Consider the following 55217-nt stretch of genomic DNA (forward strand, 5'->3'; position numbering starts at 1 on the left):
TTCTTTAAAATATCCCTGGAAGGATCAAAGGAGTAAAAATACTCAACTTTTTAAAAGCAAAGATAAGAAATTACATTATTCCCACATCCCACCTTATTGATAATATCAGGATTCCCACATGCTGTTTCCTATGCTACATTGAAGTGGGGACAACAGAAACAATATTTGAAAGCAGCTCCTCCTTGATTGGCTCCAGCAGAACGATGCAGTAAAAGATGTGAATGCTGCTTCCATCACTACACGCATGGCTGGGATGCTAAATTGAAGCTGACATTTGCATGATAGGTTCCTAAAGTGTGTTACCTTTGTCCTTCTGTCTCCTTCGTCTCCCACAGTTTCATCTTCATCTTCAGCCTCTCTCGCTTGTCACTCCATCACTCTCACTTTCTTGTTTCATCTTTTATGTCTGCTTCATGACTGTATCCGCCTACTGTTTACTGTGTTGTCATCACTTCCTTCCTCGCTGACTTTTTTTCTTAAGATGGTTTGATTTAGATACATGAAGACAGATTCAGAATAACATGTGGATTGACATATCGGGTGGATATTGGTGTTGACTTGTGGCCTAAAGTATTTTTTTCTTGCATGTTCAGCCCTGGACTGCATATTTATGAGTCTTGTTTTTAAGTTTTAAAATCTACAACAGAAATCTACAATCTAAATTACAGCAACTTTTGTGTTAAACAACTGTGAAATATAAGAAAAAAGTGGATCCCCTCCCCTCCTCCTCCTGTGCATTTCTTAACTTAATTGTTCCCCATAAGACAGAGTTTCTTGTGGAAGTATGAACACAGCAGCCACTTAAGGTGATTCGAGGATAAGAAGAGTTACCGCCTCTGTATTAAGACCCATAATTCCTTGCTGTTCTGCTGATTCACTCCAGTGTTTCTACTCCATGATCTCTAAGGTGGGACTGTGAGGTTTTTACAGAACAGAACTGTGTTTGTGAAATGGACTCAGCATGACTCAAGATCACTGTTACACTCTTGGTTTGACTTTGTAGGATGGAAAGAAAAAAAAAAAAAAAACATGTGACGAGCTTTGATATCTGAACTATCCGTTTCAGACTGTGACTTTCTTCTAAAGGAATTTGTTCCTAATCCAATTCCTCAGCAGTTCCTGCAGTGTAAAACGAGACTTGAAGCAGCATGAGACAGCAATTCAGGCGCGGTCCTGTGAGAGATGCTTAACACAGACGATGAATAGACACCGCGTTGTCAGAAATCATCAGGAGAGAAAGGGGAGACCTTTGAGTCTATGCAAATTACCAACCCATCTAAAGCCAATCGACCAGAACACGGGAAATAGGATGTTCGATATCAAAGTGTGGCACATAAAAAGTGGATGAAAGTAAGAAAGAAAAGGAAGGAAAGGAGCGGGGATGAGGAGAGGAGCCTTCTTAGCTTGCTGTCATGTGAAGTGTGACTGACTTTTTTTTTTTTTCCTTCTCATTTGTGTCTGGTTCTGGTGTGTTCAAATAAAAAGCCAGGCTCATAATCCTGAGTTTGTCACAGCTCACAGTCCAGTATACACAACTAAGACCCCTACTTGTAACCCAACACATGGGATGCATTCACAAAAAGATGCCTTTCACAGAGCTTTAATATAAAGGGAGCCGGGGGTCTGTGAAGCTTCAAAATGAGAATAAAGTCAGCTCAACTCAACTGGAGCTCATTTGCACTCAATAGCCATAAGTTAAACATGGTGCAGGCTGTTAGAAAGATGAGAGATGTTTGACTCTTTAAAGGCATGGCCAATGTCATCTGATCCTGTTTTCAAAGATAAGGACTGAATTTCAAGCAGTCATGCCTTCCAAGGCCAATTATAGGTATGAAGCAATGAAAAATATCCCAAATCAGGCATGCTTTACAAAAATATTTATGTTTACTGCTTCCATTTGACATCTCACTCATCTTATTATTTATAATGTAGTCCTTGCAGTGATCCCATGTGTGTCCTTGGATTTGAATTTTGTATAAAATGAGATATGAATGGTTCTAAATGAGAAAAGAGGCAATACCTCCCGACATGTGTTTTTACTTGAGCTCAATGCCGAAATATCTTCTCCATCTCCATCTTTATCACAGTTTTTGTGACACACTGATAGTGCCTGCTTTAATAGACAACAGAAATAAGACATATTATTACAAGCAGATGCACACTTTTTTTTTTTTTTAGAGGAAACTCTTTTGACCCCTGAAGCGGAAATAAAAGCAGTTTTTATTCATTACTCAGAAATTAAACTGCACATGACTCATCATCAAGGCTACAAAATGATTTCAATGATCCCCCTCAGAGGCTTTCACAGCCTAACACATCTCACACACAAGCATTAATCAGCACATGCAACCTGCTTTGGAGACCGCGTTGTTTTAATGCTTCTCGCAAGATACTTTATTGTAAATGATGCGCTAAATTACAACACACTGTATGAAAAACATCAAATAGCGTTTTTAAAGAGGCACAGATTGCTCCAAAGCTGAGGGTGTTGTGATGCTGTGGCTTCGGAAAGGAATGTCTAAATGCAAATGTGTTATTTCAGAGACTCATCCAGTAAGAACTACTTTCTAGTAAGGTGACATTTGGAATCTGCACTTCGATAGATAATTTAAAATGTGGTTGTTGTGTTATTTTCAAAGTGTTGACTCTTGTTTGTTTTGTTTTTTAACCGTCATAGGAACACATTTAAAATTACATTTTCTTGTCATGGTCTCCTAATAACTAAACATTTACCCGTACAGCTCCAGCTCTGTATGTCCTAAGTCACAAGAATGTGATTCTCTACAATCCAAGTCCAAAGTGTGGTTTAACTACTGATCAGCTGAGGGCCATTGGAAAACTCCTCACATGTGGAAAAGAAGTGAAGTGAAACGTCCCAGAATAAAGAAGGAGGATATATATATTTTTTTTGTTCTGAAGAATCTAAAGGCATTTTAGTATAGGGTCTGCTTGTTATAACACCCCTTCACAGATTTAGCATCTTAAGTCAGATTTCCACTCTCCACATGAGGGGTCAAACATTCAATCTGGGAAATACAGTGTATTCTGTATCGGATTATAAAGTGGTGAAAAAGGAGACGCAATATGTGCAAGAGATGGCAAGTGACAGTCTGCTGATTGGAAAGGACTTGAACAGGGTCCTTCATTTTGGAATTGCTAATGGCTTTTTTGCTGAACACACAGTTGAGACTTTGAAGAGTTACTTTATAAAAAATGTATTGTAGCAGAGGCATTCCATAAGTGCTGGTATAAAATATAACAGCACAGCTTGGACCTTTGCTTACATGTGTCACTCCTCTTCTGGTGTGATGATAATCTTAATAAACATTTCATGATGAACGTTAAAGTGAGTGTTCTTACTTTAGATTGCTTAGGTTTACCCATGGAATAACAAATGCAGACAAAAGAAACAGTCAATCGACACAACCTGTGGTTGGTTGATAAATGAAGACTTATACTAAACTAAATGTACACTAAACAAAGCAGCTCTTTGCACTAACATGTAGACACACAAAATGTAGTAAAATAACAGGAAAGGTTTGTGTTTCTACGGCAGCATTCCTGATCAGTCAAGTAATAATTAATTGTGTTAGTGGAGCCAAATAATAGATGTCTTTAACAACAAGTAATAATATGGTGTTGCCTATTACTGTGTTCTACTTTATGTTTCTGCTATAAGTGTTGTATAAAAGAAAAATCACACCTGGGGCGCCGTTGGCCTAGTGGTTAGTGCACGTGTCCCATGTGCAGAGGCTGAAGTCCTCAAAGGCGGGCAGCCCAGGTTCGAGTCTGACCTGTGGTTCCTTTTTCCACATGTCATTCCCCCTCTCTCTCTTTCTCTTCCTGATTTCTGACTCTAACCACTCTCCTGTCTCTAAATTAAGACATAAGAAGGCCAAAAATAAATCTTTAGTAGAAGTAGAAGTAGAAGCAATATCACACACACAGGTTGTGCTGTTGTACTGAATATCGCCACGCGCAATTATCTCTGACACTCAGCCTTTCTAATAATTAGTAAAACCACACTACCTGTCGTGTGATATGGCTTGAATGTAAATCCATAAATACTAATTATTATTATAAATACTTATTTCTGCTTAGACGTGTGGCAGCAGTAGCCCTCAACAGAAAACATGTTTCCCATTCAAAGAGTTTCTCCTTCTTCATCATGCTAAAATATTTCATGTAAATTGTCAAAAGCATTGCGGAGTCAGATCATTTAAACTGATTCTTTCCAATTACCTGATGAAAAATTGGACTCAGGCAGATGTGGCCGGAGTATTTCAGGCTCTGTGCTTTGATAGAACAGTTCAATCTCAGTCCTGGGCAAAACAGTGAAAATTTAGCAGCTAAAGCAACCACTAAATCATTCCTATAAAACGAAAGAAAGAATACTTAAAGCTTGTCTAGAATATTATGATGGAGTTAAAGTTTTACAGTCTGAAAACCGAATGCCCACAGAAAGTGGACTTGGCCTTTTAACACTTCACTGCCCACCGGACATGAAGTGCTTTTTTTCTTCTTCTTTTTTAACAGATGCAGAAAATGAATAAAATACAAAAAGCCAACTTCATTTATTTTTTTTAAATGTTTGAACACAATTTTCCTCAAGGACCTCTTCTTGTTCGTAAAGTTTTCAGAGGGACACTTCCTGCTGTTGTGTGTGAAGCCCTCTTACCTCACCTCAGTTCACCTTATATGAACCGACAGTGCTGTTGCTTCTGGTCAATGTATTGATTACAAACTGAGAAATTCTCAACACTGAAAAAGAAAAATCCTTCCAAAATTCAACAGCTTGTGTCTGAAGCATCTTGTTCCTATTGGACACTAAAATCATTTCACATAGGTTCACTTCTTCAACTCAGCTAGCATATATCTTTGTACTTATTTTAGCAGCTAAAATTACTCAGTATATTTTACAAGTTATGGCAATAAAACATTATTAAGCAACATTTGCTTCTTTTAATAGCTTGAGTTTTGTATTTCCGAGGATGTAATCAACACCGGCAATCTAAGCCTTAGCCGAGGTTCAATTAGATAGAGGCCAACTTGTGGCAACGAGATTGGCTGTGTTGAAATATAATACAGTGTAATTACAGTGTCAGTGGTGCAATCTGGATGTGCAATAATGAGTATTTTATTGAAATTCTAAAACAGATAAAAACTAAATTTGTCTTTCCAGAAACTGTTTATGATCACAGTCCTCCCAGAAAGTCTCTGAGGGAGCTTTGACGTGGGATTTTTATGATCTTCCAAAATTTATATACCATGGCAACATCCGTCCATAATTATGAAGTTTATTTTGGAGGGAGAGTTCAGATCCAGTTTTTAGTACACCGTCGCACAGCAGACTTCTTCTTCAAAACATCAACAAATTACAAACAAACTCGGAAAAATATGAACGTTGTTTGATATGATTGTTCAAGCATGTCCTATGTTTAATATAAAAAAAATAAGTAGCTTGTTATCAGACGATGACATAAAAGCTTTGGTCTGTGCAGGCCGCAGTAAACAACATTGCAGAGGCTTTACTGCCTCTGCAATTTACAGCGGGCTAAAAGTGTCCCATCTCTCCGCTGATTCGAGTATGCTTACTTCATCACTCACAACAGCAACTGAATGAAAATACAGGCTAAGGGTATTTCTACATGAAGGTCAAAATCAAAGGCAGTTCATAACATGCCTCCACAGTGACAAACATGTCATCAGAAAGGATCATAAAGCATGAAATAGGAGCATTAGCCCCATTATCCAGGAAATTGCCTTCCTAGCATCACAAGAGGCTCTACACCACAGCCTACAGAGGTGGAAATGCATTTGCAGCTTATTTAGATGTATACTAGGCTGCTATATGTCAAATAAAAACCATGCCCCCTTGCTCTGCATTTACTGAAAATAAATACAGTCACTACTGCAGGGTCAATGTATTGGCAATAATGCTTCAGGGTCTATTTCTACTGCACAGGGAGTCTATTGGTTATCTGAGTGTTATCAGGACCAGAGATAAAAACTCAATATCCCAGCAGGTCACTCACATTACATTGGCTTCTTACACCGCAAGGTCACTTTAAGTCCCTCAAGTCTCCTTATCTTCATGCTCCTGTGTTTTTTAGTGCATGTGTGTGTTCTGCAAATATAGTCATGTGTGTGTGTGTGTGTGTGTGTGTGTCATCATTGAGGCATGCGGTTACTTTATTGATATTTTCTGGTAAAGAGTTTAATGAGGATCGACTCAACACATTTAAATGAAATCATATTTATTTTGTTGTCTCGCCGTGTAAAAAAGAAAAGGCTCAGATTGCAGTTGGCTCTTCACAGAAGAAGCGACATTCTTCACTAAAATGTGAAAGCAGAAAACACACACACACACACGTAAAGAAATCAAAAACAAAAAGCTAGATGCACTGGTCTGTAAAATTCTACAACACTAATATTCTTTCACAAATATTCAAACATTATTTTTCATACTGATTTACGAAAACAACAATGAAAAAAATGACAGCACGACTAGTGTGTGTGTTTTTATAGCACGACAAACACATTTCGTTCAGAAAAATATATATATTAAGTGCTCACAATGTAGTTTTTCATTAAGTTAATTTGTGCATTGGAGTTAAAGATTTTCACAAAAATAATTTGAGGAGATAATTATCTATTTTATTTTTAATATAATCTTGTTATAATTCTAATTTCAATGAAAGATAGACGCATTCTCTAATTTTATTTTGAAAATCTGGAATATAATCAATATATTTTTTTATTTAATTCAATTAATAATTAATTCATCTAGAGTAAATTCTGAGAAAATGAAATTAATTCTACCTTCAATGATTTCACACGTGTAACTACATTGCAGCAAAGCGTACTGTGAATAAAACAAAACACATGAATGTAGAATATAAACCAAAGTTTGTGCAGCAAAAAACGATTTTTGACTGACTGTTTTTCACTTTAATATCAGAGATCACCTCTCACTAAAACACTGAGTCATGTAATTAACTAATTTTGCACGATTTATTTACCAAGTTAAACCTCAAATTAATGATGCTGCGTAAAAAAAAAACTAAACAGAAGAAAGAAAGAAGAAAACATCACTAACAATAAAAAGTAAACTCAAAGCCTGTGTGCATTTTTACACATCTGTTGTTTTTCAACATGAGCATCCACCAGTCCAGCCTCCTCAGTGGTCCGCAATGTGTACAGTGGGGCGAGACGAGCTCATGCTCTCCGGTTACCCATAACCCCCCTCTGCTCTGTGCTTTAGTCTCAAGCAGAATGAGGAGAGGGAAGGCAGAACAACAGGGGGGTCCACACACACAGCCGAAGGTCCATACAGTTACCACACAGCACCAGAATCTAGTGTCCAGTTCACAACCCAGTCCAACTCCAGTTCAACCAGTTCAATCCCAGTAGGGGGCGCAGCATCCCTGCTGGACTTTTCCAGAATGTTCAAATATTTCCTCCCAAATGCCAAAATCTTAAATCTTACAAAAGGCTAAGATTAATAAATGTATCTTTAAGAGATATTTTTTTAAAAAGTCCTAAATGTAAGTCACAAATAATAGATTGACCGCCAACCTGAGCCAATCAGTACAGCAGCATGTGATATTTGGCCACTTGAAAAACAGGAGACTGGTGTTTAAAAGAAGAAAATACAAGAAAATTAAATGTAAAATGATGAAAAAAAGAGAGAGAGAAGTTTGTCCTGAAAGGCTCTTTGTTTTGTTCTTCTGGCATCAGACCCAGATATGAGTCTTATGACTAGCTCCACCTCATGTGTAATATTCTTCTCTACTACTTACACAACATTTGGGAGAGGAAAATAACAAGGAATGAATCACTGTGATTCGACATGTCAGTCCCTGAGTCACTATGGTCCAGTTCTGGTAAAAACAAAAACAAAAACCTGATTCTTGGTGGAATTTCACAGCCACACAGCCACAGGAAGCTGATGATGTCTGTCATTAGCTATAGCTTAGCATTGATCGCTTCATGCCAGTCACTGTCTGAGCGTAGATTGCATCAGGTACTCTGTAGTGTCTCCCAATCAGATGGAGGACAGGGGTGAGGTCAGCAGTGGTGAGGAAGGTCCAGATCATGAGGTGATCAGCAGGAGGAGGAGGAGGAGGAGGAGGAGGAGGAGTGGAGGTGAAGCGGTCTTCAGTGAGCAGGCGCTTCTTGGAGGTGCGGTCTCTGAACAAGAGAAAGAAAACTTTGTGAATGAAATATTATGTATCAGATACACTAAAGTACTGTATGTTCACAATCTTGTGACTTTTGATCCAGGCCACTTTTTTATATAGTTTTGGATCTGCACTTTCTATTTCAAATAAAAAATCCTGAATCCTCAAAGTCGCCATTTTCTAACCCTAACCCTACCCCTACCCCTACCGCTACCCTAACAGATAGCTGTCCAGTCTGGTTCTGTTCTTAGTTTCTGCCTCTCAAAAGTACATTTTTCTGGTCACTTTTGTCACCATGTTCACTCATGGTGCTTTAAGTTGAGTCCATCTCTGACCATGAGATATCAATCCTGTTGGGATTTTAGGCTATATAAATAAAAACTTAAGTCTGAGGAGGAGCATGTTGGCTCGAAACGTCACTTAAACTACTTAAAATAAACCCTTGGGAGCTCCTTGCTGTGTGGATCTTGATTGCTTCTTTTTACCTAATCGTGTTTTTGGATCCAGCACCCACTTAGGGATGCGCGTTTCTTTTTTGATTCTTCATTGAGGCTATATAAATGAAAAAAATGTATTTATTGAATTGAATCTTCAGAGTTTTTCGAGGTGTCAGAATTGTGGGTGTAGTTGTAGTAGAACTTTACATACCAGCTTCAATTCCTGCAGGGATTTAACATTTTACAAGTTCCAAATTCTTGCAGAAAAAGTTTCCAAGAAAGTAAGGGTATTTTCACATCACATCGATTACGATTTTTCGATGTATCACTCTGTCCACAAGCATTATTCATTCGACCACTTTCTCAAACTAATTAGTCGAATTACCTTCATGTGTTCTCTCATCTCTCATTTTTCATGTTTTTGGTCCACTAACTTTCTTTTTAAGCCACATTTGAACTTTTACTTTACATACACACAAACAGAATGTTGCATATACTTCTGTATTTATGTAAGCCAAAAATGTTTCCTTAGAAAAAAAATGGGTTTATAATGCTTCATCTCACCTTGTATTTGTTTTGAACCCTCCGATGCTGCAAAAAGAAAGAAAAGAAAGCATGACTTAGATAAAGTTGAGGCAAAGAAACAAGTTGCTGATTAGTCATTTCTGCATGCTTAACTTTCTCATAAAGCTGCTGCTCTGTGGAACAAAAGAAGCCAGAAACAGACAAATGACCACGGGGAGGTATTAACCATTACTCAAAGCCTAACGCCATGAAAAATGAGTACTGACTGGCTGTGCAACCCTAAATATGTCCCCTATGCAAATTCTCTTAAAGGTCGGTGAAAAAAAAAAAAAAAGAGCTTGAGAAGCACAGCAACAGGAAAAGATAGTGTTATGGAAATTAGGAGGGGTAAGAATGATCGAGATTATACAGAGGGGATACAGGAAATGAAAAAGAAGGGGGAAAACACGGGAGAAAATTCAAAACGACAGAGCGAAACCAAGAAGTGGACAGAAGATGAAAGGAAAGGCAGCGGAGACTCGAGTGAGAAAGTTTGGCGGAAAGAAAAAGAAGGTTGGAAAGATTGAAACAAGGTCAGACAGAGAGAAACAGGGAGGGAAAGAGAAAGAGACGGAATAGGGGGGTGTTTGTGTCTGGGCGTCACTTTCTCAGCAGGGGGCGGACTAAAAGGAAATAATGGAGGGAAGGATGGAGGGACTGCAGGATGGAGGGATAGGGGAGGGGGTGATGAGATGTGGAAAAAGGTAGCGAAGCTTTAAAGCGGAAACGGTTAAAACCCCTCAGAAAAAAAAAAGGTACGTTTGTACCGGTTATTAAATCAGTTTAGGGCCTTGAACCCACCCTGACACAACCCCAAAGACTCCCACACATACACAAGCTTGCACACACGCACACATTAAGACAAAGTGTGTGTTGATGTCTGCAGGAAAACTACCACCTATCCACATCCCGCAGCGATTGACTGAGATTACGGGAGAGGAAATGGGACACTCTGTGCTCATCTGTTGCAGGCTCACACAGCAGAGGGGGGAAAGGATTTATCAAATGAAGGCTTAGCGTGGAAACACAGTGTTTGCCTGTAAGATCCATCTTGTACCTACAGGTCCTGCGCTGCAACGTGTCGCCCTGACAGACAGACCAAATTACTCCCAGGATATGTACAACTAACGACCATCGAGAGGTTAACGAAGCATTAAATAGCATGCTGGGCCCAGGCCTCTCAATGAGCTGCTGTGCATGCCTGTGTGAGTCTGTGAGGATGTTACCCTCATTGTTTGGGGGCAAAAAAAAAAAATCAAAGCAAACAGAAAAATACTCGTACTTGTGTTCAAAATAGTTCCACATATGTGCACAAAAGAGCAGGAAACGTCATGCTGCGTTTATTTGAAAAAGAGTTTCTTAATTGAAGAATGTTGGATTTGTGTTTTTCAGCCCACGTTTAAGACAATTTCATGACCAAAGAATATTTTTTTAATAATCTGCCGTCCTTTCAAGCTAAAAAAAAAGCTAAAAAACGAAAAAAGGTATACAATGTTTTCAATTCAGCCGTTTAACTTAATTAAAATAACAACAAAATGATTTAATAAAGATTAAAAAAACATATGTTAAAGAAATCCAGATTATATCACTTTCAATTATTCCTTTATTTAGTTTTTCCTCATAAAAATACATGACATTTACAAATAAAAACCTGAATCAGACTTATTTATCACTTTGGTAGATGATAAACGTTTTAATTAACAGTATCAAGAAGTATTTCTGTAACACGACGCGGCCCCGGGAAACTTAAATGCGCCCTCGTTAAATGCCTCGTGTTTACCCGACTGAGTGATTTGTGTGTTTTGATCTCCTTTTAAAAAGCCATTCGTGCAAAAAAGAAAAAAAAAGAAAAAAAAACCTGAACATTGAGGTCACCAGATTGTGGCAGCATCATAATTTTTGGTCATGGTGAGCTCCGCCACAAAATGGCGTCCATGGTGGTGTGAATGTAAAAAAGAAAAAAAAAAAAAATACAGTTCTGTCTCTGCACTGCAGCCAGAGACATGCAGCATGTATGACTGTACATGCACAACTATGGCTAAATGTGTGAGAGTGTGTGTGAGTGTGAATGTGTGTGTGTGTGTGTGTGTGTGTGTGTGTGTGTGTGTGTGCCTTTCCAGTCAGAAGAACGCCCCACTGCAGAGGCTGACACTGTTCCACCATCCCACCTCTCCACTCATGCCGCCATTTTACACATTCAGGAGCTAACGCTAAACAAACCTGTGAGTTTTAGCATTCAAATAAAAAGTTCAACAGAATTTGCACTTAAAATCAAGCGAACAAATTATTTGCCGAAAGCGGTTAAAGTCAGATTTGTGGTGTTTAGTTCGGTATCGGATGGCGCTCGGTTTTTGGAAAGCGAAATGTGTGTGTGCCTGTTTTTGAGTTCTATCCTTGTGTGTCTCGAGTTCAGAGGGTACAAAGGTATTTGGGAGAGGGTGGTGTAGTGGTGGGGTGGGGTGGGGTGGGGTGGGGTAGAGAGCAGCGATGTAAGAAATTTCAACAAAAAAAAAAGGAAAGAAAAAGAAAGAAAATCGCAGGAAAAAAAAAAGAGAAACTGGGGAAATGGTGAAGCTCTGCAAACTGAAATGAATGCAATGGACTGCTCACAGCAGGAGAACGACAGAAAGGAGGGAAGGGGAGACGAAGAGAGGAGAAGAATCAATTAGAGAAAGAGAGAGAGAGAGAGAGGAGTCGGTCTGTAATGGTTTCTCACAGTGGGACGGCTGCAAAAGAGAAATGGCGGAGAGGCAGAGCAACAAGGAGAACAAGAGAGATAAACACAACAGGAGGAGTTTTTTTTTTTAGGGAGAAGTTGCAGCCACAAAACAAAACAAAAAAGAAAGGTAAGTATGGAGTGAGAGGCGAAGCGAGACGGTGAAAGATGCACCGAGGGCTGCAGGCAGGGCGTCGGAGATTTCATGTGTCATCCGTCTACTGATGCCAATTCAGAGCCTTGTTTTCTGATGCAACACCTTTCTGCTAAGCTCTGTCTCTGGCGTGGATCTTGACAGTGGTGCGTTCAAATACACATCAAATCATAAAAGAGAACCAGAACCTAGTAGAAACCAAAACAGCCTTTACCATGCTCTAAGTTACAACCAGGATGCAGAAACATGCAAAGTCGGAGCGAAAGATTCACAAACAAGATGTCATTTGGAGCTGCTGGTACAGATGAGTTTTATTGTGATCTTGTGTTAAATTAAGGTGATGAACACACACATTTTCACGCCCTGGAGAGGAGACCGAGGGACTGGCTAGTTGTGGCTGACCTTGGAGCAATGACAGCGTACCTGACGGACCCTCTCACTGTCACAGACCAGTGTGACAAAGGTGTGTGCGTGCTGGTAATTAATTTAAAAAGCTACAACAGGGGCATCCCCTCATGGAGCGACCTTTAATCACATGGGCTTCTTCTGTGGGGACAAAAAAAAAAAAAAGTTTGGGGCGGGAGGTACATGTTTCGAAGTGGAGACACGAGAGGAGATGCAGCTGAAGGACAAGAGAGGCTGCCATCACCTACGGCCACACACAACAAACTCATACACACAAACTCATACACACTGGCCCTGCTGCCATGCTACCTGTCAGATAAAAGGCAACCTGAGCAGGAAGGAACTAAAGAGTATGTGAGGTGTTACCACAGGGAACAACACAACAACAGCTGTGGTAAACCGCCACTAATGGACAGCCAAAGAGAGAGAGAGCGAGAGAGAGCGAGAGAGAGAGGAAGACCCTCCAACTCTCCTTCATCTCCTCCCTCACCTCATCCATCTCATTCCCTCTCTACGGCCTCATGTATCCTCATCGCAACGCACTCGCTGCACAGCATGCGCAAGACAGAGATGGAGCGGAAAAACACAGGAGAGAGGTGAATAAACGATATTGTAGATATGGAGATGCAACGAAAGGAGACAGAGAAGACACAGGGAAGGTGGAGGAGTCAGGGGGAGGAGGAGGAGGAGGAGGAGGAGGAGGAGGAGTGGGAGTAGTGCCGTGGATGGCACCTAGATTAGTTTTGCTCCAGTAGCGAAAGATCATAAAAAATGAGGAAGGGAGGAGAGAGCTGAGGAGACAGAGAGAAGGGGAGGATTAGTGCCACTTCAAGAATGACAGAAGACTAAAAAAGGAAGAGAGAAAAAACAGTAGTGGAGGTTGGGTGGGGTGGGGGGGGGAGACATGGACAGGGAGATCCTCAAATTTAGTCGGGATTAGTTTTGGTTAAAGAACAGGATGAGAGGGAGATTAAAAAAAAACACAAGAAAAGGTGCCAGTAGATCTAAAGATGTGTGCTTTGTAGGTAGAAGAGTTGCTTATGTGAGGTAATGGGCTTTAACAGTAAAGATAAGTGTGTGTGTGTGTGTGTGTGTGTGTGTGTGTGTGTGTGTGTGTGTGTGTGTGTGTGTGTGTGTGTGTGTGTGTCTACAGTCTAAGATGATCCAGGTGATTTCAGATATTCTGATCATTTCTGGCTTGGACGGGCTGATCGGGGAATTCTGTCGGAAGGTCAAGATGACATTTGCATTTCCTCACTGAGCAACTATCTGCGGTTTTTCTAATTAATGACAGCAGGATAATTAACATATAAAAAAAGTCATCAGCCTTCACTGTGGTAATAGTGCAGCAAATTAGTCTCCGTCTCGGGCCGGAACAGAGATGGCATTTAGGAATTCATTTGAGACGGATGGGGCACTTTTTTTTGGCTCCATTTAAAAAAATATATTTTCTCTCCACATAAATTGAATCAAGGAAGCTATGACGGACGGTGTTTGTTAGAAAACATGAAGGAATTTAATGAATGGGTCTCACACACACATCCTCACGACCAGTTTTTCTGTGTCTGTTCGTTCAGCCTGGGATGGCATGACAAGCCCCCCTGCAGATAGCACTGGGATGGGAACTGGGACAGACGTCTCAGACACGCACATGAGGTCACACGAACACACACGTATAAATGCAATCTCCAGAAAGGTCCATAGACTCATGCATAAACGCACAAAAACACACAGTGCAAAGACACGGACAAAAACGGTCAAAGATGTAGAATTGCACACACACACACACACACACACCAGACACACACACACACACTAACAACTGTACAGGGATTCCCACAGTGACTGGGCAACATTCCCAACCGGAATGGGCAGCTCACTGGACTGGAAGACTAACATTACTCCAGGCGCACTCTGGATTAGATCAACGCTGGGAATTTCACAGTGGGACAGGGAGATGGAGAGTGGGAGAATGAGGGAGACAAGGAGGCTACAAAATGAGAATAGAGAATTGAGGGAGGGATGATGGAGGGCAAGAGGTGTACTTTAGGGGGAACTTGTCCTTCAAATAACCTAAAACCATTTGACCCTATTCATACAGAGGCCTTTTCCTCGCTCAGGGTTGAAAGCTCAAATAACGTAATATTGTAGTACTGATGTGTTCAAGGTTGTTAGTGGAAAAGATTGAGAACATTGCTAACAGTACACCTATTAAAGATATGTAAAGAGAAGAGAGTCATATTACAAGATAATACAACGCAATAGATAACCCATTAGCTACGGTAAAAAAAAAAGAAGAAGCTAATGTACAACCACCATAGACAAGTGTTAGCGTTAGCTTGGAAGTGGAAAAAAGCGATTTTGGCAGTTTTACAGACTACACAAGGAAAGGGATAGATTCTGAGCTAACATTATTTTAGCTTAAAATGACAAGTAACAAATGACAAGTTAACATACTTAATTGCTAAGGTAATGTTAGCTAACACTGTGAATTCTGGGAAGTGATTGACTGCTAGCATTAGCTGTGGAACAAAGGTAGTGCTTAACAAATATGTTGTTTTTCCTTAAAATATGGACACAATTCCTCCCCAAGTGTCCAGTATCAGTGTCTTTTCTGATGCTTATTTAACTAGAAGTGGTGAAATGATATTCATTTTCAGGATCCCTTTATTACTTACAAACTGGAATATAGCAGCACAACTATGTTGCGGCTTTGGAGCGATACGCCCTGATTGTTATGTCAGAGGAAAATGGCTACTGTGCTACAGTAGGTAGTTAGATAGTAAATCTAATTTCACAAGGCTTTAGATAATGCAACCACAGAGAAGAGATAAAATTGATTTCATTGAGAAAAGTAGAAGGTTAATGCAGCGAGTAGTTCAAAAAGAAGAGACGAAAACAGAGGGAATAATAGTGAGGATGAAAGCAGCCTAAACATCATGCTACATGGCCTTGATAGTAGAGATGAGAGAGGCAGAGAGAGGAGTGTCTCAGTGTGAAAAAGAGGGGAAGCATGAAAGGAAGAACAGATGAAAAGATGAGTGTACTCACTAGGCTCGCAGCACACAGTGACACGTAACTTCATACATGGCAGAGGAGGGCCTTCATCTGTGGGCAGAGCTGGAAAGAACAAAAAGAGAAAGGTTTAAAAAGTCTGCAAAATGCCAACTTGTCAAATAAAAGAGACATTTGCATCAACTGAATGAAATCTTCCATCTAATCTACTTTTTGAGGACTCTCTCGTTACTTTTGAAGAACTTTTATGACGAGGACAGCGGCTGTTTTCTTGTTGTATCACCTCATTGCCTCATGCAATACATGGTATGAGTGTAAAGAATGACATCATATCCCTGTGTCACAGGTACTGACATATATCACACTTATCTGCACAACTAAATAAAAACAATAAAACACAAAATGGAGAGTGCAGCCATAAAAGTCTGCAGCTGCTCTGATATCAATACTGATCACGGCTCACATGGGAAAACAGGCAAACATCGGCTGTATTACCTGTCAGCGCAGTATTGCTTTAATAAAACAAATCTGCCCGGAAACTGCAGTTTAAAGGCTTTATATTAGAATTATTCACAAACAGCTGCTTACTCAACAGGGGCCCTCCACTCAAGCTGAGTGCATGATCGTAGCCGGTCTGTCTCACTTTGTATCTATGATTTCATCTGAATAGAAGAGAATAACAGTGCCAGGGTGTTGTGATAAGGTACAATCTACGGGTGCTGAGAGGGCTCATCGCAGAAGGACAAAACATAAAAAAATAAGGGAAATATCTTCAAAGTTTGGCAATACATGTCAGATTTGGAGATACATAAGAATAAATGAACACAAAATAACTTAGAGGTCATTTCACCTAAACATGAAACTCACTAGCAAATAAAGAAACTCCACAAATCAGACGCACAGAAACCAACATATCAAGTCTTACCCAAGGTCAACTCACTGGCTGTTTTGGATCTCGGATGACAGCAACTCAAACACAATTCTCACTTTATTTAATCGTTTTCTATTTTTTCATTAAAGCCTTTTTGGATGTTTGGCCTTCGCTGAGCAGAATAGGGATGTCTGTGTGGTCAAGGAGGTACTAGAAAGATGAAGTAACATCATACCTAATGGGAAGACAATCATGGCCCAATTTAATTTTAACACAACTATGATGCTTCAACTTGAAACCTCCATTGATCATACACAGACTTTTCAGTGATGTACCAGACTTATTTTGTACAGTAATTCTTTTTCAAATTTGCATATCCGACACGCTTTAAAAATGTAATGATTACATTTTAAAAAAAATTAAAAACCACACTACAATAACAAACATTTTTTTTTGGAGATGCATGCTGTGAATTAAGAACCCAAGCCAATTCCGAAAGGAGATACAACAATGGAAATATTTCTATATTTGCATAGAGAAAAGATGCACAGTTGAAGACCCATAAACATAGACCACAAAATCATCCAAGGAATTCAGGTTCATTTAAATGCCGATTGGCTTTTGAGATTGCGTCAGGTTTAAGTTTTTTAAACTAACAAATACCCAAAAGATGGAAATGTCACACTTTCACATCAGTGATGTCATTTGCGTTCCTCCTTGAGACTGTGTGATGCCGTTGACTTTCCCTAATTTCATCAAGTTAATTAAAAAATGACACCTGTTTGGTCTGAACACACATTCAAAATGCGACATGTTTCTGTTCAATTTATAATGGAGTTGCGTTTTTTTTAATATTCTGAATTTCAATCATTTTTATATTGCAAACTGCAAAATATGAAAACATGGAGTGAGATCGCAGGTTGAAAACTGTGAAAAATGTTTTTTCCCAGCTCAACAAGCTGCAACATTGTTATCCCATAATTCCTGTACAGTCCTAACATTGGCATAACATAGGATAGTGGTGTGACAGCTAACTTTTTTAGTGTCGCTTAGAGGCTTTTGTTTGGTTGTTTTCAACTTGTTTATTTTCAGGATTGCTTTTTGTTTTCTTTATTTCAGTTGGTCTCTGTATGAATGCCCGATATATGTTGTAAACTTGCTTTCTTGAGTTTCATTAACATGTACGATTTTTTTGTGTTGTCAAGCAATGAAGATTGCTTACGGATTTCCATGATTTTCGTGAAAGTTGAACTCTTTTGGTCATCATGGAAACCCCTCCATGTTTCCCTGTTAAGATCAGCTGACTCTCAGAGGAAGTGAAGGTGTTTCCTGTTTGTGAGGATCCACACATGGAGCAGCAGTGGGGCAGAGACCCAGTGACAGTGTGCTGTCAGTATCATAGTCTGTGGGAGCTGCAAAGAGGAGCTGAGCCAACTAATGCCATTAGTGTTCCTAATACTATTGTACTGTTCTAATGCCATTATTCTGTCTCCAGTGCTGCGGGCTCATTCACTACAGAGACCCCAGGGCCAGACATTTGGACCAACTTTATGCTTTATCTTTGATGTGGACAAAACACACACAATCGCTCTTGCTCCCGATGTGGCTCCACCAAGAGGGGGGAACCCATTGTTGCTTTTCTCTGAACGGGCCTGAGCAGCCACAATAGCCCAGTGTGTGTTTGTGTGTGTGTGTACATAAATACATGTGTGTTAGCGTGTGTGTAAAAACCACTCTCTCATGCCCTCACAATACTCCATTGTCCCTCGGACTGCAACAGTAATTTATGTAAAGATTCTTTCTTTCCCTTCGTCTCATCCATCCCTTTTGTTGCTCTCCCTTTTCTTTCACTAGATTCCTCTCATCAACCCCCCCCTCCCCTCTTCCTGTACTGTCAGACTGTGTCCATCTTTTGCTCTTTCTCTCTCTCTGTCACTCCTCCACGCTTCTCTACCTCCGTCTGCCCCTCCACTTGCCTTCTTTTCTTTCCCTCCTTGCTGTTGCGTATTGATCTTCATTTCTTCCTCCTACAATTTGTGGCTCCTTCTCTCTGTCTCTTTGTTGTAACCCCTTTCATACCGTGCTTTCCCTTGACTCTTTCATTCTCTGCCTTGTTTCAAGTCGCCCCCTCCATAGTGGTAAAAAAGTGAGAAAAATTAGGTTAACTGATTGAACAGCCACTAAGCTATCTTCTGTCTATGTCCCTCCATTTTCTTCTTCCACTAGATTGAAGTAAATGATAGATGGGAAAAGAGCACAGGAGAGCGGAATGATCAGTTTGCCAACACTCGACGATTCATAAAAATACAATGGCTGAAGCTGCTCTCAACTTTCCCTCCCTTAAAAATGTAGAGCACGCTGGGCACATCTTCCTCCAGCATAGGTGTCCATGCACATTCTGAGCTCCTGTGAGGAGTTTTGACCCAGTTACAAAAACACTGAAATTAATTTAGATGTTTCTTTATGAGCTTCAAAAGTAAGTGAGACCAATTGGGGTAAAGATTGATTATTTTTTAAAGTTTATTTTAATGCCTGAAACGGCTGCAGATAAACAGCATGTCGCAAAAAAAACCAGAATATTTTTCAACGGCACATATTCTTGATAAGGAATACATTTGCCGGTTTACATGAAACAGGACGAAAGCAAAAAAATAAGAGGTACCACTTTGTCTACAGTGGGAACTAAAATTGACACAAATTGAAAGTTATTCACAGGAGCTTTAAACATTTATATTTTCTCTTTTTTGGCACCTTTGACTTTATTCACTTAAAATAATAATTTTCTGCCAATTAAAATATTAACACATTATTTAAATTTATTTTAGTTCTACATTAGAAACGACACAAAATCAATCTGAGATTGACTTCATCAATAATAAATGCTTATGATTCCAATCATCTTGGTTGTTGATGTTTAACTCCATCGGTTAAGGTTACCGTAGGATTTTGCAGAATTTTAGCTCCTTTCAAAACTCAGACTTTGATTTACACTATCAGAGGCATTCATCTTTAACGGAAGTTCAGTTCCTCAAGGGCTTAAAGTCATTTGACAAGTAAAAATCCCAAACATCCTCAAGTTCAAGCTTTTTTTATTCTAAAGAAATGCTGGTTTACTCTTGTTCTTTTAGAGTCAACAGAACAGCTTCAGGAATTTGATCACTGGTTGGACAAAATTAACAGTTGGAACGTGTCATTTTCGGAACATCCATAGGAAAATGTAATGGACATTTTTGACTTTTCTTTATCTTTTTTCAGGGTATTTTTTTTTTTTTTTTTTTTTTTTACAAAGGTAGCCCCAGAAGAGCTACCTTGACAGGCTTTGTTGTTAGCTAATGCATGATACCTCAACAGCAATAGTAGCTGAACTTTTGGACTTGCTCATTTTGTTCCCAACTTTTTTTTTTAACCCCTAACTGTGGAGACAAACCAGATTGTCCCACATAGCAGAAGGTTATCTGTGTCAGGCACACTCTCACAACTCAGTGTTCTAATGTTTTGGTGAGGGAGGATAGGCAGCAAGCTGAAGGAGGAGGAGTCTATCATAATGATGACTGTTTCTGCTGGGTTTTTTTTTGTGCACCCTTTTTTCCTTTATTAGATAGAACATCTTAAGAGAGACAGGAAATGTTGGGAGGAGAGAGTGGAGGATAGCAAGCAGCAAAGGGTCCAGGTTGGATTCAAACCCACAGCCGCTGCTAGAACGAGTTTAGCCTCAATTCATGCACGCAACAGAACCACTAGACAAACGGTACCTCTGTTTTTATTATCACTTCATATTACTACTTAATAACTATGACTGCACACTCTGACATGCACACATCCTGTACTCACAGCTGTAGTAGTAGTGTTGCCCTGGTAGAAACTCAAACCCCAGCGAGAAGGGCGTGAACCTTTGTATCTTCTCAGAGAAGCGAACTGGTCCAAACGGAGCATATGGGGTGTTACACTCCCACCGCTTGATGGCCCGTCTGGTCTCCACACAGCCCTGAAAGGACGCCTCTCCAACCAGGTAGAGGGCCAACGTCTCTGGCTGCCCGTTGCCCACAGTCCCCTTGTTTGGGTAGTATGGACAGTAAATGTCCAGGTAGTCATTCAGATTCACCTGGACGGACAGATCTCCTGCCAGTAACCTGGAAGGAAAACAACAATCACATTAATATTTGATGTAACGATTACACAAAGTGATGCATGACTAAAGGGGATAGAGAGGTGGTGATTAATCCCAGACAGAGAGAGAAAGATGACAGATGACAGGTTTCCCATAATTCCTTTGTGCCTGGAGGAATGCGGATGGTTACAGCAGATGGATAGTTCATCAATATTATACAAAACAATTACACAGGGTTGTAAAGCAAAGATTTGCAGGGTTTAAAACATGTTTTTATAAAACACAAACCATAAAACAACCAATTTTTAAGACAGTATGACTATTCTTCATACGCTAATTAAGACCACCGAGGGGGGTTGAGTGTAAAATAAACTCGACTCCCTCTGCTTTTCACTCTCCCTCTACACACTACAGATACACTGGCATGAGCTGACTTGAGCAGACGTGCATGTGCATGCACAACCGCGTCTCCAGTCAAGGTTGACCGGCTTTAGGCATACCAACAACTCTGGACAAGACAGCATCATTAGAACCGAAGACTTGCATAATGCATGCTCCTTCAGACTGCGAATCCTGACTTCCTGTCAGCAGCTGTATAAAGAGTTAGCCATGAACAAGCCAATATGGAGGAAGAAAAGACAAGAGGAAGATGTAAGACAAAGCACGATCATCGGACTTCTGTTTGATTTATGACGGAATGATAGGACAAAGTAGAGGGAAATAAATGATGGGAGAAATGTGTGACAAATGGAGGGAAGGAGTGAGAGTGATGGAGTGACATTAGCGGGCAACGAAGTGGAAGACAGAAGAAGACTGATGAAAAGCGAGGTTATTGAGACAGGCTGGAGCAGACAGGTGGAACTAAAAAAAATTAATAAGAAAGCAGAGGGAAAAGTTGAGTGAACAGGTGAAAAAAGTGGAGTAAAGAGTGAAGAAAGTAAAGAGTTTTAATTAGTGACCCCAGAGAGTCTGAGTGCAGACACACTGAGAGGAGGAGAAGAACAACAGATTGGGAGAAAGAAAGGAGATGGACTCTAATTGGTCTCTTCTTCACGTGGAGCAAAGGAGGGGAAAAAAAACCCCAATGATGAGCAGAATGCGGCTGGGCAAGAAGGTTCAGGTCCGTCAGTGGGAGTCTTTATAGAGGGGTGACAGAGCGGAGGAGAGAGGAAGAAGGGAGTGCTGGGAGTCAGTGAAGGAGAACATGGGGATGGAACAGGAAGGGGGAGGGAAGGGGGGGGGGGGGGGGGTGCCGGACAGTGCGAGTAGTCTCAAGTTAAGTAGGTGGACAGAGAGGGGAACGAGAGAATAAATGAGAGGAGGAGGAGGAGGAGGAGATAGAAGAGGTAAAATTAAACAGAGAGACATGTACGGAGGCAGCTGACTGAGATGGCTTGAAGATGGATGGAGCAGTGAGAGGAGAAATGACAAAGAGAGTGAAACTGAAATAGACATCCACGCCTTTCTGTTAACTTTGAACCAGAATGTTGGCGCGATGGCGGACGTCTCTGAGTGAGATAATGGAGCAGAAAGGCAGAAGTGTTTTGTGTGCGTGTGTGTGTGTGTGTGTGTGTGTGTGTATGTGTGTGTGTGTGTGTGAAAAGCAGGTGAGGCCCAGGAGGCAGGTCTCACCAAAGCTGCTTCCTGCTCAATAGCTAGCGCGCAGAATTGGCAATCTATCAACGGGACAGGACACCATCGATCTGGATTGCTCACTCAGGACACACACACACACACACACACACACACACACACACACATTCTCCCTTGATCAATATCCCTACTGTGAATGTCTTTGTAAGCGAGAGAGAGAGAGAGAGAGAGAGAGAGAGAGAGAGTGTGTGTTTGTGTATATATATATTTGTGTGTGTGTGTGTGTGTGGGGGGGGTGGGGGGGGGGGGGGTGTCAGATAGCTCTATTACCTGTGCCTGCTAATTACAGCCGAACAAAGGCATTGGATTGTCTAGTTAAGGGAACACAAAATCACATAAGCCAGTGTAACACACACACTCTCACACACAGCAGCAGCAGCTGGTTTCTTGGCACTACCTGTGGCGCTTTCCGATGCTTCTCCAAAGTACAGAAGTGTTTGCTTAGGTGCACCAGCGCTGGAAGTGTGTGTGTGGTGTGTGTAATAATAATAGATGTGTGCTGTGTCAACATGCAGCATCCCCTGCCATACATGTCATTCACCTCAAGCTTCTTCTTCACAGCTCATGTCTTGTCCTGCCCCTCAACCCAAATCTGCATCCCTACTCATTGTCCTTCCCCCTCTCATCTTTCACCACTTTTTGATAACAGACTCTTCTCAAATCTACCAATTCAGGGGGTGCACCCCCACCACCCCCCCCTTCTTCCACGCGCCTTGGCCTTCACCATATGCACGCCAGCAATTACAAAGACGGTGCGCTCTACTGATGTCAAACTGTCATCTCTCCTCTTCCCTTCCCTTGCCTCTCTTTCTCTGGTCCTGGGTACGCCCTAATTACACTCAGCATCCTCCCCTCCTGCCAGCAACCGTGCACCCAGAGTGGTGACAGCACAGAGGCATCATGGGAGAGCCGCAGAGAGCTGTAGGTGTAAAAGAAGAAGAGTGCTGGAGCAGCCTATCAGCAGGAGAATCCTCTGGAAGCGGAGGAGAGGATTGGTTTGGTGCAGAGTGGAGAGGGCACACACATGCACATGCAACCCCCCAACACACACACACACACACACACACACCCACACACACACCCACACACACAAACACACAAACATTTAGACTTGAAAGTAGTTCAGGAGAATAAAACATGTTGTAACCCTCATGCCAGAGGGTGATCAGCGACACCCTTCTGAGGACTGGTGCAGGCTCGCAGTTGATAAAGAAAAATCTCACCAAGGAGCCGAATCAAAAATAACACGCTGCGCTCTTCAATGGAACACTTGAAACGGCTAATATTTAGCCTTTTTTTTATGATTACAGGAAATCACATTCAATATTCAAAAATGGAACATAACCGTTGTCCTCCCAATGTGTGTCCATGTTAAAGTATGTGCACACAGAAGCTGCACACGTGTGGGTTTGTGTGTGTAAGGCTTTGCGTGTGTGTGTGTGTGTGTGTGTGTGTGTGTGTGTGTGTGTGTGTGTGTGTGTGTGTGTGTGAGCCGGCAATTTTAATGAAATGCAGGGGGTTGACTGTGCTGGAGACCTTTGATCCTTTAATATGAGAGAATAATTAAAGGAGCAACAATCCCACAACACAGCTTCAGGAATACAGAACAGATACTCGATCACGCACAGCAGCTGCATACTGTGCATACTGAATACACTTGGGCACTAAACGCAAGTATTGCACACAAACATGGAGGGATAATAGTATTCTTCTACAACTAAAATGCTAATATGATGCTGCTTACAGTGTACTATAAATCCCCTGTGAATTCAGAAAATGTATACTGTAGATGCTGTAGCTCTAATGAACACTTTCATGCATGTGATGGTACGTAAATGGCCTCAGTCAAAGGCTGTTGGTTCCTTGCAGTGATGATGGGGGGGTCGAAAAGCTTGGTGAAAGGCCTCAGTTCTTTAGTGGCCAATCACAGCAGGGCGATGGCTAACGCTGGTCACTATCCTGACTGGGCACAGCACGCTGTGGTCACTGTGCCTTGGCCGGCCATAGCATGACACAGCGTTAGCCTTCATGGTGGCTGCTGCAGAAACACCGATGGTTAAGTGCCAGAACCTTTGCTCTTCTTTGAGGATGACTTTGTGAAATTGTATTCTTTTTTTCCAAGTGTACCAGATGGGTAAGATTAAGCACACAATGACAGATGAACGAATGACAAGTGAGTCATTATTCTGAACGAATACCACAGCTAACTAGGCTGACCTACTGGTTGTGTTGGTATTCTTTGTATCACACTTGGTTTAATCTAGCTATTCATCATGATGCCTCATCCTTTCTTTCCAGCCAAATATCTCACTGAAATCACTCCATTAAAATAGAACAGCTGGGAACAGTGGACTTGTTTGTTGAGTTGAAGTACACCTGTGTAGAGCTCATAGAGTTTAACCCTGGCGAACAATGGCACAACCCTCTCACCACTGCCGCTATCCAAGGTTATATTATTTTCAAAATCTTGTGCAGGTCTGTGAGTATAAACTGTTTCCTACACTGAGAGCAAAGTGAGATGTACAAACAGCTCTCAAAGACAAACTACTTTGTCACTACTTTGCTCATTGCCTGTTCACATCACGTCCTATGTACTTCAACATTGTATGAGAACAGAAAGAGCTATCTCGGTTGTTCAAATTTGAAAATAAAGAGGGCAGTTCCTAATACGGAGTTCAAAAAGTAATAATCATTTCAGCCACTTTGCAGCTGTCAATGCCGTAAAACGAAAGAATGTCATGCTGGCGGATTTGACGGTTTCAAGGAGTATCAGTAGACAATAAGCTGTAAGTGGGTTATTTCAACAGATTAACACAGCATGAAGTGAACATTTGACATAGGTAAATAACATGGCTGAGAACGTAAACCTTTTGAAATGTATGTGACAAATTATAAAGATACTGAATACATAAAATCCTGAGAACAGGGATTAACACGCCAGAAGCTCTACCTTGACAGGCTTTGTTGCTTAACTTTTGGTCTTGCTCATTTTTTTCCCAAACTTTTTTTTTTGTTTACCCCCAACTGCGGAGACAAACCAATAGTTTCTGCCAAGCCACTTTCTTGGGAAAACAGGAAAACTCCTACCATTTAAGTCCACCTGAGTGCTATTTATGTGTAGTGAGAAAAACTAAATCTGTTTGTTGGGCAAGTGAATAAAACCTGAGTTTGGAACTCATCATGGGAAAGCAGCACTGTACTGAGAGGAATAATTTAAGGAAAGTATGAGAATAGTTTATGGCAAAAACAGCCCAAAGACAGTCCAGGAGGAGGTTGTCCAACCACAGAGAGAACATTCAAAGAAGGTCTTCAAAGCTTCAGTGTTCCTTTGCTCCACAGCCTATCCTACCTAGAGGAAAAAGAAGGAATCCTAAAATGGTTGGGCTTCACTCACATGTCAGAGAATCAGAGGGTAGAGGAGAGACTTCCACTACTATTCTATCCATCATTTTCAAGAATGTATATGGTTCAAACCTTTTTGTTCCCCATTTCCTCTCTCCTACTTAATCTCTCTCGGCGAGGTTGCAAAACTGAGCAGAATCAGGACATCCCTCCCCATGACATCCCTTCTCTTTCTGTGCTCCCCCCTCCACGCCCACACAAAGCCATGCTGCGTCTACAGCCCAAACTCCAATGTTGTGTCTAACCTGGTGCTTACTCCCCTCAACGCGCACAAACAAGGACTTCACCCCCCACCTCTGACCATCTGGGTCCCCCCCCCCCCCACAACCTCCCCATCCCGCCTGCCCAGCTGGCCGAGAAATCCCCTTAGCTTCCCCCCCAAATCCAACATCACAACCTCAAGACCCTGCAGGCGCTTTGGATTGTTAGTGTCATGAAATGGTAAGCAATGACGGTGATCAACTGGCCCTCGCCAAGAGGAAAGAGGGACTTGAGGGGAACAAGCTGTTGCTCTTGTCTACTCTTTCCTTCCTGTTTGGTATGCCAATGTGAGAGTGTGTGTGCGTGTCTATCAAGGTCAGCAGGAAGTGTATCTCCTCTATACTCCTTCTGTAAGTCTTCTGCTTTCTATCCTATGACTCCTAATCTCAATATGCAGGTGGACGGTGAAAACTCCTCTTTCTTTTTCCAACCCTTTTCAGTCTCCATCCACTTAAGTCTGCGGTTGTTCTTTACAGGCAAGTTCAGAGTGCACACATTGTATTAATATGCATTAGGATCTGTGTGGCTTACCACCTTGCTGAACAGTTTCCTTGGGGGTGCCCTCTGCTGTTGTCAAAGAAACACAATGTTTCTGGTCTCTAAAGGGTAGTATGATACAAGCAGGTGTACACTCACGGCCTCACGCATAGTAAAGCTTTGTATTTATATCAAGAAGAACTTTGTGCATAAGCATGGACACCAATTGCTGTGGGTTTATGTGAGTAATAGGTTAAGTGATCAGTTGCAATATGCCCTGAAGGGTTTGTTGACTGACCAGAAAAGCCAAGTAGATCAAACTGAGTGTTTTCTCTTTCTGTAAATTGCGGGTGTCTGCTGATCTACACAGATATTCACACACCTGCTGCTTCAACCACTAAACGGCATCTCAGCTTCAGGTAAAGAACGGACCCTATTTTCTGCCTGTTACGGCAAAGGTCCTCCTCTGTCCGTTCCGTGGGACTCAGCAGCACAACAGGATGTATAGCCAAGGCCGTCAAGAGCTGAGGAAAATTGCACGATTCAGGCCCGCAGGAGCCATCAGTATGGAAACCATTCCATCGGAACCATTTTGATACGGCTGCAGGTCTGCAGAAACCATCATCTCCCATTGTGGCAGCGCTCTGTCATGCATAGGCAGCGCTCTCCATGTGAGGTCTAGTCTGATCCTAAAATAAGCTTTCCAGTGACTTTTCATAGGAGGTATGAAATTACCACAATATAAATGGACAAAAGTTGCAGTCTTGCAGTCTATGGCTCGTTTATATTTTCGCTGCTGGACCAAATATATTTCAAGCCAAAATGTTGCCTCAGTATGACCACCAGCGTGGCAGCAGCAGCAGCAGCAGCAAAAAAAAAATGTTACCTGACGTGACCCTCACCTTGTATGCATAAAGGAGGCCACACTTCAAAGAGGAGTATGAGGAAAAAAGGGCACAAGAAGAGGAGTTTCAGCTCTCAAGCAGAGAAAAGTGCGGAGGAAAAGTGTTCGGAAAAATAGATGTGCCTGGGCAAGAACGCAGCTTGCGTACGGTGAGGGGTGTGTGAGGGGGTAAATAAGGTCAGACGTGCCGTTGCCAGGACAACAACCAATCCGAAGCCGGGATTGGAGCCAAGCCAACGCCCCACCCATCCAACCTTCGCTCCATCCATCTTTTTTTTTTTTTTTTCCTGCATCCCTCTGTTGGACAGCCTAAACCTCAGAGTAATGAGTGCTCTCCATGTTTCTGCAGTCTAAATGGAGCTGCAGTGTAAATACAGGGCTGATTTGAACAGGTGCCAGGCTCGTATACATAGTCCTGAATGTAGCGACACTACCTCAACGCTCAGACACTGACAGGACAGATGAAGGCGGCAGAGGTGGAGGACGGTGACAGCTTTGATGGGTGGACAGAAAAAAAGGCCAAGATTCAAACTATCTATGAGATCTATCAAAGTTGACTTTGGACTCTAAGTGGATGTTGACAAAGTGGCAGCTGAGCTGATCCACTTTGTCAACATCATTTGTCTCATGTTTGTGTGCTAACTTTGTGGCTAGCGCCCTTCAGCATTTTCACACGGCGTCAGAGCACATAGAGTCCAGCTAAATGGAGGGAGCGGACAAATTAATGTCAGCTTTAGAAGTGATCGACAGTTCAACAAAAATTGGTCCTATTGGGTTCATGCCAATGGGACAGATGGTGTATGGCCAAAGTGGAACTCAGTGTTTTTCTTCTTACGAGCCTATTTGTTCTACAAAATTATAAAACTGGTGTAATAACAAAAACTGTAAATCTGTCATCCTGTCTAACACTGTGGACCCTTATTTATAGTTGTTTATAATCATGATGCAACAGTAAAGCGGTATTGAACAGCTTCTCACATCAGTGCTATTGTTTTATTCACGATTTTTCCATAAGTTAAAAGATATACTACGAGTTTCTGCATTTTAGCAGTATATGCTCTACACCCTTATCCGCTGTATGAACTTAGCCACACTTAACTGTTTCAAGACCCCACCTATGTAAGTGGGTTAAAGAACATATGTGAGCAACACCCCTTCAAACACACACAACACAAGCAGTCACTGAGACACACACACACCCCAGTTATGTGAAAAGGGCGCTCACAACGCAAATACACCCAGCCAATAAATCAGACTTGGCTTTGAGAATCCATCATGTACTAAGTGGGTCACACTTTTGATGCCGTAGACACTCTTTCTTTCTTATTCTCACACTCTGTTTTTGTCTCTCTCTCTATGATGTGAAGGTCAGTGCTGGATAGGCAACATGAACTATTTATCCCAGGTGTGCAGTCCCTCTGCGCCTGATTATTTGGTGGTTGTTAGCGGGAGAATGGCCAGTCAGAGCTACACACTCGCACACATACACACACACACACTCTTTAGACACGTCAAGGAAACCTGCTCTAATACAGGCAACAGGCCTGAATTATTTAAACAGAGTGAAGGAGAGGAAAGGAGAAGATGGAGGGAGAAAGATCGGGGAAGGCACAAGAGGCAAGGAGTAAATAGAGTACGCTGGCCCCCTTTTTCAGTCCCTCTGACTCCTGGTGAACTTGTTTAAAAACTTCTCGACTCGCTTTTCACTCCCATCTGCTTTCTTTCACCCCATCTTCACTGCTCTCATTTCCTCCCCCTGTCAGCCTACCTACACCTTCTCATCCTCTCTTCGAGCACCACCATTTCACCCACTTCTCCCTCCCTCCCCCCCGTCTTCCTCTCTGTTTATCTAAGCACTTTCACGGTCACTGCTTTGGAATCCCAGGAGTCTAAACTGGCCCCTTCGCCTCTCTCTCTCTCTCTCTCTCTCTCTCTCTCTCTCTCTCTCTCTCTCTCTCTCCCTCTCCCTCCCTCCCTCCCTCGCAGCCGATCCCTGCCTCTCTCTACCCCATCTCCATCTTTCTCCGTCACAACCGTTAAGATTCATATCGCTCGGTGCGACAGGGGGTATGGAAGGCCCCTTTTATTCCCCCTCAAGGCAGCCAGCTTTGTCCTGCTCTAGTCACGCACAGCCACCCGGCCGCCCCGCCCTCGCCCGCGAACACATATTCTCACCAGAGGTAGGACCACTAATATCCATGGCCTCAGAAGAGACGAGGAATTTAATTCTTGACATTTTTTCTTTATAAATCCTTCCAATTGGCTTAAACTCTTCTGAATGTCTGTTATTTTTAACCTGATACAGCTCCAATTTTTAGGCTTATCCATTTCTTTGCAGTGCATGAAATCAAATTCATGCTTTAAACATGTTGGCTGATATAAGTGGATGCCATTCTCCACCTCAAGGCCGGATGCCCCTGAGTTTCTCAGAAAAAGTCCAGTGGAGTTCCACAACACTGATGAAGGGTTCAGACACAATAAGAGCGAGAGAGAGAGACAGAGAGAGCGGGGAGGGGGGGGAGATTTAGGAGCAAAGAGGAAGGAAGTGGCGAGGGTCAAGAGTAGAGGTGCAGACGGCGGTCTCACACAGGGCTAACAACAGCCTGACACTGAAGAGGGATTAACTGATTAATTTAGGATTAAAGATGACTGGCTGCTACTTTAAGTAATGAACCACTGTGACCTAAAATTACAAGATTAACACTCAAAGTACAGTGTTTTTTCCCTCCCTCATAGTAACACAGACTCCACTGTAAATCAGCCAGTAAACAGCCACTTGTCTAGATTTTACTTTGATGAAGAACACTAATAAGGGAACCTCCATTAATGTTAAAAAAATGCAGCGAGTAAGGGATTTTCTGACTTTCATGACTAGGCGTTTGTCATCGGGTGTATTTTAAGGAGAATAAACACAGATTAATTCCACAATCATAAACACAGAGGGTCCGCTGAACTGTTTTGAGAAGCGCCCTGCGTACAAGAAGTCCATTTCCAGCTGAATAAGAGAGCAATGAGATTCATGAGTTCTGCTGCTATACAAGGCCACAGCCATGGAGATTTAGGACGAGGCTATTCTCTCTCTCTCTCCCCCCTTCATTCAGCACAAAAACAGCACTCTGGATGCTCTCCGACTGTGAATTACAACAATCTGATCTTTCTGATGAATATAACAAAACACACTGTTGACAGTGACAGAGAGCATTTCATTAAAAATGACAGTTCACATAAAAAATATTTATAGATTGGGACTTTTAAATTGAATGACAAAGACTCAATTAAATCAGTTTAACCTCAAGGGGGAGTAGGTTTATTGTTTGTACAATGTGTATTTCCCTGCTTTGCATACTAACTTGTCTGCATGCAAGTCTAGATGCTACAAGCTTCCTTACATCCTATAAGATGCAATACCATACTGCGCTACATGCTATAGTAGAGGTTGAACAGGTCACCGTACAGCTTCACGTATAACTGCAGGTTGATCACAGAACACGGGGGGAGTCCACATTCCTCAAGCTCATATACAAAAGAGTTGATTGGAACAGAATGTCGAGGAAAGAGGAGTGACGGTCGGAAAAGAACGAAGAGGCAGACAGAGAAAATAGCAGTCAGAGAATCAGGAGACTGGGATCAAGCTGCGCATTACTGCACAGCCGAGAAATCATGTGGTGCTGGTTATTGCTACAGAAACAACACATTCAAATATGCTGGCACAGACACACACACACACACACACACACAACACACATACCACATCCATATCTCATCATCTTACAGTAAGTCTCAAACATGTGAGTGCAGCTATGTTTGAATAAGCATACCACGCCAAATTCCATTCATATTTTGCCCTTTTTTACTCAGGCAAAGATATTCTACTGTAAAATTAAAAAATGTCGAAATGCACAATCATCCGCAGAATGCTTACTCATCACTTTCACCCCCACCCCAAACACACACACACACACACACTCACACTAACAATATGTGTATTATGTTACTGTAGGTCTTATCTGAGCACAGGACATTTTAATGTGTGTATGATACCAAATACCGTTCATAATTTGCCCTTTTTTAACTTTAAGCCAATATACAATATTTTTTTTTACAGTAACATGCACAGCAATACAAAGTGTGCATAGGCCACACACACACACACACACACACACACACACACTCTAACTGTAGCTTCTAAAATCAGAGCACACGCAATGACACCAGATTCCGTTCAGATTTGATCCATTTGTACTCGGGTAAAAATACTGTAATTTGGTGGAATGCATAATCATCAATATGAGCTTGGTCAACACACACCCACACACACACAAACTCACACTAACACACTAACACAAGAAAAGAAGTCTCTGTCAGATATAAATGGGGTGTGATTCCTTTTGGGGCTCTCCCCAGAGCCCAAGCAGCGGTGAGTAAGTGTGTGTGCAGGCAGGGCATTGGTCCTATGTGTATATCTCTACCACACCTGTACAGCATCACACAGTGTGTGTGTGTATGTGTGTGTGTGTGTGTGTGTGTGTGTGTGTGTGTGTGTGTGTGTGTACAGTGGGAGGGGCGGGGAGAGAGGGAGAAGAGTTGGGAGGGAGGTTGGGGGGATTACTCCTCACGCCTGCTCGTGACAGTGATAGTAATACCTGCTGACATCCTTTCTTTCCTCTCTCCCTCTTTCACCTCATCCCTCCTTCCCTGGGGGGCTTCCTGGGCTGTTTTGGGAGTTGAAATCTGTTGACTCTTTCCCAACCACCATCCTCTCCTCAATGCATTCTCCATCCCACACTCCCTCCACTGCAGGTCTAATGTTTTTTACAATCTCTGGGGGGCTGACGGGAAAAAGGAAAGCTCAGAGGGAGAGTGTGTGTATACATATGTGGTGTGTCTGTGTCCCACACACACACACACACACACACACACACACACACATATGCCAGACCAAAAAGAAACAGAGAGCAGGAATGTGTGTGTTTCACATAATCAGGGGGCTGGAAAGTAGGCTGTCTCGCCATACTTCTGGGAGGCAATGCCAAAATAATATTAGTTTATGTTCGACTATGGAAAAGTCTCCAAAATCATACAGCAGACGCAAAACATCAATGCAACATCTGTCATGTGGTCCATCTTGTCTGGAAATCACAAAGCATATGATCAAAAGGTGTGTTTTAAGAAACATTTGGACAAGATATCATGTATTTTTTTCTGACTGCATTCAGTCATGTAGATAAGTGGTGAGGTAAATACGTTTTCTAGCAGGTTTTGGTGGAAAGTTTAGTTGAGTGTTTGTTTCTGGTGTGAAGGAACAACTTCTATACACATCATCTCACTCTGAAATGCAATGAAAACATGACATGAAAAGAGTCAGTTTTAAAAAGTCAATTGAATTTTAAAGGACCATCAGGAGATATGATCAGGAAATACCAAGAATAAAGTTGTGAAGTTAGCTAGCTTATAATAGAAGAACATGAGGATTGGTTTTGCAGTGTTTCCTCAGTTTTTTCATTGTTTAGGGACCCCCCCCCCCTTTAATAAAGGGTCTGTAATGTAGTTTGTAATTTAATTTAAAAAACAAGCAAAAAATTTTTTCAATAGGATATCTTGGCAACAAACCTCAGTTAAACGCACTTCCTTGTAATAGTTTTTTTTTAAAGGACAGTAAAACCTCCCTAAAGACATTTGCAAGTTGTAAGTTAAACATAGTGACATATTGCTAATCTATTAGATAAGTATAAGTATGCCTCTCATATGGACACTTCTGTTAGCACAGTAAATCCACATTAGCTTGTGCACAACGATGTTCAACCACTGTCAGATTCTCTGCATTTCTGCAAGGCATTTAACACCTGCTAACAACAAGACCCATGATGTGACCAAAACAGCAAGAAATCATCACACAGTCGTCATCATTTTAAAAAAAACATGACTGTTTATCGAAGTCCTTTGAGATAACGCTGCATTTTTTTTTTTTTTTACTGTTTAATTCATCTATGTCATCACAAAGACATTAAATAGCACTTTTAAAGCGACTGTCCATAAGCGTCTTTGAAGACCTGAGGTATGATGGCAAACATGTCTCAGTGTCCTCCTGACAGCCGGGGTCTTGTATGGTACAATAATCCAGGTTTCTGCTACAGCCGTCTGCTCTGCTTGGGTCAATACTAATTCAATTTCTGTCTCAGGGAATTCCCAGGTTGCCTCTTGGCAGGATTTCTGAGCTGAGTGGAAGAGTATTGTGAGGGTTATATGTACTTGAGGATGGTGTGTCTGTCTGTGTTTTGTGTGCACATGTGTGTGTTTGTGTGAAAACTCTGCTAGCTAAACAATGAGCAGATTGCACTGTTTTGATCGGGCTTAAATTGACAGTGTTTCCCACAATTTGGAGTTTACATATTCTCACGCCACAATTTAATTGCTGTTTTGTATGTCAGAGCAATACACAGTTGGCCTGACACTTTCAACAATGCCAGCTCATTGTGTGCCATGAATGGATGAATGAAAGCGCTCCTGCTTGGAGCCCTAAACCACCATAACCAACCTCTTCACACACATACCACACAGCAGCCATTTTGTGCCAAAGCCAGGCCGTGTGTGACAACGTGACATTGAACCTCATTTCATTCCACAGCTGTTCCACCTCACCCAGAGAAATTCGCACAATACAACTTATTACAGCTTAATGCGGCCTAATATTGATGTATGTGTGTACACAGAGACACAGGGCTGTGGGGGGGGGGGGAGAAATTGGGAAAGAGACAAGTCCATATGCAGTCTAGCGATAATGCGAGAGGCTGATGATAATATCTGGGTGTAAAATTGGTATCGATTGACTAAATATCCTGACCAGGAGGAGAGACAGGCTGTCCTTTCATGGTTATACAGCGTGTCTGCTCCGAGCTGCACTGTGACTATCTGATCCATTTTAATACAGACATCCCGACTGCTGCTAGGCCTCTAACCAAAGCTCATTTTCAGCAGAGCGTGCATGAGTCACCCTGTGTTTGTGCATCTCTACTTTTGATTCGATGGTAAAGATGTTTTTTCTGTAGTGCAGAATGCTTTTGTGTTGGTTTCATCTTTGGTGATATTGTAAAATGCAGGATTAATAATTTCACAAAAAATGGAGGCATGTGTCAGTGACTTGCTGAATAGGACTGGGAAAAAATATCGATATGCCAATATATTGCTGTCTTGGCTCTTGGGATACAATTGTTAAATCGAGGGTGCCACAATTTATTTTAAATAAAACGGTATCCCTGCTGAACAGAATTGCCTGGCAAGTTGACTTACCGTGTTACTACTTCATGACTTCTATTGGTGGCCCTTATGACATGAATGAGGGTGACTTTAACAGAAGTTAATTGGTCAACATGAGAAGTTGAAGGACGAAGCATGTCATGAGGTGAAGCTGACACCAAGTAACAGCGCATAAATACATTAATATTGTACTTGTCCTTTTTTGAAGCATTACATATATTCACCAAAATAGCTGTGTCATCATATTATTGTTATTGTGGGCCACTTATCGCGTATTATATCGTTTTGTATACTACTGTATCTTGATTGATTCCCACCCCTACCCATATATCTATAAAGAATCTTGTGAGAAACGTACTCTTTGCTAAAGAGGTAGCACAATACTCCATCTCCACAACCCTTTCTATAAAGCCCGAGCATCCAAAGGCAACAACACGCCTTTGGCTTTTTCCCCTCCAACAATTCAGTCACACCTAAAATCAACGAACGAGTGCAAACAAAACAATGACCTATTTAGATGAGAGGCCAGCACAGCGGTTGGTAAATGTTCTCACGGCTGCTTCCACCGCTGGCTGGAATGTGTTTCTTTTTTTTCCAGGCTAGGCTACTTTCGCTACTACGTGCTGAGAGCGGAAGAGAAATCTTTAGAAAAAAATAAAAAAATAATAGAAAAATAAGTACAAAAAAAACATTAATCTTGTGTGAGGTCACAAATGAATCAAATCTTTGAGTGTTGTGTTTCCTGGTGCAATTCTGGCTTTTGTTTTTCCAGAACTGAGATTTATCACCCTCCCATCTTTTCTCAAGGAAACAGAGTTCCTTTTTACGCAAAGCAGCAACACACACACACACACACACACACACACACACACACACACACACACACACACACACACACACACACACACACACACACACACACACACACACACACACACACACACACACACACACACACACACACACACACACACACACACACACACACACACACACACACACACACACACACACACACACACACACACACACACACACACACACACACACACACACACACACACACACACACACACACACACACACACACACACACACACACACACACACACACACACACACACACACCTCTAACGGAGCCATTGTTCCACTGAAGTGAACTCCAACCGCCAACAATGTCCCCAAATGTCAATTCACAAGCGCACAAATCAGTAAAATCACTGCCCCGCATTGTGTTCCGACAGTGACGAAGAAGCTCAAGTGTACACACAGTTAACTCATCCACAGTTTACCCTCCTGATAATACACTCAATAGCACAAACAAACAGACAAAGTGCATTTACAAAGACAGATAAGGTACACACACAATCAGCAAACAAACATCTCTGGATCTACACAGAAAGCACAGCGCTGCAGCAGGAGCGAGACAATAGGCGTTGACACAGGAAAGGGAGAGAGACACTGACATAGTGAGATGACAGATGAGGAGAGAGAGAGAGAGAGAGAGAGAGAGAGAGATTGCTTTGTTAGCAGGACAGGGAATAAGGTGGTAATTACCTCACTGTGGGTTTGTTGATTATAGTTCAGCCAGGTTCTCCATGTTAATCATTTACCAGCGGAAGACAGAGATTAGTACAGAGACAGACATAGAGAGGAGAGATAGCAGACAGTGCAAAGAAAATATTCATTTGCATGCACACACACACACATACACACACACATACAGACACAACAGAGGAGGATGAGACGCAGACATGCCGGAATAATAAAAAGATATAAAAAAGAAATCAGTCTAGAAGTGCAATCATCTCCCTGACAAGTCACAATTACAAACACTGTCTGCTTTCACTTTACTGTACTCTGCATGTGTGTGTGCATGTGTGTGTGTAAAGGCGTGGTATGCAGAATGTGATTTACCTTGGTATTTAAACTAGATCACTCATGAGTGCACACAGAGGGAAATGATGCATAAACAGAGCTGAGATTACACAGCAGACTTATGAGAGCTGCTTTCAATAAAGATACAGCGCACCAATACAAATATTCATCTCCTCACGCACCGTTTAAACATGCCTCACTGGCTTGGAGCTCGGCCTAAGCCTCCGCCAGAAACGGAGGGAGGGACGCAGGCAGAGGGAGCGAGAGAGAGAGAGAGAGCTCAGAGGGGTCTGGTGTTTTGTTTTTAAATGACATAAAATGTGTGTCCAAACTTGCCGAAAGCTTACACGTGTGAGCAATAGAGGATTCAGGTAAGATAAATGAGTTATAATACGCGGTATCTCGCTATGTACATTTGTAAATCTCTTACTAACAGTGGGCTAATCCAGCGTTCTGATGGGAAACAAAAAACAAGAGGAGTCAGGAAACAAGAGTTTGAAGTTTGATACAGATCCAGATGAACTGTTGCAACAAGTCTGCCTCCTGCCATGTCGGATAAGAAGGGGAGCAGTATTAGAGGTGTGTGCCAAGAACAAGGGTAAGTAAGGGGACAGGGAAATGGAGTAGCTTATTTAAGGTGCAGCTTTGGGTGACATTTATTCTTGTTAGAGGTTAGTGTGCAGCCCTTACACAGACAGTAAAAGCCTTTTTCAAGTCATCTCTTGCAGGAAAGGGACTGAGGTAATTCAATCGGTAAAGTTGTGGAGCTCTGAGTAAACTTTCTGACACATGCTGAGTGAATTTATGAGGATGAATGAAGCACAAGAAGCAGACACTGTTGGATCAGCAAAGATGGCTGGTCAACTTACATGGTCCAACAGGTTTTAAAGCACAAAAGAGGGGGCTTAATATACCAATAACTAGTCTGAGCTCGCCACTCAAGGGAGCGCTGAGGTATACTGTCTGTCAGCACACAAAAAAACACATTCGAGTTTAGAGCCCTTTGGTTATAATATTTTACTAACCTTTAACTGCTCCAGGAAGTAAAAAATAATTTCTCTTCTAATAAGGAGCTATCGCTCTGAGAGAAACACTGTAATAAAACCGAGAACGATCGTAAACTGTGTTCATAAAATCATAAAAGAGGGCAATCGAACCACTTGAGCCCCACAAAAGAGAAAGAGACGGCGTATCTGATTCTGCCATGTTCAACGCTGACCCTGCAGTCAGTCTATCACTTTCATTTCAAAGCTCCATTTTTCAATCTGGAGGGTGCTAAATGTGTGCCAGTTAAAGTGTTTCACTGAGTCTTTTGTTACAGTCGTATAAGCCAGCATAAGAACAGAGCAACAAGGCCCTTCAGTCTCCACTTCACTGCCCCCGCTTCATTAAAACCATAAATCTAGATGTCGGAGGAAAGGTGATGGCAAGAGAATGTCTTCAGTCTTTGTATTAAAAGGAGCAAGTTTTCTCACCAGCTACAGATGTGTTGTGAACGAACTAAACCTTTAACTGATTGTCTACAACTGCAGCTAGCTCCTCCATCTCTTCAGATGAAATGAATAAACTGGCTCACACATTTATTTGGCTCTGAGTCTGAAATACAGAACCATACATTATCAGTTACAGATAACAGTAAAGTTGCTATAGGAATTTCCTTAAAAAGGCATACATTTTCATGTTAGGATAAATCAATGGAAATGAGCAGAATTAGGTCAAATACAACATTGTGCCCACTCGTAAAATAGCTTGGACGTATCTGGTGTTAGCCAACAGGAAGCTAACGGTAAGATATTTACAGATCTAGAGGACAAAGACCAACATTAGCAAGTATTTAAGTGTTGTTTCTGACAGTGTAAGCATTATAATTCAATTCCCTCTTTTGCAACATCAATATTTGCCCTGTTTTTTTCCCTCCGACAGCTCCAGGGTGAATTGTGAGGCTTTCTAACTGCTGAATGCTATCGCTGTTCTGTGTTGACCGGGTAGCTAATGTTATGTTTATCACAGTTTTCACTTTAAACAAGGCAAATGAAAGTAGCTGTTAAACCAAAATATTGCTAAATATAGCTAAACGAAGCTAAAACACTCAGTAGAGCAATGAGTGCAGCAAGTATATTTTATCTTGCAAATTGCAGATAATAGGTGTATATTCCACTGTTTGGTTAAAAATGTTGATTAGAGTAGCTTCAAGAAATGACCCTAGAGATTTTGATAGTGTACAAGAAGTCAAATGTGCTTATTTTGTGATTTAGATTGCCTTCTGTACCACGAGCATTGCACAAATTCTTGGATCCTCTAGTGCAGCGCCAAGGTAACAAAAGCCTCCCTCTCCCCTCCCCGTGCTCATCCTCCCTCGCCAGGCTACGTTTACAGGCCTCAGGACAACCTGGCTGGCTGGCCTGCAGCTAATAGAAAATATGGTATGGGAAAATGACTGAAGCTCAACTAATCACTCCGCCAATATCCATCACTGGGCAGGAGGGAGCCGTGAGAGATAAAGGGGCAGAGGGAAAAAAATGAAAAGGAGGGCAGGATGTAACGAGGAAGGTAATGAAGAGTGAGGAGAGGAGAGGAGAGAAAAGGAGAGAAGAGAAGACAAGAGAGGAGAAGAGAAGAGAAGAAAAGAGAGAGTCCAAGTAGTAAACCCAGGGGATTTTGGAGCGGGTGCAACATCACGCCTCCACTGATAGCTTTGTGATTGGGTGGTGTTGCTGATGAGAGTGATTCTCTGCCACAGTGGGTTACCCTGTGCCGGGATGCTGATGGCATTGTGATTGTGTGGTGTTGCAGCTGACTGTGTGGCCCTGCCACAGGCTGTGACCATTCATCCCTGAATCTCTGGGGAACAAGAAGGTGCTTCCTAATCCTCGCAGCGTTCCTCCACAACACATTTCTGTTGGATCCCAATTACACGACTGGGTTTTACCCGCCTGGACACACTGAGTCTAACCTCGGCGGACTCCAGTACAGGATGAATCCTGGAGACCTGACAAAAGGGGTCCCTGGGGAAATTATCCCTCCCTGGAGTCATATTTCTACCCCAATTTGTGCATCCACAAATGTAAAACACAACAAAATCTGTGATTCAGGAAGAGGTCTCTGTGGCCAACAGCTATTAAGTAAGAAGGTCATCCATCTTAAAGTGTGTTTGGGGAATCAGGGCGTCGAGGAGAGCGAGACTCTCTAAATTACTGGGTGAGAGAATAGTGAGTGTGTTATTTTGGGCAGTCGCCCTACTGGCCCTGCAGGTCCATCAGCTCAACCCTTCAATTAAACATAGTGGAACACCTGGATCAGCAGGTGAGCCTGTCTCTGCTTTGCATGATGGCCCCAATCAACCTATTACATGCACACACAAACACACACTATCCTATTATCCAACTACACATTATCTTATATCAGGCAGCACTTTAGCCTTTAATAAACACCTGTCTGCTCAGAATGCTTCCCCGGGCAATATTTAGAGAAGAAACCCTCACTTCTGACTCTCTATGAGTAACACAATCACCTGCAGACAGGTGAAAGCCATGGTTAGTCACTGTGATAAAGATAAATACCTGCAGAATGAGGTGAGATCAGTTCACTGTATCCCCCAGAATTCAGGATTTTTACATTTAGACACTAAAAATCCTGTCTGATAGCTTTAGGGTTAGTGCAGGTTTTAGGTATTTATACCTGCTCTGCGCCACTCTTCAATTAAGTGCACGAGGACGTGATCTGCAGCATAGCAGAGATTCTTTAAACCGACTGAAGTCTGACTCATTTAGGAGGAATTATTGTGGTCGTTGTGCAATAAGAAGGCTGTGCAAGTTCAGACCAGCTACGTTTGTTGTATGCAAAGTGGTCTGAAATGAACTACATTTTGCTCTGACCCTAAAACTTTATTTAAAAGAAGAACGAGCCCAGAGAGAAAAAGGTTATTTTGTCCTGTAAAGTAGCGTCACTACGCACAGAGTGATCCCTCACCTTGTGTTGGTAGAATTCCAATACACAATGTGTCTTTTAGCCACAGCAGCAGAGATGATGTTGCAGAGGAGAATTGTGGCTTTCCAAGCAGGCAGGTTCCCCGGGGTCCACATTAGGGAGCCCATCCTGACCGCCGCAGGGCCCGCGGAGAGGCTGTGCGCGCGCGGCTGGGAGTGGCGTGCAGATCAGGTGAGGAGACAGATAGACAAGAGAAAAGGAGCTCCGTGGACAAACTTTTCCACGCGGCAGAGTCACCAATTCATGAACAAAGTTCTCCGTTATGTTCTGCTGCAGAATCGCATGATGCCAAAAACGTAAAGTGACTGAAGTCGATGAAAGAAAGGGTTCAATCACAGGCTGCGGGGAGCAAGGTGAGGACCTCCAGAGTTGAGTGTTGTTGAGAGTTTATCCGGGCTGCGCATGTTGGCTTTGGACCTTTTTACTAAAAGACACCAGAGTAAAAATAGTGCCCAAACTTGATGGCTGAGGTCACGGGTTCGAAGTGTAGCCAACAGTTATGGGTCAGACTATCAATTGAAACTGCCAGCTGGTTTGGCAGCAACAGGCTGCGGAGCGATTCAAGGGCGGATCCTTAGAGTAAGAGGGCGGTGCCCGGCAAACTTTGGGCCAATCAGCTGACAAGGGTGTGGTGATGTGTGATACTGTAGTGCAAAGTTAAATCCTTGTGAGGTGCGCCGACTGGTGTGTGTAGACTTGTCTGTCACTGATCCGGTTTTCAGGAGAGCCTGAGACCATCTGTTTGTCTTTAATTAAAGCTCTGATAAGACTGATCTGGAGCTATGGAGGTCAGCCTAAACCTGGCTTAAATGCAGCAGGCTAGGCTGTGGTTCAAAACACACAACTTTAGAGTCAGATTTCAGACGTGGAGCGGATCAGTTGAGTGGCACTCCAGCAGTGAGCCTCTGGTTCACAGGAGTCCACAAGCAAACTTCAGTACCTCCTAACATTCCTTCAGTCTCTACAAAGAAAGTTACTGTTTCACATTCATATACCAAAGCAGGGCAACACATGGTTAAATGAAGCGTTTAGGTACATAACATTGAAGATGGTGAAATTTGAAAGCAATTCTTTTCACTGTGTCCACATGGTCCATGTTCAGTTCAGTAATGCGTGTCTGTGTGTGGTCGTGTGTGTGTGTGTGTGTGTGTGTGTGTGTGTGTGTGTGTGTGTGTGTGTGTGTGTGTTGATCAGTATTAATTCTCTGGTTGTTGTCAGCCGCCCCAGGGGAGAGTGTAGTGACAGTAATCACTACGCCTCCATGGGCTAAAGCCACTGGTGGTCCTTTCTAATTATCTGATTTCCTAAGTGTGCATGTGTGTGTGTGTGTGTGTGTGTCTCTATGTGGGTGTTTGGGAGATTACTAACTCTGCTGAGGCTCCAGCACTATCACTCATGCAGACAAAGTTGCACTGATGACTGTTGTGTTATTAGCCACTGCATTGTTCATATTCATGTTTTGGCTATTTCCTTCCTGCAGGATCCCTCCTGCTTCTCGCGTTTCTCCGTCTTTAATCGTGTGTGTGTGTGTGTGTGTGTGTGTGTGTGTGTGTGTGTGTGCATGTGTGTGTGTGTGTGCACGTGTGTGTGGTTCATGTTGTAGGCTACATATGTGTGTGGCTCTACTAGGACTCATTAACTCACTTCCTGGAGGTCCTGATCATTAATTTCCCATGATGCCTCAGTGCCCCTGTGTGGCTAATTTGTCCCTCGTGAGCTAGCTCTCCCTCTGCAAACGTGGAGCAGACCAGAGAGGGGCAGCTCACTCTGCGGGGGTCTCCTCTCTCTCTCCCTCATTGTGATTGATCTGTAGCACCAGACAGCTCCTAAAAAATGTTGTAAGCGCCGGCGGTTAAGAATACTTTGAGAAAATTACTTTATTCTCGCTCTTGTTCTCTGAAAAAAAAAACGTCTCTAGCTTTCAATTTGGATTTGTCCACAGTTTAAGTTTTCAGCGGCCCTGCAGCTAACGTTTCTGTCTCACACTATAAATTGACCGGTTTCCCCTCTTGACTCAGATTAGTCTGCAGAGAAAAGTGCTCTCATTTACCTCATGGGAGCACCAATTGAAATGTGCACTAAATTAAGAGCCATGTTGATTGCAAAGCTGATGGATTTTGGATGTATTAGCGGTCGGAAATAGAATTTTTTAGCACACAAGCTCGCAGCTTCTCCTTGTCCTCTAACCCTCTCAATCTTTCACTTCTTTTCTTTTATACTTGTTTCTACCCCTTTGAGTCTGCTATCCATCATTATCAACACTCTTTGCCGAAATATTTTCCTTCTTTTACCTCACTTTCTATCCATCATCTGTCCTAATCTTCCCTCTCATTGATCTTCTCATTACTGACCAAATATGTTTTTTTTCTTCTTGTCCCCTGGCACAGTTTCTCAGCAACATTTCCTGTTATTCCTTAGAGTCCAGACCCTCACCCAGAATCTATTTCTTTAGGAGTAAGATTTGAAAAAAAAAACATACCTTCCTGTGCTTTTCCTGAATTTTACATTCAAACCTTGTCTTAAAAGGACTGTGTTGGCGTTGTTGGATCAGATTTGATCGACATTGGTCAATCTATGTCTTATTTTTAATCAAATACTCCTAAACACTGATTTATGTACACATACATACATCATTACATTTTGGGATCCAAGAGCCTCAGACAAGTGCATAAAGTATAGACAAAAACCCACATACAGAATATTTCTCTTAAAATTACCTAAGCAGATCCAACTTTGGGCAGAAACGTGTGTGTCTGTGTGAGACTTCACACCTCATACTGTCAAGGCTGATTGAGATTTTTGAGCCTTAAAAGCAACTCATATGAAGCCAAAGAGGATTCATGAAAATGTCATCACGCAGTCCTGGCCATACTGATTTTCTCCAGGTTTCTGTAACTTGTTGAAAGTCAGAAATCATTTTTGCCAGTTTGCTCTGCGTTTCATTGGTGACATTTGTGCAAATGTCTGCTCTATGAGTAATATGCAATCAAGAGTGAGAGTTAGAAAGATGGATTCTGTTGTAGTTTTCCTTCATGTGCATGCACAGACTTCAGGAGATTACAATCTACAGAAGAGTTAAAAAAAAAAGAAGGTGTCTAAGGTGTGAGGCTTGCAAGAGCAGCAACAGTGATAGTCTCTGAGAACGGACACCATTCTTCCAAAACCCCTTTCCTGTATTGGCCGTTTCGATGATGTTCAAGTATTGCTGCCTTAGTCCTGCACAGATGTTCAACTGGGTTGAGATCTGGTGATTGCAAAGACCTTTGCATATGAATTATATTAATGTGATATTTATTTGAGCTTTTAATGACCAGTTTGCCCTGTATGGACTCTTTACTCAGGGGGCTCATTTACTCCGACCTGTCACTCATCTGTACACGTTTTTTACTTTTCTTGTTTCTCTCTCCATGATCACTTCTTCCTCTCCTTTCTTTGCTGTAGTAGTCAGTATCCTTTTAATCCTGTTATCTCCACATATACAGGCTGACACCAAGCCACTCGCCAGAGCTGTAATCAACTACCATTAACACACACACACACACACACACACACACACACACACACACACACACACACACACACACACACACACACACACACACACACACACGCTCTCTTTAAGACACACAGCATGACACACTTCTTTCTTTATAGTACCCTGTCTGTCCTTGAGTACAACGCACAGAGTGGGGCCGTCCCAATTCGCTGTTTTCCTACTGCTCCTGATATTTTTGGGCTCTTACTGTTTTGATATCCCTGCATGTTTCGGCACATCTCATCCTGTCTATCACTCATATTTGGAGGCGCTGCCTCGTAAGATATCTTGTCTCCACCTGTCGATCTTTCCTGTCCTCTCCCTCCTTTATATCCATGTTGTCGTCTTTTTTCTTTTTTCTTACCCTACGTCTTCCATTAAAACTTGGGAGAGTTGTTTCTTCTTGTATTTTGCATAATAATCAGTCGGGGGTTAGCAAGTTTTTCTCTTCCACTGGCTCCATAAACAAAACCAACCCTTTTAACAACTTTCTCTTTTCCTTTCTCTTCGTAATTTCCTACTTTCTAAAGCTGCTCATTTCCTTTCTTTTCTTAGTCCCACCTACCACACTTATTTGCAACAGTGCCAATTTTAAGGGGTCACCACTTTACCTATGGGTATTCTTTCTTCTCACCTTTTTCCTTTTGTAAATAGCACATTGTGTGCGGCCTTTTCTTTCTCCTCATGTGTGCCTCTGCTCTTTTCCTCCCCCTCGCTCGCTGCGTCTCAGTTCTGTAATTACAGCTCTGGACTCAAGCAGTGATGGTAAATGCTTTTCTATTCCCCTCTCTCCATCACTCCCCCCCTGAATCTCCATCTTTCTCTTTTTCTCACCAAGCAAATTACATCTTGGTTACTATAGAGACATGTTTATTGAATGCTCTTTGCTGCACTTTCTTACTCCCCCCCCCCAGTCCTCTTTACCTCCCCTCCTCTTCCTCAGCTCCACCTGTCTTTCTCTGTGTTTACTTACTAGAAGTCTTTACTTCTCATACTCTGGTGCATTGATGGTCATCCCTGTCTTCGTCCTCACTTCATTTTTTGGTTTATTGACATTTTAAGTTGCCATTTGTAAAGGAAAGATGAGAATCGACGACGTCTCAATAGATTTTCAATGCAGTATTCGGGTCCATTGTTGTTACCATGTACTACATGTAAGCAGATAAAGAAACAAGCTCCCTTTAAAGGCATGTGCTATCCATTATATCGACTGTTAAAGTGGCCCCTGATGAATACAACACTCTGGGATGTGTGTGCGATCCGACTGCCTCTTCTTTTCTCCTCATCATCACAGATACAGTGTCCCTCCTGCTCTTCAGTCCTTCTGTGTTTGCTCGCATCTTTTTCTGTTTGTTCATCCCTCTTTCAAAACTGCTGAGCGTGCGGTCACCTTATGTTCCCTCACTTCCCCCTCTCTTCATGTTTGCTATAGGTGTGGGAGTCAAACTTGAATACTCTTTAAGTATGGACATGTATCTATTGCATTGTGTTGAGAAAACTTGCATACCGTTTATTTTAATAGTTAATTCTTTGATAAGGCGATTACTTACTTTGCTGCAAATGAGACAAAAACATTGAGATGTCAAAAAAAGTGAAGTCTGCTAACATAAGCGTAAGTTTGCTACCATTATTAATTGTTAAACAATACCAAGTGGGACTGTAGCATCAAAACAGTATATTTTACGGAGTTGATCTAGGAAGGGTTAAGTGTCTTCTAAACTTCCCTTAAATTAAAATGAAAAGTTTGTTTATACAGCTAAAATTGACCCCAAAGAACACGGATGACTACAACATGTGTACCGGACATTGAAAACATACCATCATGTTAATTTTATGTTTATTGTCCCCATTAAATTAGGAAAATTCATTAAATATGAAGCAAAGAAAATTATGTCAATCATTTATTTAGAAATATTAAACATTGAATGGAATCAAATTGACCCCATAAGAGGGTTAAGACTTCTCATAAATCTCACGATTTTAAAGAAAGTTGACTTCCTGATTCAAGGTTAAGTTCTGCCAAGAAGACGTACAGTATGCTCCTTTTTAGAATGTGACTTTGTCAGTCACAGAGCTGAGAGCGAATATACAGATGTTATGATGAAGTAAAAATATGCAGGTACTCAAAGACGTAACAGTGAACAATAAAAACTAACATAGAGGCTTACTTTTATGGACCGACAATGTGACACGATGATGACTGACTCATCTGCAAACTTTACTCACTGATTTAAAAACCATGAGATGTGGTTGAAAGGTCTTACTAAACTAAGGGCCTTTAGTGTTACAAGATTTGGTCAGATTAGTATTTCAATTGTCAAGAAATAAACAAAAGACTGCATGGTCCTAAGCTGTAAAAAGGTTTTTTTTTGTATGAGCTCTTGAAAATGTGACATTTTGATGATAAATGGTTTTCATTGGACAGCGACGTTTCGAAATGTGAGTCAGAGCTGCAGCCTCATGGGTCCTGTGTTATACAAGTATTACAAGAGTGCATGACAGTGCAAGAACACTTGAATAAATTCTGCATAAAATCAGTAACTTTGACTTAATAGAGGGGCTTTATGTCACTAGTGGATCTTGACAGGTGGCTAAAGTATGCACAGTGCAGCAGTTTTGACCTGTCATAAAATTGGAATAGAACAGATGTTTCTAATACCATTAACGGCTGCTCCAATCATATAACACTGTGACAGGGAGTGTGCACAACATTGTTAGGCCTCTGAAAGGGATGCTAAATGGAATCCAGCCATTGTTTAACTCATGATATACACCTGTCTTTTTCCCAATGTTAAGTTGAAATGAGGGCTGTCAAATGATCCAAAATTTGAATCGCAATTAATCGCTGATTTTCAATAAGTAATCCCAGATTAATCACATTTTAATTGCATCTTTTGAAATTCCGTTATATTGCTTTTAAAAATAATTTTTAACTCTTAACTACGGGAAAAAGGAACACATTAAAGATCGAAACTGAATAAAAACAGCTCAAAGAAAGGTAAAAAAAAAAAGTGAAGTGTTTGATGTCATAAGGTGGATATTAATTTGGACTCTTAGCTGTCTGGAAGTGAAATGATCCATTCAAAGGTGCAGCGGGGTTGCTCTTTTCTATCACTGTGACCAAAAGAAGACGTGACAATTTTAATGTGGAAGTAAGGGTTTTGTAAATGAACACAGGTACAAAATAATATCAAGTGAGAGAAAATCATTTTGACGTTAGAAGAACTGTGACTAAATGATCAACTATGCATTGGTATCACAAAATGTCAAGTAGTCCCCTCTCTTCTGTCTTGTTTGTGCATACCCTCCTTCTCCCTCTGTTTCCCTACTATTCCCCTTTCTCTTCTGTCAATAACTTTCTGTCCCCCCTGTCCTCTCACATTATTTGTGAAAGATTCATGAAGTCAAAAGTAAGAAAAAGAGGGACACGTATTGAGCTCTGTCCTTCTCTTCCTTCCCTTCTCTGAACCTCTCTCTCTCTCTCTCTGGTGCTATCTCTCTCTCTCTCTGTGCCAGCACCCATCCTCACCCTCTGACACTTCCACAGTTCATCCTGTCCTCTCCCTCCCTGTACCCACCCCGGACTGTATTGCCTCTCCCTCTCTCTCTCTCTCTCTCTCCCCCAGATGGGCGGTGTGAACCCTCTGTAGTAAAATTAACTTTGAGATGAACGAGGCTACGGCTGTTTGCGCATGCAGTCTGATATTCTGCCAAAGATGCAGTGAAGGTTATGTCTTGATCTATCTACTGCCAAGACTCTTCTGTGACTTGCGGCCTCTCAATTTATGCTCTGGTTACTAAAAAGAAATGATTCTTTCTATTGCCAAAAAAAAAAAAAAAAGAAAGATTTCCAGGCAGCAGGACAGTCTAGTGTTTGAAGTGACTGTGCCGCCACAACACATCAAGGTCTGAACCCCATCAAAGACATGGCTCCCCCCACCTGCTCAGTAATGTGGCTCCAAATGAGATAAAACAATAATGAACATTTCCCTCTTTTAAACAGCTTTGTGCATTGACAGGAGGGACCAATGAGTATGAAATGTAATCTTAATGTTTTTAATTTATAGCTTTAGATATAAACATTGAAAGGTATACATACTGTTTTGAATGTAAAGGCATAATTGAACATATTTACATTTAAACAGCAGCCATGTTTTTTCTGAACCAGAGCAAAACAGTGTGCCTTCCATTCAAAACCCCGTTCAGTTTTCTAACCTTTATATATTCTGTCATGTCTTGCTCATAGCTTTCTTCATTAATTGCACACACACAAGTGTTTTCCAGTTTGTGTATTTGTGTCTGTAATGTCTCTAACTGTCCCTGTGTGTGTGTGTGTGTGTGTGTTTTTTATAGGCAGTGATCTGAAGGGGATTTGGCAGACATGCTTGTGTGGTAGAAACTAAAAGCAAGTTAATTGTTCCCTCAGGAAGCGTTCAAACAGGCCGGACCACTCAGAATTATGGGTTGAGGATAAAAATGCAGATTCTTTTTTTTTTTTTTTTCCTGTCAATGACTTTTTTTTCCCCATCAACGATTTTCCCTGTGAGTTATTACTGCGGAACTGTAGGCCCTGTGTGTGTGTGTGTGTGTGTGTGTGTGTGTGTGTGTGTGTGTGTGTGTGTGTGTGTGTGTGTGTGTGTGTGTGTGTGTGTGTGTGTGTGTGTGTGTGTGTGTGTGTGTGTGTGTGTGTGTGTGTGTGTGTGTATGTTGTGGATCAGCATGTCATTAAAATGACTCTTCTCTGCTGTTCTTACATCACATGGTCTGACAGGTTTACAATGAATACCTGCAAACATTTAATTAAGTGGGAGATGCACGCGTGTTTTCCAATAATCCCACTTCATGCTCTGTAATTAACTCTACATACACTTGCACTTAATTGCTCTTAGAGGATGTGCTGTAAAAGAACAAACAATATGCCCGTGCTTGAGCTGCGCGACGAAATAATAAGCATGATCAGAGAGATTTAGATCCAAACAGATGTAAAACACTTAACCACCAGGAGTATAGAAGTTGTGTTAACAGGTTTCGTAGCTCTCGTGTGTCGATGTGGTCGCCTCTGCTTTGTGATGTGAATAATTAATTGCTACTTATTGTCTTATTGCTTCGAGGATGTGGATCCTCAGACTGTGTGTCGGGTCGGTTTTTTTTTTCCCCCTCCTCAGAAGATGGGTGAAAATGATATCTCCTAATGATTGCCCCCCCCCCCCCCCTGTCCTCTCTCTCACTGTCTTTCAGTAAATGAGGGAAAGTGATATGGTCCTCTAATGACCAGTGTGAATAATCACCGTCTAAATAAAGGCTCTGTTTGGTGAGAGAAATCTCTCACTATCTCTCTCTTCCTCTTTTTCAGCCTCTCCACTGGACCATCTTCTGGTAAAAGAACTGCAACCTTGTCTATTTCAAGTTGATTTACAACTACTTCTTATTCTTACCATCATAGTGTATCATTTGGTCAGTCTATTTCGTGCATGCTTGTGAAGTTTTCTCTTAAGAAAAAAACATTGTCTTGAATGTTTTTTAAGTGTCAAAAGTTCTTCTCGACTTCTACACTTCAGTTAGACAGTGACTCAGATGCAGAGGTGACAGGCATTCAAAATGACTTGGTTCAAAAAGTCTTTCTTATTCTTGATGATCTTGTTTGATTTTTTTAGGTTGTACAAGGAATCAGTAATACTTTCACTGTTTTTCATGCAGTCAAAAACTCCTTAGATTAGATTTAAGTTTTGTGTAATGTAACTTTTTCTTGCCACAGTTATAATTTGGACATACTGTATGTTTGTATTTTGTTGCTCTAATATCATCATATTATGATGATATTATGTTATTTATAATCATTCTATAAATTCAACAAATAACTTTTGTTGTTATTGTTTTAACGTGGATTAAGGTTAGGATTATACTTATTTTCTGCACATATTATTCACAGTTTGCATCCTTAAAAACAGCATGAAGTTCTGTAGCCCAGAGATAATTATGTAATTTACCCCACAGTGGACCATCTGAATGAAAACACTCATTTAACCATGTCTCTCTCTGGTGATTTTTTCTCCTCTAACTCTGCTTTTTCTTATTAATATCATCATTGAGTATCACATGAGCAGATATGTGATGAGGGACCATGTGCTCTCTGCCAGCCAAAGACCTCGGGCTGCTTGTTAAGTTTTGAATATTGTAAGATTCAGTGCGATGATGAATTTGCATAATATGTTCAGAGTTTTGTTTTCAAAAAGATATCATCTAACACTTAAAAGTAAACTTCTAACTTGCAAACAAACATTTATTGGCAACGTTTCAGTACAAGACCTTCATCAGGCAATCAGTTTGTTAAAATAAGGCAGGACTGAAATGTTGCCAATAAATGTTTTCTGAAGTTAGACAGTGTGCAGGAGTTTACCTGCAAGTTTTGATGGACATCAAGATATCAATAGCCTAAATCAAGTTATTTGCTCTATTTGTGTTTAGGAGTAAGATAAATTACATCAATTGATTTGTTGTAATTCACTTTCCTCAAAAAACAGCATGAAGCTGTGAAGTCGATGAGAATTTCCTGTTTTCTCCTCCAGACAATCTTGTGATGGAAACACTTTTGCAGCCTTATATCTTTTCCGTTGATTTCAAACCTCTCCCTCTACATTTCTTATCATCATCACTGTGTATCACCTGGTGAGAATGCCCTCCCTCTTTCATCATTGTTCCCTGGTTAAAGTCTTATTCTGTTGGTCTCCTTTCCTCTACCAGATGGTCCATTTTTCATGTGCTTGTCAGTTTTCACATCCCCAAGTCCATTACAACTGTTGGGTGTGTGCGCGCATGTGTATTTTTCTCCGCACAGATCAGAGAGGAGCTCAAATTGACATCCATTTCGGGGCTACACGTTTAGCTTTTATATCCTCAGCCCGAGTGAACGGTGAGAGGCACCGGAAGACATGAAAGAGTGTGAGAGTGCTGTGGAGATAAAGAGGGAAAAAAAGCACTAGAAAAACCTGGCTGTCTGTCCGCACGTTTATTTTGTGCTTACTAAAGTTCTTCTTCTTGCACATTCTCTCCCTCTCTGCATTCGAGTGAGGAGGAGCTGAGTTATTAAAACGCCAACCTTTCCAACAAGAGGCAATAAATCAAACTAAATATCCAGGGGAGAGTGAGAAAGGAGAGAGAGAGAGAGAGAGAGAACATGGAAATGAAAAATTGGGAATGGTAAGTTGAGGAAGGGGATTTGATGAGCAGAAGGCTTGGGAAAGAGGGAGAGGAGATGCTGTATTATAAATTGATGTAGAGGATGAGAGGAGATGAAGGTAGTGAGGATAATAATGAGAGTCTAAAAGCGGCCGGTCTAATGCCAGCCCTCGCTTCAACCACTTTGATTATGGAAGGACAGGCTGGCCAATCAGGGTTAATTCACCGTCATCGCACATCAGTCAGTCATGAATGTTTTTTTTCCACTTAAAGGGGAATGTGACTTTGCCTCAAATTCACTGAGTAATGCAGACAGAAGAGGTGTTAAAGGGTTGGATGAATGTTTAAAAAAAACAGTTGAGGTTTGCAAGTTTCTAACAGTGTGATGATGAACAAGTGATCACAGGAGCAGGCTGTGATTCTGGACTCAACAGTATATCACTAACACGATCTGGGTCCGAAAAATTGTCATCGTAGGGCAAAACAACGTGTGAGTTTAAGAGGAAAAGACACTAAATACAAATTGAGAAACCACAAACTTTCTGATCAAACTGAAGGACAGAGGCAGATCTGGCAACCCAGATAAAACAGACACTGCATTAAATCCCAAAAGAAACGTTAATTTCTCACACACAATCATCTTTTTATCACACTATTTTGCACTTAATGGAGCAGAAATCAACAAAACTTAAAGATCAATACCAATACCTCCAACACATGCTCTGTTTTGAATAAGTGAACTGAACTGATAGCTGATAAAGATTTGATTGTCTTTTGTTCTAAAAGTTCTTAATGAAGCTGTTTCACGAGGACTGAGAACTGTTGGACAATATTATACTATGTCAGTACTTTTTCTAGTGTCAACATACTTTATATCAAGTTACTGCTCAAATGAATTATCCATAACTGAGAAATTGACCAATAAAAATGGAAGACACTTTTTTTTTTAACCGACCAGACAGTTAGCTCTGAAACATTAGAGACAACTTCTTTGCCAAATTAAAACTTTAGTTTAAGTTTGTTTTGACACATTACCAACTCAAATTCATTATTTACCTGAAGAAGAAAGTGACAGCAAAGCATGTCAGGTAAGATCACAAAACCATTGTTTGCCTCCTCTTTTTACCTTTTTATTGTATTACTTGAACCATAAACCACATGACACACCATTCATTTTATTTTTTGTTTACATTGAAACACATTACAGCTATACAGTATAGTAATGTAGCTGTGTGGTCTATACAGTGTTTTGTTGTTGTTGTTTTTAAGGTTCATTTTTGGGCTTTGTTTGCCTTTTATTTAGAGGTAAGACAGTGGAAAGAGTCAGGAATCAGGGACAGAGAAAGTGGGGAACGACATGCAGGAAAGCAGCCACAGGTCGGATTCAAACCCAGGCCACCCACTACAGTAGGATGACTACAGCCTCCGTACATGGGGCACGCGCACTAACCACTGCACTACCAGCGCCCCAATACAGTGTTAAAAATAAGGATAAAGATTGACTAAAGGATACTTCATCAAGATGAATTGATTAGTTGATCGTTAATCAATGTTCTGACTATTTTTTATTTATTTATTTGTTAGGGACAGTGCATATTAATGAACAGCTGTAACAATTACAGCTGTAAAAATGTCAGATTATAGCAGAAGTGCTAGTTTCCATCTGTTGTCCCTAGGCAGGTAACAGAGAAAGACAAATTACAAATAAAATACAAATACAAAGGCACAAGTGACACAAGACAATAATAGAGGTTAAAGGTTAAAAGTGGTCACAGACTTGATTTTCTTTCATCCACTGTTTGAGGTGTGTTGTGAAGGTTGCATGTGTTTGTGAGTCTCTTATTGTGAGTGGGAGAATATTCCAATATTTATTTCCTTTGACTGACAGAACAGTTTGTCCGAATGTAGTGCGTCTGTATGGGACCTCACAGTCTCCTCGGGCTGTGGCCCCTGGTGCCGATCCCACTGGCAGACTTCAGCTTTATAAAGTCCTTCAAAGGAGGAGGAGCAAGTCTGTGCAAAATTTTATATATAAAACATGCATTTTTAAAATGAACAAAATGATGGAAATCATCACACTCATGGTCATGTATAGTTGTTCAGCTTCTAAAAATCTAAAAAACCATCCCCTCTCCTGTGTTGAAAGTAAATCAGATATTTTGAGGGCTTTGCACCATGTTGACACGGCCTGTAGCATTTTAAAAACTCCCTCCGTCTTCAGAGAACTTATGAATCAAAGTGAATAAAAGGCGATAACAAACTAAACAGGTTCCTACCTTAATGTATAGAGTATGTAAGTAGTATAGTAGCCAGTTTTTTGGTTTATTACCCTGCACATTCCTACACTTACTTTACATTATTAACCTTGTTTGGAAATGTTGAACTACATGGCAATGAAACAACCATAAGGCAGAGACAAAGGCACTGAAGAGGAGACTCGAGTCAGAAGAGGCAGTTTGAGTGTGACATTGAGAGCTCCGAGGTTAAGTGTTTAAATGGTTTAGGCCTCTTAAGTGGCTGTTTTTTTTTCCCCTCTCCTTCATCCCCTTCCCTCTCTACACATTCCTTTTTAATGGCTAATTTGAGAAGAGAGACATCAATCAAAAATCCGACACACAAATGCACCATGAGGAGCACACGAACATTCTCATTATTCCTATCCGCATGCTGTATATTATGTAGAATGCACAGTTGGGAGGTGTGAGTGTTTGTGTGTGGGTGTATGTGTGTGTGTGTTTTTTTTTTTTTTAGAGGTTCCAGAGACTTCCAGAGTAATGGAGAGACTCGGGGAGCGTGAAAGAGAGATGGAGCAATAAAGAGTAACACTCTTGTTCTCTCTCCTCCATCTCTACCCCCTGTAGACCATGTGATGGGCTGGGTTTCACTGCACGCATTGGAAAACAAGAAAGCAATAATTATGAGCCAAGTCTGCGAATAATTATGTAATCTTTTAACTAGCAGTGATTTGTATTTTGAAATTGTGGGATTTTTTCTCTCTCTCTCTCTCTCTCTCTCTCTCTTTTGGGTGAGGATCAGACTGCTAAGTGTTTGAACATAGACTTTGGGATTTTTCCCTGATGGGAGATAATTAAAGTTACTATTTAATATCAGCCGGTAAAAAACAATGAGATGAAAACGTACATTCATGGTTCTTGCCTGAAGCTGGTCCAGAGACACAAATTTGAAAACATTTTTTTTTTTTTTTAACTCAAAACATGTTTTCCTGCCTGCAAACTGTGTTTGGTTATTTAATCATTAATTTCTCCAAAATACTGTGTTAAAGAATATATTACAGGGGCGGCTGTGGCTCAGTTGGTAGAGTCGGTTATCTCTCAACTGGAAGGTTGGGGGTTGGATCCCCAGCTCCTGCAGCAACATGCCCGATGTGTCTTTGGGCAACACACTTAACCCCAAATTAGTCCCACTGCTTCATCGGCTGTGTGTGAGTGTGTATGAATAGGACAAGTTAATACCGATGAATACTTTCACTGTGTGAATGGGTGTAATTTGGTAGGTGTGACCTGCGGTGTAAAAGTGCCTTGAGTAGTCAGAAGAGCTCAAGTCCATTTACCATTTACCATATATTCAGTGTACAGGCAGGGTAAGTATCAGGGGAGCTTCAAGAAAATTCACTATGATGATGAATGGGCATGGGCGATGTCTTTGACTTCATGCGACCAGTGTGAAACCATTGGGATCTTCATCATCAGTATGATGATCTGTTCTGCTCTTTCGTTGATACTGTCGATTAACTGATGGCATTCATTTCAAGGCACAAACTTGGTGGACTCTTTTGCTTTATAGGACATCTTGGATGTGATGTAAACATTACTCTGGGATTTCCAGAGCGTTGTTTCTATGTCATGTCTTGCCTCTTGAGACCCTCCCGCTGTGAGGACCATGTGTGTCAGAGCAGCAGGGAGATTTCAAAGGCAGGCTGTCCTGAATATTTCGAGACATTTTTCAGGTGTAGATGTGTCAAATGGACTTTAGCAATATAGTTAAGATAGTGTTTAATCACATACTTAAATGTTTTAAGTGAATGACTAAGTTGTCCACGCTTCTGAAACACTGAGCAGTTAAAATCCGGGGAAATGTTTCACTGCACATACTCTGGTCCTACCACGAATGCACTTTTCTTTTTCTGCTCGTGTGTGTTTATACTCTCAGGGTCTGAGGCAAGAGATGACCCTTAGAAACAGACTTGAAAGACACGGTGGCATCATCTTATTCTGTG

At 41.5% G+C, this 55217-nt stretch overlaps 1 protein-coding gene across 1 annotated transcript; it reads right to left on the bottom strand.

Moving 5' to 3' along the window:
- Positions 1-6240: 6240 nt before the first annotated feature.
- si:dkey-246i14.3 (ephrin A4) lies at positions 6241-40816 on the bottom strand. The gene is made up of 5 exons (XM_061050700.1): positions 40252-40816; positions 20177-20475; positions 15511-15579; positions 9185-9211; positions 6241-8193 (listed from the first exon to the last, which is right to left on the bottom strand). Exons 1-5 carry the CDS (start codon positions 40374-40376, stop codon positions 8096-8098), a joined length of 618 nt encoding a protein of 205 aa, XP_060906683.1. The 5' UTR covers positions 40377-40816; the 3' UTR covers positions 6241-8095.
- Between the last annotated feature and the right edge of the window lie 14401 nt (positions 40817-55217).

This window comes from Labrus mixtus, chromosome 11, assembly GCF_963584025.1.
Source record: "Labrus mixtus chromosome 11, fLabMix1.1, whole genome shotgun sequence".
Lineage (NCBI taxonomy): Eukaryota > Metazoa > Chordata > Actinopteri > Labriformes > Labridae > Labrus > Labrus mixtus.

Coding starts and splice junctions, on each gene's coding strand:
- si:dkey-246i14.3 (XM_061050700.1), bottom strand. CDS start 40,376: ATGGGCTCCCTAATGTGGACCCCGGGGAACCTGCCTGCTTGGAAAGCC. Junction 15,580..20,176: donor GCAACACTACTACTACAGCT/GTGAGTACAGGA, acceptor TGTTCTTTCCAG/CTCTGCCCACAGATGAAGGC. Junction 9,212..15,510: donor CACTGTGTGCTGCGAGCCTA/GTGAGTACACTC, acceptor TTCTTTTTGCAG/CATCGGAGGGTTCAAAACAA.